Source organism: Microtus oregoni, unplaced genomic scaffold (genome assembly GCF_018167655.1).
Source record: "Microtus oregoni isolate MIOR12 unplaced genomic scaffold, Mior012 000015F_ref0000493, whole genome shotgun sequence".
NCBI lineage: Eukaryota > Metazoa > Chordata > Mammalia > Rodentia > Cricetidae > Microtus > Microtus oregoni.
Window position 1 is genome coordinate 31,135,745 of NW_024543074.1, and position 71,642 is coordinate 31,207,386.

The 71,642-nt window shown below is 45.4% G+C and overlaps 1 protein-coding gene across 1 annotated transcript; it reads right to left on the reverse strand.

Moving 5' to 3' along the window:
- Nucleotides 1-5,292: 5,292 nt before the first annotated feature.
- Myh13 (myosin heavy chain 13) lies at nt 5,293-54,099 on the reverse strand. Its single transcript, XM_041664427.1, has 38 exons — nt 53,896-54,099; nt 52,114-52,257; nt 51,876-52,032; nt 50,513-50,540; nt 50,313-50,424; nt 49,157-49,249; nt 46,578-46,641; nt 46,380-46,478; nt 46,175-46,278; nt 43,377-43,515; nt 39,709-39,827; nt 38,646-38,795; nt 38,374-38,544; nt 37,221-37,530; nt 34,933-35,006; nt 34,743-34,830; nt 32,307-32,424; nt 31,305-31,428; nt 29,555-29,691; nt 28,766-29,021; nt 26,423-26,665; nt 23,837-24,013; nt 22,717-22,862; nt 22,508-22,598; nt 21,373-21,762; nt 18,984-19,110; nt 18,779-18,897; nt 16,597-16,793; nt 15,594-15,777; nt 14,344-14,509; nt 13,227-13,351; nt 12,087-12,395; nt 11,802-12,005; nt 9,884-10,009; nt 9,429-9,599; nt 7,334-7,438; nt 7,141-7,236; nt 5,293-5,445 (listed from the first exon to the last, which is right to left on the reverse strand). Exons 1-38 carry the CDS (start codon nt 54,097-54,099, stop codon nt 5,293-5,295), a joined length of 5,820 nt encoding a protein of 1,939 aa, XP_041520361.1.
- Between the last annotated feature and the right edge of the window lie 17,543 nt (nt 54,100-71,642).

Below are 71,642 nucleotides of genomic sequence, written 5' to 3' on the forward strand. Positions count from 1 at the left end.
GAGCTAAAGAGAACCTGCTTTGGGAACTGCTGTTTGCTTCCTTCTCACCCTTGCTAGAGCTCAGAGGGTTCCCCAGCAGGACCAAGGCATCTTTCTGGTCTGACAGAGGCTCCTTGGATGAGAAAGGGGTCAGTGTAGCAGACTGTTGATGGTCTTGTGCTCTCCTACCCCTGAAACCAAAAGCATAAACAGAAATCATTTTCTCTACTCAGCCATTCCAGTCTTGTTGGACCCAGACTTTGCAGGGTCCTTTTCTGTGGATAGTCATTTTTGGGGGGTCCTGGTCTGGGATCCAAGAGGCCTGGAGTGGGTGTCTGGCTCAGATCCCGTTATTAATCTGAATTTTCTTGTTTGCAAAACTGGGGACCAGGAAAAGACTATGATGACTTTAGCACTCGAAGTCTCTTTGAAGAAACCATGAGTTTAATCTCCAGATCATTTGCATAGCTCAAAGCACATCTTTCCATAGCCAGAAGGTGGCAGCAAAGTTCTGTTCTGGAGGGGGCCATAGACCAGGGCAAGAGGCCTCAGGGCCCTTGGTAGGGCTCAAAGTTCACCTTCTATATCTAGGTTTCAATGCCAAATAATACTTAATAATAAACAGCAGAACTGTCATTATCATTGGTAGTCAGATAACAGTGATGCTCTCACCTTTATGTGGGGCAAGGTCGCATAGTTGGGGAGACATTTGCATGTTGTTGCTTAGGAACCGTTTGCCAAGCCCTCTTACAGGCAGTGGTGGATAATCAGATTCTGTTCTGTTCCGTATTGAGAGCCAGGAGTGTTTCTTGCCCACAGTCTTTGGGGAGTAGAGATGTGCTGGGACAACTTCCGGGTTTTCTTGCTTCCTTCCTGTGCATTCCCTATCTTGGCTCTCTTCCTCCCCATCTGCGTTACGAAGGACAGCTATGGAATCGGAAGGAGCTCAGAGCTCAAGACTGGTCCCAGCTGCAGGTTGGGCCTTAACATGTAGATGGTGATGAGGGAAACTCAGGGCATGGATCTCATCTCCACTCTTTCTCTTTCAGTCCCAGAAAAGGAAATTATATTGAGTTACTAGATTCTTACAGGGTATATATACCTGGTGGCTTGGCACGAGAGGTGCCAACCATCCATCAGCCTATCCATCCTTCCATCTGTCAATCTGTCCTTGTTTCTTTTCATTTTGTAATCAGAATATTGATTAAGTATAAAAAGACCGCTCTGTGAAGAATATAGGCTTTGTTTTTCCTTTAACTCAGAGACCTAGCAGGGGCCAGCAGCTCAGAAACAGAGGCTGGGTAAGGGCAGGGACATAAGGGTGACGTTTTCCTGGGGAGCTCCAAATAAACTGGAGTATATCTAGGAAGAGGAAACTCAGGTATTTTCTTTTGGGCTACCAAAGAGGTATTGTTCCATAGCAATTTCACAGACTCCAAGTGTGTTAACTCCTCAAACCATATAAGACCCATAGAGAAAGCCAAAGACTTTGGCTGCTGTCTATCTGGGCCCATATCTTGTGCACCCCCCACACTTCCTAGGGTGAAGTCTCAATGCCTCCTATCACAATTTAAAAATATCAAAGTGTTTATTGTATGTCAGGGTCCAGACCAAGTGTACTTACATGTTCTTAGTTGCCCATCAAAACAAACTATGAAAGCAATTGTTTTTTTGGTATGTGATTAAGTAATGAAGCCACTTTAGTAAGGTTGAGAAGGATGAGACCCAGCTGGAAAGTGTGAGCTGCTCAGTCATGAGGACTGGAGTTGGGATCCCTGTAGCCACATTGGCCGGCTCACAACCACCTACAATTCCACCTCCATAGGATTCAACAGCCTTTCCTGCCTCCATGGGCACCTGCACATGCATGTACATGTATACACTGCACAGATATACACACATAAATCAAATAAAACGAATCATAGCTGTGATTGGTGATTTTTTTTCCACCCTAAAGAATTAGGAAACTGAGGTTAAGAGAGAACACTTGCCCAAGGCCACTTTTAGCTTAATGTGACAATATCAGAATTCAATCTAGGTTTGCTGGACTCCAGAGCCTGCGCGCCTGACTGCACAGGTCCGGTAGCCAATATGGAAATTCAAGTTTAGAGAATGTACCCCAAGGCCACACAGAAAGAGTCTGTGAGTGGTCAGGCCTAGGCTAGTATTTAATATTGTCTCTTAAGCTTTCTATAATGGTCCTCATCCCACCCCACCTGCAGGACCGGCCAATCAGTACAATCAAAATCGGCAGGACCTTTAGGACCCAAGAGAGATTTCAGACTAGCTTCTGGTGTGTTGGAGAGGGAATGGTGGGTGGGCCCTGTCATAGCCTGGGCTTTGAAAGTCAGAAGTTCTCCAGGACTAGCTCGTCCCTTTGACTTTGGGCATCCTGAAGTGGATGCAGGTAGGTGGGGAAGAGTTGCCCAAGTCAGGGGAGATCAAGGTTGTGCCTGGGCCCAGTCCTTCTTTCCCCCAGTGCCTCTGACTTCCTGTGAGTGAATGGATTTGACAATATCCACTGCTTGCTCATAAGTGGGCACAGAGAGCTGGGCAGCTCAGATCCCAAAGGGTGTGGGAGGGAAGAACAGAGTAGCTCCGTGAGAGAGCACTGGCCTAGGGGTCTGATCTCCAGGGTCGAACTTCCTCTCCTCTCTGCCCTGGATATAGAATGTTTAGTCATCTGAGCCCACTAAACACTCAGTAGATTCGGGGAGAAGATAAAAAACCCAATTTGTGAGAATTCCATATTCCTAAGAAGAAAAGGGTCCTCTCTCTCTCTCTCTCTCTCTCTCTCTCTCTCTCTCTCTCTCTCTCCTTCTCTATCTCCCTCCTTTGCCTTCTTCCTTCTCCCCACCTTTTTTTTTTTTTTGAGACATGGTTTGTCTATGTAGCTCTGGCTGTCCTGGAACTCACTAGACTCGCTTCAAACTCACAGAGATCCATCTGCCTCTGCCTCCCCAGTGCTGGAATTAAAAACTTGTGTGTCACCATGTCTGGTCTTCTTCCCCTCTTTGAAGTATTGATTTTTCATCTTTACTGCGGTAAAATTAACAACTAAGAGTTTCATATGCTAATGTGTATGACTTTTTCTTTCACTTGTGATGGAGGAAGGTCATTGGCTAATAAAGGAACTGCCTTGGCCCATTTTATTGGTTAGAGGATAGGTGGGAGGAGTAAACAGAACAAAATGCTGGGAGGAAGAGGAAGTGAGCTCAGAGACTTGACAGCTCTCCTCTAGGGAGCAGACGCCTGAGAGAGACGCCATGCCCCACTCCCGGGATGAAGCTCCGACCCAGGACCCAGGATGGACTACGCTAGAATCTCCCCGGTAAGCGCACCTTGGGGTGCTACACACAGATGATTAGAAATGGGCTAAATTAATATGTGAGAATTAGCCTAGAAGAGAATGGGCCAAGCAGTGATTAAATGAATACAGTTTGTGTGTTGTTATTTCGGGACATAAGCCGAGCAGGCGGCCGGGGTGCTGGGAACGCAGCCCCGCTGCCCCTATTACTACACACTTGTGAGGGGCTTGAACACAACACCTCACACATATGCCAGCTTGAGTTGCTGTGCACATTGCCACGCCTCCAGAAATTATCCACCATGTACACCGAAGCTTACTTTCTTTTGGTCAATATTTTCTCACTTTCCCCTATTTCTAACCCTTTCCAGTCTCCACTATGCCTCTCTGAGTAATTAATTCCACACACATATGACATCCCTCCAGTGTAGTCTTTCTGTATCTGACTTATTTAGCACAGTGTCCTGGGAATTCACCCACATTGCCACAACACGGCAGGAATTCCTTTCGCCTAAAGGCTGAAGAATCGTCTGTTGCATATTGAGACATCATTTTTCTATGAGTTTGTGTGGTGTGTGTGTTCATGTGGAGAGCAGATCTTGACATCCTCTTCTACGGTTCTCCTTATTTTTGAGACAGGGCCTTTCATTGAACATGGAGGACAGCGGTTGGCTAGAGAAGAGACTAGCTGGCTAACAAGCCCCAGGGATCCTCCTATTTCTGCCTTCTCAGCACTGGGGGTGCAGGTGTACACTACCTCTCCTGGGCTTCTGTATGAGTGCTGAATTTGAACTCAGTCCACATGCTTTATAGCAAGCACTTCACCTACTAAGCCATTTCCCCAGCCCTAGCCACCACTGTTTTGGATAGTATGCATCCGAAATGTATTCACCCAGTACAGACATTTAGGGTGTTTTCCATGTCTTGGCTTTTGTGACTAATTCTGTAGCAGACAGCTAAGCAACAGCATTGTCAAGATCCCAATCCTGTTTCCTTTGAAAGTACACGCAGAAGATTACAGGTCACACCACTGCATTGCCTTTTTGGCGGAGGCACCTTCACACTGTTTTCCATGATGGCAAGCCCACTCACTTTCTCAGCAACAGTGCACAAGGGTTCCAGTCTCTCTCTGTCATCTTGCTGGCCTTCATCTTTCTGGAGAGAGCTATTTTTAACAAGTGTCAGGTGTGGGCGGATACAGGGTCTGTGCTTTCAGTTTACCTGGGTTGTGTGCGGTGCTGAAGATAGAAACTAGAGCCCTGCCTATGTCAGGCAAATGCTACCCCTGAGCTACACACCCCAGTCAGGTCTTTACTTGAAAATGTTTATGGAAGCTGGAAGTTTACCTGGAAACTGCCTGGGTTTCCACCTTTTCCACGTGAGGCACGGAACAAACATTTTCCCATTTCTGATTTTCTTGCCATTTACAGCAAAGTAGGTAAGAATCTAAAACTCAACCCCACAATAACAAACACAGCAGAGTCTGGGTTCTGAGGATTCCGGACAGTTTATTTTTCCCACATTCTCTCTTTCCACTTTCCCGGAGGTGGCCCATGGCAACGAGCCTCAGAAGAGCCTCATTCTTCCATCTTCTGTGGGAGAAAAGAAATTGTACACAGGAAATGAGTCATGCTCCATGGGAGGCACAACATCCCCTTCAAGGGGAAGAGATGCAAAGTTGGGAATTTCAGAAAATGGCAGGAAGGATTGACCTTGTCTCACTTTGTGTTGAGAAAGAAACCAGTTAAACTACTAGGGATCAGGACACGTCACCTCAGAAGCAGGGGTTCACTAGACTGCATCTCTCCCATTAGGGAGAGAAGAAGATGACATGTTTTTACCCTGCGCTTCTTGCAAGAGCCTGGTACATAGGAGTCTATGCTAAAAGAGCATTTGTGGGTGTATGGCCAGTGGCAAGGATGAGGACACCAAAAGACATCTCCAGGCTTTTTTTGTTTTTTCTTTTGGTCCTTCGGTATGAATAACCTTTTGGAAAAACACCATCCTCAGGTGTCTGCTCTTACCTGGCCTCCCACATCACGGCTCTTGGCCCTTAGCTTGTTGACTTGCGACTCTGCAATGTCTGCCCTCTCCTCAGCCTCCTCCAGCTCATGCTGGACCCTCCGGCACCTGGACAGCTGTGTGTTGGCTTGCTCCTCCTGCATGGGAAGAAGACAGAGGTTATACAGTTGTGGAACCTCTCTGGGGCTTTGTGGAGTTTGGGGGAACCAGGAAAATGTGAGCCTTGCATTCACAGAGAGCAGCGAGGGGAGATGAGTTGAGCTCTCCAGAGAATGGTGTCCTGCTCATGATGTGGTGTGCTAACTGGGGGCTCCTTGTGAGCTCAGATGTGGTGTGCTAACTGGGGACTCCTTGTGAGCTCATGATGTGGTGTGCTAACTGGGGACTCCTTGTGAACTCATGATGTGGTGTGCTAACTAGGGGCTCCTTGTGAGCTGAATTCATGATGTGGTGTGCTAGCTAGGGGCTCCTTGTGAGCTGAACTCATGATGTGGTGTGCTAACTAGGGGCTCCTTGTGAGCTGAACTCATGATGTGGTGTGCTAGTTAGGGGTTCCTTGTGAGCTGGGCTCATGATGTGATGTGTTAACTAGGGGCTCCTTGCAAGCTCTTCCTCTTCTCCAAAGGGCCATCACGTACCCTGAACTCCCTCTCTACAACAGCTCTCCCAAACAACTCTTACACAACCCGGAGATGACCCAGGTCATGACATCTGAAGGTATCAGATCAATGGTCCAAATCCCTTTTGTTTGATGCTTTTGATAATTACCGTGTAGCTAGGACAGACTATTATATCCCCCAACTCTTAACTCGTTCCAGTATATTTCTTCAAGACTTCTTTCCTCCTGAGCAGGGAAGAAAGAGGGCAAAGGGAGATGCCATATAGCAATCATTTCTTCCTTCAGACATTGGCCTTGGGAGATGCTCTGCAGGCATCCCAAGCCAAGCAAGTGCAGTGAAGGAACTGTTCTAGAGGGCCCTTTACTTCTGAGAGTGAATCACATATTAGCTATAAAATCTGCGAAATCCTTGAAGGCAACACATTTAACCTTATTAGACTGAAATTTTTCTTTTCATTTCGTTTTTAAAGACAGGGTTTCTCTGTGTAGTGCAGGTTAGTCTCAGACTTACAATCTACCTGCTCCATTTCTGGGGTACTGGAGATCACAGGCCAGTGTCAATATCCGGCATAATTTATTTTCTACAAAACAAAGGCTACCTCCCATCTTGGTCCCAACATTTTGCTATTTGTAGCCCTTGGACCCAAAGCCACTGGAAGATATCCTTCAAAGCACTGGTTTTGGCTCATCTACTGTCTTTCCTGTTGATCTGACCTATTTGATCTGGAGGCAATGAAACAGGGATGGAAAGGAGTATGGGCATGTTGCTATAGAAGTCTGGAGGTGGGGGACCAGGAGAGTAGAGTGTGGTGGGATGACAAGCATCAGGATGAGGTGTTTCAGGGCAGGAGGGCAGAAGGCGGTGCTGGTAGTGGTCTGGTCTGGTTAGGGAGAGCTGGGATGACACAAGGTCATCAGAGTGAACTAAGATGCTCTGGGGTAGATGAAATGAACCAGGGAGAGATGTAGGTTAGGGATGGAGGTGGCTGGGAGGAGCTGGGAAGCTATGAGGGTACAGGAAGTTAGGAGGGGGAGAAGATCCAACGAACACAGACCAAATGAGCATTAAGGGAGATGTTTCTGTGTGTGACCTGTAGATGCAAAGTCAGGCCTGGGGCTCTCTGAATGATTCCAATCAGGCATTGGTTCCCACTCGGGCTTCATGAGGACACCACGGTGGGTGACACGATGCACAGGAGCCTCCAGTACTCACAGCCTCCTCTGCCTGCCTCTTGTAGGACTTCACTTTGGCCTGCAGCTTGTCCACCAAGTCCTGAAGCCGGAGGATGTTCTTGCGGTCCTCCTCAGCCTGCAAAAAAGAACATCCGTAACAGACCTCCAGTCCCCGACTCCTTTTGTTGGGGTCTGCCCCACATAGCGGCACTCGAGGGCTTGCAGCTTGCTACCTGGTAAGTCATCTCTTTGACTTTGCGTTCATATTTGTGGGCCCCCTTCAGAGCTTCAGCCCCTCTCTTCTGCTCGGCATCCAGCTCATTTTCCAACTCCCGCACCTGTGTGAGGCGAAGAGCATCAGAAGCGAGGTCAAGGCTACTAGCTTTCTCTAGCAGACTCACATGCTAGTCATCCTAAAGTGACCTTAAGACCTTGCTGTGTTATACAGAGACATCTCCTCCCAGGCCCAGTCCCTGTAGTGGCTTTGTACAGATTATAGCAATATGCATTCCCCGGGTAGAGGCAGGCACTGGTGCATAGTGCTTGGCTCCTGGCTCAGGCTTGGCAAAGAGGTCCGTTCCTCTGGCGCTGTGTACTTTGGCAAGGACACCACAGATTGGGAGTCTGCCCTGCTTATCATCACTGATAAAACCTGCTGGACTCTTAATGGATGTCTTGATTCCAACTAGGCAAGGCATTAATCATGGGCAGACCAAGCTACATCCAAGCCCAAGGCCGTTTGATAGATCTAAAGCAAGTGAGTTGCTACCACTGGGCATGGCTGCCAATGGAGACGCCCAACCCACCTCAAAGGTGGGTGGGATGAGACAAAGTATGGAAAAGAGAGTAAAGAATCACCTCAATGCCATACTTTTCTTTTGCCTTTTCTGAAGTCTTGAGGGAAGAAGAAAGCCCCTGAGGTGGCAGATTGTCAACTGTGGTGCCAGTATCCCAATGCCACAACTCTGAGAGATGCAGCTGGGTGTTGGGGTGTCAACCAACCACATGCCCCTCTCCCTGGGGACTCCAACAGCATCAGAAAGAGAGGTCAGCTCATGCTAGGAGACTCATTACATCAACTTTGAAAGCTCCTGGGGGAGAGAGTGCAAATGGAGTTCCACCGTCTTTCATCGGGTCTCACAACAAATCTCCCCACCCCACGCTCGCTCTCCAGGCCTCTGGAAGCTTTCTCGGATGTGTGAAGCTGGACAGCTGGGATCAGAGGACAGTCAAAGTGGCCGACTGACTGTGCAAGGGGGAGGTGACCGTAGGTTCCTGACTGAGCTAAGAAAAACCACAAGGTATCATGGGACTTGATCCTTTCCTTCTGGAAGGGGTCTATGAGAAGCATGGGGCCATGCTCCTTTTCATTGGAATGGAAGGGAAGAATTTTTTTTATGGGAAGTAAAAAAATAACAAAAAGAAACCAACAACAAAAATTTGCATATTTAAAAGGAACCGTGTGCCTAGCGACCACATGGTTCTGGGGATGCTCAAATAAAGAACAATTGTACTGGAGACTTCCTATTGGGAAAATTCTCTCCTCTTCCTTCCTCCTCCTCATTCCTGCCCACTCTTCCATTTTCTCTCTTTCTGGGACAAAAGAGATATTCTAATAGCCTCCTCCATGCAGCCCTTCTCTGAAATGTCCATTGTGCACGCAGCCCATTTCAAAAATGACTGAAATAATCCAACATAGATTTGAAGGGGAAAATAAGGAGGCTGAGAAAGCAGCATAGATCAGCAAAGGAAATGAACGACTGTGAAATAGGCTCCAAAAGCAAGTCCAGGACTTCTGGCGCCGGAGAGATAGTGTCTCTGGTGCATGAACTTGGAGGAAGAAGTGTCAATCAAGCTCCTTTGGGGATGGGGCGGGATATACCCTAAAACTGCTACTGCATATAGATATTAGGAAAGCTGGAAAGAGAATAACCTGAGAGTAGGAGCAGAAGGACGGAAGGAGTGTATCAAAACCATAGAAACCATGTCCAAGCGTGGAATTTCTTGACCATAGAGCACTTCTCCCTATATGTGTGTATAATTGTGAATCTACAGGGGTAGCAGGAAGTGAACATTAAAAGATGTCATCTTTGCCAAATGTGTTGGTGCACACTGTTAAACCCAGCACTTGGGAGACAGAGGCAGACAGATCTCTGTGAGTTAGAGGCCAGCCTGGTCTGCATAGTGAATTCTACACAGCGAGAACCTGCCAGGGAGTAGCGGCAGCACTTTTCCACCACCTAAATCTAAATTTCTGGTTCATGGGTTCTGCCCAAGATGGCTGAAACAAGGCTACTTGGAATGCCAGTGCCTTCTCAAATTACCCACCCTGGCCTCCAGTTTCTGGATCTGCTTCTTGCCGCCCTTCAGTGCCAGCTGCTCAGCCTCGTCTAGACGGTGCTGCAGGTCCTTCACTGTCTGCTCCAGGTTCTTCTTCATCCGCTCCAGGTGGGCGCTGGTGTCCTGCTCCTTCTTCAGCTCCTCCGCCATCATGGCAGCCTGGGTCAGTGCACAGAACATATCTGTAGGCCACCCATTCAGTACTACTCAGAGTACACAGACAATGCTGTCATCTTGTGCCTCATGCTGAGCCTCCCCTCCCAGTCATCATGTCCCATTTTGCCTCTCCAATGACCCTCTTTCCTCTCTTTCCTGGCATCTCTCCAGGAAGCAGCCACAGACTGGCTGTGCTCAGAAGAGATGATACCTCCTTGCCATGCCCTCAGATATGAAATCCCCCTTTCTCAGCTCTCACTACCAGCTTGGCAGAGGATGATGCTCACATCAGTGATGGCCTTCTTGGCTTTCTCTTCTGCATTTCTGGACTCCTGGATGGAGTTCTCCACCTCTGCCTGGCACTGAGCCAAGTCAGCCTCTAGTTTTTTCTTGGTATTTATCAGGCTCGTGTTCTGCAAGAAAAATTAGATTTTGAGGGTGACGGTTTCCTATGGGTACTTAAAACAATGGGAAGGGAGGGCAGTGGGTGGGGAGGGAAGTGAAACACAGTCATCTTCCACTTCTTATTTTCCACATGAGTGGTCCGCTGGGTACAATATCATTCCTGACTGAACAGAAAGTTCTGGGACAGAGCCAACAGCTGTACATCAGAAAATGGAGTAAATGATAAAGGGGGAATTTCAAACCTTTGAGGATGGATAGATTTTTCAGCAAAAGGCATTGAAACAAGAACATGATTGATAGACGCATTTATGTAAAATGAAAAATATTTCTACTAATTAAAATATGCCATGCATGGAATTGAAACTGGAATGGTAATGACAAACCAGAAAACATCATCTATATATGAAAACACTCCTGTCCATATATAAATAAGATATATTAACAAGAAAAAGGGGCAAGGAGAATAAGTACTTAAAACACACAAGAAATATGATGGATACCCAACTGGTGATATGTTCTAGTTCATCCTTACTAAAACTAATAGTAATTATTATTATTATAACAATAATAAACCAATGACATATGCTTCAACAATAAAGTTTGTGAAGATTGAACAGCTAGCGTCTTTTGGAATTTGTAGAGGAGTCCTCGCATGGTAATAAATGGGAATAAAAATCAGGAGAGCCTTGTTAAGTAGAAATTACATGTGTTGTATACAAATGTCTTTACTGTTTTGACCCTGAGTTTATTTTCTTCCAGATATAGTGACAATAGTAATCACAGATGAATGAAAAATTTTAGTTATGGCAATATTAATTAGTCTTTGTAATAGTAAAGAATTTTATTGGTAACAGTGTAAAATAGCCAACCATAGAGGACTGATTGCAGTCATAATATTCAACTTTTGTTGCTGCCTTTTTTTTTTCTTTTTCTTTTCTTTTTTTTTGCTATTGAAATCCATAGCATTGAAACCTATTTAAAGAGTTAGAAATACATTTTGGACATATTGTTAAATGGAAGTTAGAAGCTGCAAAATATTGGTCAAATACAAAAGTGTGGTATTTATGTAATTCACAAAGACCCAAGAATGAAAGAACATAACACGTTAACTATTTAATTGATTTATTTTCTATGTGTTTGCTTAGGATTTATATGTTTTAGAGCAAGTATCTTTAAAAATGTTGTAAAATTATATCCAAAGATTTTAGCCTAAATTATGGACTGAACATTTATTTTCATTTGAAATTCTGAAATTCAGATAAGATTCAAAATCCAAAATATTGAGTAGCAACAGGATAGCATAAATGCAAAATTCTACATCCAACTTCACGCCATGGGCCACAGTCAAATCATCTTCAGGGCGTGATTATAAAGAAACGAGTTTCAGGTTTAGGCTTGTATTCAACCCCAGTATCTTTCATTATGTATATGCAAATATTCACACATGCAAATCTTCCCAAACCAGAAACACTCTGGCTCCAAGTAAATTCCTGTCATGTGTATATTGGATAAAGGTTTTTAAACCTGTATTTCCTCTGTGAATTCTCCCTACTCCCTTGCTCCAATACTACTGCACACAGCCTGCAAGATCTTTCATCTTTATTTCTGATCAAACAGATCTCAGAGCTCAAGAAATCAAGGTTTTTCTGACTTGGTCTTGACCGCTAGTCTGGGAGAAATGGGAAAACTCCTTGCTGAGGCACCTGGGGTGCTATATGCCCCAGGTGGGTGGAGGAGGAAGCACCTGGCAGAGCCACTGCCCTACTGCCCAGGGTAGACCCGATTGAGGAGACAACATACCTGGGAGTGCAACAGTTGGACACGGTCGCTGGAGTCCAGGAGCTCCTGCTCTGACAGCCGGCGGGTCCGCTCTGTCTGCTCCAGGGCCACCTTCATCTCCTCTAGCTCCTCCTGCAGAAGGCCATTCCTGCGCTCCACGGTGGCCAGCTGTTCCTTGAGGTCCTCATTGCTTCTCAGAGCGTCGTCCAGGTGCAGCTGGGAATCCTTCAAGGGAAACCAGGAGTGAGAGCAGAGCTTCAGGGTGGGCTCCGGGCTCACAGGTCTACCAAACCAGCCGGAGCTCACCTTAAGCTGGCCCTGGACCGTGCGCAAGTGTTTTTGGGTTTCTGCCACCTGACGGTTGGCATGGCTCAGCTGAATCTCCATCTCATTGAGATCGCCCTCCATCTTCTTCTTCAACCTCAGGGAGTCATTGCGGCTGCGGATTTCCGCATCTAACACACTCTGCATGGCCTCCACAGCACGCTGGCTGTTTCTTTTTATTTGTTCAATTTCCTCATCCTTTTCCGTGACCTTGCGGTCAAGCTCAGATTTTACCTGGCTTAATTCTAGCTGGACACGCAAGATCTTGCTCTCCTCGTGTTCGAGGGAACCCTAAGGAGCAATGAGAACTTCATGAGAAGCACTGCATCCTCTCTCTCTCTCTCTCTCTTTCTTTTCCTTTTTGTAATAGTATCCCAGGCTAGCCTGCTAGCCTGCTAGCCTGGAATTTACTATGTAACTTTGGCTGTTCTTAAACTCATGGTCTTCCTGGATGCTGGGATTACAGGTGTGGGCCATTACACCTAGTGGCACCCCCTAAATGAGCATTTTCCTTCAAATTATGATAAATATGGCACAGTGATGCTCCCTTTATACACATGGGGGCAATGCTCTGAGGCTTGAACATTTGATGGGCTCCTGAACAGCCCTAAGAGTAATGGAAGTCAGATTCAAACTTCGTATCTGCGATTAACCATCTCATACCTTGAAATGGGAGTGCATCTCTTGAGCTGGTAAATATTCTCTAAACGGTGTGCTTAATAGTGACTAATATCAGGTACATAATTGTGACTATAATAAAACTGATTATGACACCGGGAGACTCTGGGTCTCTTTGCAGGATTCCTGATAGCCAAAGATGCTGTAAGCCTCTGTATGAAACAGGCACCAAGGGATCTTGAGGGGGCTCAGGGGATGCTTGGTGATGGGCAGTTTCCTTCTTGAGAGGAAGCTTATTGAGGACATAAAGAACACATTTATTTATTCTCAAAAGGGGACATAGGATAAATAACACCAGGGGATAAAGTGGCTCAGCCCGGGCTTTTCAGATCTAGGGCTGGCTGATTGTTCTTCCCGGTGGGGAATTCCATGTTCCAGGCCCCATGTGGGTGAGCGAGCACTGTTTCTTTCCGTTTCCTATCTGATTCCAGACAAGACACTTGCCTCCACCTCTTCTAAGGCAGCCTGGAGCTCGGACTTCTCCTGTTCCACTTGCTTCTTCGTCTTTTCCACTTCCTGGAGGTTCTTGCCCATTTCTGCAATCTGCTCAGTTAAGTCAGAAATCTCTTCTGCAAGAGACAGTCTTGGTTTAGGCTTCCAGTGGGCTCCAGCTCCCAGCCTAGGTGTTTGCCAGGCAAGTGAGGGGACGGCAGTTCATTCGGGGCTTTTACATAGAGACTATGGGACGCTGTTCTGGTGGGTGATAGGCTAGACACAGGAGTGTTGCCTCACCTCAATCCTGTAGAGAATAAATGCTGTGGAACAATCTTTGTACACTGTAAATATGTCTGACTCTCATTGGTTAATAGAGAGTTGACTGGCCTGTACCTGGGAAGGAAGAGATTGGGCAGGAAAGCCAGACTAGCAGGGCGCTAGGAAAGAGAAGGGGATAGTCTGAGGAGTTGGGAGAGATGTAAAGAGAAGCATGAACGATCTGTGATGAAACAGAGATAATTCCTTGTGACAGAATGTAGATGACTATAAATGGGTTAATTTGAGCTATAAGAGTTAACTAGTAACAAGCCTGAGCTATTGACCAAACATCTATAATTAATATTAAGTCTCCATGTTGGTTATTTGGGAGTTGGGCTGACAGGACAGAAAAGTCTACCTACAAATGAGGGACAACAAGAAGATTCTCTTTGACCCTACATATACAGAACCACCATGGAGGACCAGAAACCTTAGACTCTCAGTCTTCCAGAATACAGTCAAACTTAGGGAAACATGGATGATGTCTAGTTATAGCAAGTTTGAAGTCATCAAGAGTTTTAGCCACAGGCACAAGGACGTGAGGCCACATGAAGGCTAGAATCCTAAGTCTCTTGTTTTCTAATAGCGATGTACTTAGCAACTCACTGGGTAGCTGCAGTCCTCAAGCTGATTATCAGCTGCGCTTACTCCTTTCACAAAGAGGGTTTGAGCCTTGGGGAACACTAGTAACTAGGAGGTTTGATGGATGGGGTGTTGTAGGATCATAGGGAGGAGGAAGCTGTGGCTGAACGGGACTGGAGTTGGCAGAAGGGCAGCCTGACCCTGCTGTGCTCTGGAGGGAGCTCACCTTGCAGATTTTTATTTTCTCGCTTCAGCGTCTCTAACTGGTCCACCACCTCCTCGTAGGCGTTCCTCATCTTGAAGATTTCAGTACTGAGAGACCTGGACTCTTTCTGGGCAGCTTCCAACTCAGCTTGACTTTCATCCAGTTTTTGCTTCCACTCCGCAAGGACCTATGATGAGGGAGTGGGAAACATGAGAAACAGGGGGATGAGAGAGAGAGAGAGAGAGAGAGAGAGAGAGAGAGAGAGCATTCAAACAAAGACTGTGAACAATGCCAAGGCTTCATTCATTTTTCCATCCTTGGAGACCAAAGGAAGAAGGTGGGCTCTACTCTAGACCAGAGACTCCAAAGTCTGATGTCTCTACACCATGCCCTGCTGAGTTCTTAAAATACAGGATAAGTATCACTGAATTGACAGGTAATTTTACAGATCTCAGAATATTTCCCCCAGAATTTGGAGTATTTGTATAGACATGAGATACCTTGAAGATGAGACCCAAGCTTCATGCAAGTATGTTTCATATGCTACGTTGTGGAGGTAAGGAATTTTGTACAGCACTTTCAGCATACTTGTGTGTTTGGGGTGTATATGAGTATATGAATGCCTGTGTGTGTACATGACATTTGTGAATGTACGATATGTGTGTGAGTATTTGTGTGTGAACGTAGGTGTACGCATGTCACGATGTGCTTGTGAAGGTCGGAAGACAACCTCAGATATTGGTCTTTTCCTTCCACTTTGAGGGAGACACTGAGTATGCCAGACTAGCTGGCCTGTGGGCTCCTGGGGATTGTCCTGTCTCTGTCTCTCATCTTCCAGTAGGAGTGCTGGGATCACAGATGTGCATGGTTTGTATTCAGCTTGCATGTGGGTTCCGGGGACTTGAACTCAGATTCTCATGCTTGGGTGGCAAGTATATTTACCCACTGAGCCATTTCCCCAGCACATCATATTCATGTTTTAACTTCCACCTGTCACATGAAGTCAGACATGGAATTTTCTTCCCTTCGTAGCATCATGGTGCTCAAAACTTTCAGACTCGGATGTGGAGGATTAAAGATATTCAGTCTACATGACATGCTCATCAGAATTTGAATTAGCTTTGACTAAAAGTAAATTTCCCTTGAAGGAGCTATTAGAGAAGTAAAGAAAGTTCCCAAAGAATTTTCAAGTAGAAATCAAGGCTCATGAAATGCATGTGTGAAAGACTACCACTGAGACCACCATGCCCTTGAAGCAGCTGGGGAAAGACCTTGTCGAAGTTCCTCTGCTTCTTGTCCAGGGTGGCACAGGCTGTGTTGGCTCGCTCCAGGTCCAGCATCAGGTCATCCACTTCTCCCTGAAGCCTCTGCTTGGTTTTCTCCAAGGAAGCGCACTTGGAGTTGGCAGCCTCGGTGTTCTCCTCTGCCTCCTGGAGCCTCTGGGCCAGCTTTTTCCTAGGAGAATCAGATGTTACTTTGTTTCTGCAGAATGGGATATTTTAGCAAGTAACTATCACGTTGAAGGAGAATGGACAGTCTGAAGGAGGCTGACTGAGACCTGACATGTGAGTGGGGAGCCATGGACCACAGAACTAACCATGGTGCCATCCGACTAGGACAGAAGTGCAAAACTCCCATCACCTAGCAACACAGCAGCCCTTCTAACCTTGCAGTACCACATATTCTTTTTGTGGGATGCTGGAATAGGCAAAGCTACTGTGCTGTTGGTCATCGGAAAGCATGGTACAGGCAGCATTGTGTAGGTGCTTACTCCATAGTGACAGTGAGCGGCTGTGTCACAGGGGTACGTGTTTGCTATGCTACACTTCTTGTTTCACTTTTGAAAGAGAAGTTTACATTGAAGTGCCACCCTTTGTCAGGCCGGCAGCAGTTCACACATGTCAGGAATAGTGAGTCTCTTGACTTGAGCAAGAGGCTTTATGGAGTATTTGGCTTTCACACCAATTTGGTTTGCGGGCTCAATCTAGAAGATTCTCATGATGATAAAGTCCCGAATGACACATTTCACAGAACACATCCTCATTGTTGAGCTGTGTGTCTATGTCACCAGAATAATCCCGAAATGCTTGGTGGCACAACTAGCCTATAAGGAGTTGCCAATTGAGCAGGAAGGAAAGACAGTCCCTAGAAGAGGGGGACACTCTGAAAGCTTAAGAAACTGCAAAGGAGAGAAAGAGCCTCTCCAGCTGGGGGACTGTTCTCCTTCTGAGACTTTTCTAGGACCTTCTCTCCCATGGGGAACTTGGGCTATACTTGGCCTCCTCCAGTTCCTCCGTGCGCTGAATGGCGTCCGTCTCATATTTGGTCCTCCACTGGGCCACCTCGCTGTTGGCCTTGGACAGCGCCCTCTGCAGCTCAGCTTTGCCTTCCTGCTCTTCCTCATACTGTTCCCGCAGCAGGTCACAGTCATGGCGGGAGGACTGCAGAGCGTGGGCCAGCGCGTTCTTGGCCTGGGGATTACAGCGGTAATCAATTACAAAACCACATGGCCTTCTTCCCAGTGAAAGTGTGTTCGTTTAAATAGCTGTTCCAAATTTGAAGCATTTCTATGTTGGCTCACAACTTTTGTATTATTAGCATACCTAATGTTTGATTGTTAAAAATCTCTCCATAATTATATTTACTTCTTAAAGAAAGCATTACACCATAAAAGAGAAAGTCAATAATGTTTAGCCAGCCGTGCATGGTAGCACATATCTATAATCCTGGTACTTAGGAAGCTGAGGCAGGAAGATAGGGAATTCAAGGGCTGTCTGAGGTACATGGTGAGTTCTAGGACATCCTGAGCTAAATAGTAAAATCCTCTCTCAACCCTCTCCCAATCGCCAAAACAACCATTAGAAATATATACAATGGACATAAAGCAACAGCATCAACATGTATCTAGACAGTTGCATGCTGCGGGTCTGTGCTTAGGGCTTGCCCTCCCTCTGTTTTTTAATAAATTAATAGCAGCCGCTAAAGGGTTATTTCTCACATTGAGACCGTTCCATGGCTGTAATGGCGAGAATTAAAACAACTGAAAAGAAAACCACCTCCTTACTACGTCCCACAGTATGATGGGATGCTGTGACCACGAAACAGCGACAGCCATCATCTGGTGTCTCCAGAGACCAGTGTCCCCACACTGGGAACCACCGGTGTGAATTGATGTCCAGAGCCTCCTCCCCTCCCTCATGACCTTCCGAACATGACAAATGTTTACCACTTAGCTTTAACAGTTGCAACAAATCTTTGGGTGCCACCAACAAAGGAAAAAAGTTCTATTGGCAATGATTTCTGCATTTTCATCATTTATAGAAAAGACAAGAGAAGGCAGAACTTTGCTTGAGGAAGGAGTCTCACAGCAGCAGTGAGGGACAAGATGAGGTGGCCTCTGGCCTCCAGTGACCTGCACTGCTTGTTTAGTCTCTGGTTCTCGCCCCTCCTCCCTCGCTCCCTAGTCCACCAAAAGCCTTCCCTCAGAAAAGAAAGATGAGAGATAAATACAGTACTGTTCTTTGCCAAAAATGAAAGACAGAGAATTTCTAAAGATTGCCTTGTAAATCTCTCCCAGATCACGGCACTCGCAACCAGATCAAAGTAAATTCCTTTCATGTGGGTTTTTCAAATGGCCAGACTCCTGTTTTCATGCCCAAAATGCTGGCATCAGTAGCACTTACTGTGTGCACTGTTCTGTTGAGGGTTTATTTACTGTCCACAACCACAGTGGGGGAAAAATCACTGAGAGCAGTTTATCCATCAGAGCGTAGACTGGATTATATGTATTATAGACCATATCTAGATACTGAAGTTGGCATTAGGATGATGCTTCTGTTAAAGCACCCAAAGGTTCTCCCTAGGCCATGTAGTCCTTTGGGAGAAAAAGTACTTAAGAACAGATGTTTTAAGCATTTTGGGTGAATTTCTGCACGAGATGGTCTAACTAGTGTGGTAGTGGGAAGGGGCTCTCCTCACTGGAGGGGAAGTTCATCAGGCCACCCTATGGGAGACGGTGGTGTAAAAGAGACAGGGTTTTCTGGTCCTGAGGGAAGAGAGCTAATGCCAAGGTCCTCTATCATTCAGGGACATGTTATTATGACACTCCATGGCAGAGGGAAGACTCATCCTTGATACTGTACTGCCTCCAGCTCGTCTTCCCTCCAGGCCACCCACCTCCCATCCCCCTCACCTGAGGGTCACAGCTCACCTCCCATCCCCCTCACCTGAGGGTCACAGCCCACCTCCCATCAGCCATACCCAAGGGTCACAGCTCACCTCCCATTAGCCACACCAAAGAGTCACAGCCCACCTCTCATCAGCCACCCCCGGGGGTCACAACCCACCTCCCATCAGCCACACCCAAGGGTTGCCACCCACATCCCGTCAGCCTTATGCGAGGGTTGCAACGCTTGGCTTCTCAGGTTCTACCCTGCAACCATTCCATCCACCTTACCTTGGTCTCTTCCTCCAGCTGTCTCTTGAGCTCCTCCAGTTGCTGGGTGAGAGCCTGCTTGCTTTTGGTTAGTTGTGAAACCAGAGACTCCTTCTCTTCTACTTGGTGGCTCAGCTCCCCTGCCGAACAGATGTGGCTCCGCGTAAGCATTGCCGGGTGCCAAGCACCATGTCCCCGCTGGGCCCTGGAGGCAAGCCATCCTCACCGTTCTGGGTCTGCAGCCTTGCCTTCTGCATGTTTAGATCATGGATTAACTGGGTCTGTTGGTCATCCTTGGCTTTGATCTCATTAAACTGGTCTTCCACAGACCGGCACATTCTTTCCATGTTACTCTGGGGAACGAAAAGGCCAGTGGGAATGTGGAAGTGGGTTTCTGGTGTCCAGCATCGGAACCAGATGCTTTGATAGTCTGGCTTCTTGTTGGGCCAAATGAAAACACAGAGCATATAAAAGTTTTAAGAATTATCCTCATTATAGACTTGCTTTATTTTTGTGTGTGATGGCTCTTTAATAAACAATAATGTGGAATGTCAGCTTGGTAGGCATGTATCTGGTGATTAGTAAACCAGTTTCTGTTACGATGCCACTCACGGGAATCCTGGGATCATGCTGGAAGAGAAACAAGTCTATTGCCAGATGCATACTGTTCCCAAGCCCCAGGTTCATGTTTCCATGCTTCTTTTAACACTACAGTGGTTTCTGGGTTATCGAGATGAGGGTGTCACTATCTCAGCATCTGGTCCACTTCTGATTACAAGTTTTGTTCAAAACCCCTGTATATGTTTCAGACTTCACTTCTCTTCCCTCCTCATAAAATATAGAATAAAGTGAGCATATGTTTTCCTTAGACTGGAAGGTGTGAGACGGAAGTGGCAGAAGCAGAACAGAGTAATACAAAGTCATTCCAGAAGCAGGATGCTATGAGGTGAAACTTGGCCCCTGGTGTGGTGGTGTCAAGGGGTGGTGAAGCTTTATAGAAGGCGTGGCCTCGTGAGAGGTAACGAGGACATTGGGGGACATCTCTGAAGGGATTAATGCTTGTTGCCTAAAGACTGGATTCCTTAGTGTGAAAACGTGTGGCTGTAAAACTGACTGGCGTCTATGATCCTCTAACAAATGCTCCTACCTCTGTGCGGTCATCTGCTGGGAGGTCCTTACTTGAGCTAAATAGATTCGGTCACATCTTCAGAACTATGGGCTAAACAGAACTCTGTTCTTTATCATGTATTGAACCTCGGGCATTTTACTACAGCAATAGGACATGAACTAAGTTAGGGACCAGAGTTTGAATCCCGCCCCCCCCCCCCCCAATCAGGCAGCTCACAACCACTTGTAAGCACAGCTCCAGGGAATCCAATGCTTCTTCTTGTCTCTGTGGGCACCTGCACACACATGCCCTCCCCCAATAAAATACATGTTAAAGAACAGAATGAAAAAAGAAATCAATACTAGGTGAAACAGACCCTGAAAATAGACAGCAAAGGGGACTGTGGTGGTAGCTCAGGGGTAGGGTTCTTGCCTAGCACGTGTAAGGTCCTGTGTTCAACTCATGCAACATACATACTTGCCCATGCACGCATGCACACACACACACACACACACACACACACACACACACACACAGAGATGGTAAGATGTTCTTTCCACAGAGTTCATTTTTCTTCCCTGACCTCACCACCAGCTCCTCTTCAGGTACACTCCCTGATCCTCTAGGGATCCTCTTGAGAGGCTCACATCCTCCCTGGGGTCAGTAGTGGTCCTTCTCCCAGCTCAGCCAGTCAAACAGTTCCAAGTACATCTTGGAGCATCCTGATATAAGGGCAGCTCTTAAATTAAGGAGGCCATGATTGCTCTAGGAGGGGAATTTTGTATGAAGTCACAAGGAGGCAGCTTAGCTGTGAAGATGGTTGGGTTTAAGTGTCAGAACCCTCATTAGCATGAGTCCCAGAGAGTATGAAGAGCCCTAGAAAGTTCCATGTAGAGAGGGGAGAAGAGTATGTTGAAACTAAATCTCCATCAGTAGAGAAGTAGGACCTCTGGGGGTGGATGGTAATTAGGTCTTCACCATCACAGAGGGGAGAAGATGGATGTGCTCACACACACCTTTAATCCCAGCATTCTGAAGTCACAGGCAGGCAGATCTCTGAGTCTGAGGCTAGCCTCATCTATATAGTGTTCCAGGCTATCCAGGGCTGCATGGTTAGACCTTATCTTAAAATTAAGTAGACAAATAAAGAGGTGAGAGCTAACTCCCTTGCTCCTTCTGACATGGGAGGGCATGGAGAGAAGGCACTGTCTTAGAAGCAGGGATGAGCCCCAGCCAGACACTGAGTCTACTGTTCGCTTGATCTCAGAGTTTGCAACTCCCAAACTGTAAGCGACACTTCTGTTTATAAAATCACCCAGCCTAAGGTATTTTGCTGTAGTGTCTTCAGGCATTTTGGACATGTGGCTTGAATGAATTTGAGGAGTTGGTAAACTCAGCAGGCAAGAAGGCGAACAGTCCAGAGCACACAGTGAGTTTGGCGCATCAAACTCCACTTGCTCACAGGGTGGGAAGACATGACTGCCGAGACCACGAGGGTTAGTCATACCTTGGACTTGGAGACTGTCTCAATGTTACTAGCGAGGTCGTCGATCTCCATCTTCAGCTCGCTCTTCTCCTTCTCCAGCTTCTGCTTGACCCGCTGCAGGTTGTCGATCTGCTCCCCAAGCTCAGCCACGGTATCCGCGTGCTTCTTCCGCAGGGTGGCTGCTGTGGCTTCATGCTGCAGGGTGGCTTCCTCCAGGTCCCTGCGGAGTTTCTGGAACTCAGTTTCTCTCTTCTTGTTCATCTCAATCTGGGCGGAAGTGGCTCCACTGGCTTCTTCCAGCCTCTCGCTGATCTCCTCCAGTTCCCTGGCTAGGTCTGAGCGCTGCTTCTCAATTTTGGCTCTGACTGTGTGCTCGGCTTCGATTTCTTCTTCCAGCTCTTCTGTGCGGGCCTGAAAGGGTCAGTGGAGTTAAAGGTGGCCAGGTAGAGACCAATCTGTTTCAGGAGCGACTAGGTGCTAAAGGAATGGGGATAGGCAGCACCAAGTAAAGGACATGTTATCATTGAGTGGTGGTGGGGGGGGGCAAAGGATCAACGGCAGCTATTGGGAGACAGCCTAAGTGTCCATCAGTAGGGGAACAATCAGTCAGTTGTGATGAGGGCTTGTCCTGGTGCCAAGCAGCAATGCAATGCTTCAGCAAGTCCGCCATGGAAAGCCCTGCAGAACCTCCTGATGTTTGAAAGAAATAAATTGCATGCTTAGGATGAAAAGATTTATGCTGAAAACATGAAGAAGTGTGAACAAAATCTCACACACACACCATATCTTTTCTCTGGGTCTTCAACATATCCATAAACACGTACCGAAAGGATCCCGAATGATCCCTATCCACCTGAAACTGGCAGTTTCTTCTCAGGAGACTGAGGGGGGCATGGACTGAGGGACAGTGGTCAGTGCACCTTGACCAGCAACAACTGGCCCTTAGATCACAGTCTGATTCTTTCCAAGGAAGTATATACTTAAACGCCACTTAGAAAAGTCTGAATATTTATTTCAGAAACTACAGAAGAAGGCCCACTGTGGTGGCCTGCTGCTGAGGCAGGGAGGAGAAAGAAAAGAACAGCTCTGCTACAACCAGAAAAGCAAAATGGGGGAGGGCAAGCCGGGCGCTTGCAGGCAAGCTCTGCACCTTCACCTGCAGCTCTTTAATCTTCTTCTGCTGCTGCAGACTGAGAACTTGTTCGTCATCGATCCGGGTCTGTAGCTGGCTCATTTCAAACTCCTTTCTGCAAGCAGATAGAACAAATGAACGAAACAGCATGAGACAAAGGCCGCTGAGGGGAGGCGCGCTTGGCTTTCTGTCTCAAATGGGGCGGGGGAGGGGACAGAACATGAAATGTCTACTTCTTCAGTTTGTCTTCTGTTTGCTGCTTGTCGTTCTCCAGATCCATGATGGACTCCTGGGACATTTTCAAGTCTCCTTCCAGCTTCCTCTTCACTCGCTCCAGGTCAGTCCGCAGTTTCTTCTCCTGCTCTAAACTGCCCTCGAGCTGGGAAGACACAGGTGGAAAGAGAGCCTGGCACATGGCTGAGGAAGCAGGCTGAACCGCGGCGGCCAACATTGTTCCACCCATGCCCTGTGACCTCCAGCCCCAGAAGGAAGCCAGCCTTCCGTCCTCCATTTCTCTGTCTCTGCTCTGTATCTTAGGGAGTGGACATCTTGAGGCCCTCCTGGTACCTCTTTTCAGATCATTCCCACTTGGCCTGTCCCAGGCCGCATCTCCCAAAGGACCAAGTGGGCACCTGTGACAGAGGCTATAGAGACCTGTCACTCCTCACCACCACCTACGACACCCATCCCTGAGGGCAGTCAGCCAGGAACTGTGTGTGTGTGTGTGTGTGTGTGTGTGTGTGTAGGATTGGGCTCAGGAAAAGAAGGGTGTAGCAGGGAACATACCTACCCTGGCCTCGTTAAAGTAAAGACCTATGGAAAGTCTAACTACAACAGGGACCAAAACCAGCTAGCATGAAACCTGGCTCTTACATCATGACCAAAAATTTTTGTTCATTTTCCTGGCCATGAATGGAAGCTTTGTTTTGTTTTGTTTTGTTTTGAGGTGTTACAGGTGGAAGTCAGGGCCCCGTGCATGCTGTACCACCAAGAGATACCCTTGCCTAGAACAAGGCTTTAAACACTGTAGAGTAGAATTGGAAGTTTGTAAACCCAAACTGTCTACAAGTGGGTGCTAATGACAGCAGCGGTTTTTGTTTCACTGAAAACGTTATGTTGAGCACTTTCCTGAGACGTCCCCTGAAGTCCAGCTCTTTGTATGTATCCCTAATTTATAAGTGGGACCTGAGGCCTCACAAGGTCATGCGACCTGCTGGTCACCTCAGCTATGTGTGTCTGGGGTCAGGGCACAGCTGGAATCTGGCCCAGGGCTCTGATTCCAGCATGCGAGCTCTCTAGACTGGTTCCTACTCAGCCCCTTCTTTACAAAGCACAGAGGTCACGCGTTCTCACGTCATCTGTCTGCTGTTCCAGCTTGACATTGATCTTGATGAGACTGTTAACTTTATCTTCTTCAGCCTGTAGGTCATCCAGCGTCTGCTGATGGGCCTCCTGGAGAGACTTCTTTTCTTTCGTCAGTTTGGAAATGGTTTCTTCAAGCGCCGTCATTTCTTCAGAGAGATTTTTCACCTAGGAGCAAATCAAGAGTCACTCATTTAATACTGACACAGTTAATCCAGCGATTCCCAGCAGCAAGAACTGTGGGGGCCTCCTGTCTCTCTAGCTTCATAGCATTCAGGGACAGTTAGCTTTTCGGTTCTTTTTTTTTAATTTATTTTTTTATCATTTTAATTTTATTTCATCCTATTTTGGGGAAAGGTCTTTGAACAGTTTTCAGGCTGGTTCCAAACTCCCAGGTTTAAGAGATCTTTTTGCTTTGGCCTCCTACGAAGTCAGGACAAGGCAAGCATCACTGTACGAGCTAGCCTGCCCGGCAGGGTTTTATGAGACAAGCCCTCATGTGGCCTAAAGTGACATCAAACTTAATATCAGTCAGGCTGATCTCAGACTTCCAAGCTCCCTGACTCTCCCTTCCAAATACAAAAATGCAGACATAAGCTACCATGTTTAGTTGTACGTGGATCTGGGATCAAATGCAGGGCTTTGTCCATGCTAAGTAAATGTTCCACCAAGTGATCTACAGCCCAGCCTTCCTACTTCTAGTCCTTCCCCCGACCCCTGGCCTATCATGGTGTCTCAGATTCTTCCAGAACATGCTATATTTCACTAGGAAGGACACTATTAAAATGCAGATCCACTGGGTGTGAAGGGCAACACATCAATCTGTGTTTACTCATCGTACACAAGTAAGCAGTTAGCATTCAGGCTGATGGGGAGGGAGGCTGATGTTCAGGATGAAGCAAGAAGGGGAGGGAGAGGCCCAAGGTGTGAGGCAAGGAAATCCAGATGTGCTGACAGGATGGAACCTGGGCACCATGCCTGGAGCTTCTGGCTTTAAAAAGAATCTTCATTGAACAACAGTCTTCCAGAGGAGAGGTTGCTAACTCCTACCTGTGGCCTAAATCCAACCACAGATATATTTATTTTATAAATTTTTGAAATGTTATCAGTATTGAAAAGTAAGAGTCTACAGAAAATTTGGATTTTTGGCTTCTCATGAATTTCCAAACCTCCAGCTGTACTGGCCTCACACTCCTACCTGACAACCGTTTGCTGGGGCTGAATCATGGCTGCCACCCGTGAGAAGGGCAGGCCTAGGCCTGTGGGTGAGAAGGGCAGGTATTTGCCAGTCTCCACCCTCCCTTTTGTCTATTCCCATCACTCTTGTTTATCCATCACTGACTCTGAGTGTCAGCTGTCATTGTCATTGTCATCTCATACCCAGCAGGCCACCCTTTTGTCCCACCTCACGGGTAGCCTTTATTAGGTGAATCATGCCAGGCTTTTAAGGTCCTTGCCAAGCATATGCTTTTGTGCTGTGCGCACAGACTTTTCCTATGTGTAAATGTCATCACGCTGCTCGTGTCCCTCACTTACACTTCTCCCCTGTGAGAACTGGGTGCTTCATATTCATCTTGGTTACCAGATTCACCCAGCTCTGGTGCCCCAATGGTGCACTGTGCTCTCTGTGTGACTCCACCACAGTCCGCCTCTCTATCCTGCGACATGGTCCCCAGCTCTGTCCCAAGCAGAGCTGCTGCAAACATCCCTATATATGCAAGCACCTTTATGTGTGTTCCCCAAGCCACAATGGGAGACTTCCTTGGATTACATCCAGAACAGAATCATGGGTTCATAGTACGGTATGTAAATTCCTCCCTCCCTCTGTCCCCCCTCTCTTCTTCTCTTCATTCCTTCCTTGTTTTTTTGGTTTTTATGTAGCTCTGGCTCTCCTGGAACTTGTTATGTAGACCAGGCTGGACCCAGACTCACAGAAATCTGCTTGTCTCTGCCTTCTGAGTCCTGGGATTAAAGGTGTGCACCACTAGTCCTAGAAAGCTTTGTTTTGTATGTGTGGGTGGTTTTCCTTGCATGTATGTATCTGTGTATACCATGATACCATGCCCACAGAGTCCAGAGTCAAATCTTCTGGGACTGAAGTTACAGACTTGTAAACCACCTTTGGAAGAGCAGCCAGTACTCTTAACCACAGTACTCTTAACCACTCTTCAGCTCTAGATTCTTAATTGGACTAAGTGATGCCAACTGGCTTCCTCTACATCATTCCAACAACACATGAGGGTCCTTGTGTCCCACTTTTACCCGACCCTCACCATTATCCAGCTTTCTGCCTCCTTCATCCCCTGACTCTGTTGGCATTTTTGCTGCCTTTCCCCCCACTTGGTACATGAGAGATAAAGACGAGCATGACACATTCCTTGCTGTTAAGGAAATACATAAGTTAGTGACACTCCCAGGAAGAGCTGAGGAGAGGCTATGGAGTAGAGGCCAAGGAGGAGAGAACAAACCTACCAGTTGCTTGTTATATAGACCAGGCTGACCCCAGTTCCTTCATCCCACTCCTAGGCCATGAGTGAGGGTTGGCTGAGAGCCTGTGAGGCACCTTCAGTGACTCACCTTGTTCTCCGTGGCGTGCTTCTCCTTCTCGACCTTGGTCAGGGTCAACTCCAGGTCATCGATGTCCCTCTTGAGAGAAGAGCATTTGTCTTCCAGATTCCTCTTCTTGGCAACCAGCTCCGAGTTTATCTCCTCTTCCTCCTCCAGCCTCTCATTCAGCTCCTTGACTTTCGCCTCCAGTTGGATTTTGCTTTTGATGAGCCCCTCGCACCGCTCCTCCGCATCCATCAGATTTTCTGTTTCCTGGAAGAGCCGGATCACCACAAGTTCTGATCTGTCACTTTGTAAACTCTGGGAAGAAAGGGCCTGACCCTCTAAAAGCCCACACCTAAACTGAACTAAAGAGTGGGTCAGGTGCACACCAGCACCATGTGTTACACACATGTCAGTTATGAGCTCTCTTAACCACTGACGGCATCACTTGACAGCCAACACGAAGGCGTTCATGGAGTTGCACGTTAATTGTAAACAAGAAAGTCTCTAACGTTTGATGGATGTGTTGTTTGAGTATTTCATTCTTCCACTGGTCCAAACCCACATGACCCATGTATTCCATGCTATACACATATTAATGTTTTCAAAACTCTGTTACGTGTTAACTTTCAACAGATGGAGCTGGTCCATGTGCCCTTAGCTGTGCTTCCTCCAGCAACAAAATAGAAATGAGAAACACACATGGGTAGGTGACAGAGTAAGTCCATGTCCCAGAAGACTGTAGCAAGTTTTGTGGAGGTAGATGAGATTGGCTAATTATGTTCTCAAGGTAAATAATGTTCCCATTGTAGAAAATTTAAGCCCTAAATGCACACTGCAGGGACACGGATAAGAAGGGCCTGGGAAGAACCCTCACTGAGCTTTCTGAACTTCTCTACGCCCAAGCACACGCTGGGCACCGGACATGGCATCAATCCCTCAGATTCCTTGACAACCATCCGCTGTGAGTATTGATATGATGTTCATTTTCAGATAGGAAAATGAAGGCAGAAGGAGAACGAGCTGGACTAAGGTCACACCACTAACAAATGGGGAATCTGGAAGATCAGCCCAGCAGGTTTGAGTCCCCCCCCTCCCCCGTCTTCTGAGCCTGAGAGGTGATGTGCCCATGAAGTAAGTTCACTCCCACCAGGCAAGTGTAGGCAAGGGCACGTGGCTCTCTCGGTCCAGAAGTCTCTGAGGGTTTATTAAGAGAAAAAATATAAATCTCATGGAGACAATTAATCTACCAGAGTGTTGTGGCCTGCAGATGTGACTCTGTTTCTCCCCATTTCTTTGATAAAAATGAATTCTCTCAAGCACTGTTTGGAGCATAATCACATTATTGAAAATCATATGTGGAAAATTGCTTTCTGCTTTCAGTTGGGTTATTTAATTTTAATGATTTATTTTTATTGATGCTTTTTTTTTAAAAAAAGTGTGCATTTAAAATATGTTTTGTGTGTATGCGTGAGTGTTTTGCCTGCATACGTGTATGTGCACGGCATGCACACCTAGTGTACAGGGTCAGAAGGAGTTGGATCCTCTAGAACTGGAGTTATAGGGGGCTGTGATCCACCATGTGGGTGCTGGGAACTGAACCCAGCTCCTCTGCAAGAACAACACGTGTTCTTATCCACTGAGCTGACTCTCCAGACCCAAGTTGTGTACCCCTCCTCCTAAGACAGGGTTTCTCTCTGTAGCCCTGGCTGTCCTGGAGCTCACTCTGCAGACCAGCCTAGCCTCAAACTTAGAGATTTGCCTGTCTCTACCTCCTCAGTGATGGGATTAAAAGCTATGCCACCCCCCACTGGGCTAAAGCCTTACTTTATTTATTTTTGTTTTGGTTTTTGTTTTTCAAGACAGGGTTTCTCTGTCTTGGAGCCTGTCCTGGAACTCGCTCTGTAGACCAGTCTGGCCTTGAACTCACAGAAACCCACATGCCTCTGCCTACCAAGGGCTGGGATTAAAGGCATGTGCCACCACTGCTCGGAAAGACCTGCACTTTTGACAGGATCTGACATTGTTGCCTAGGCATCTTAGAACTCATGGCAATCCTCCTTTCTTAGACTTCTGAGTAGGCATGAGTTATACCCAGACCTGACAAATTTTCGTCATAATGCCACACTCTTATCCTTCATGTTCATAGCAAAATATGTCAAAATCTGACGTGGAAGACAAAGAGGAGAACAGAGAAAGCACAAGTTCCCTCTGTCCGGACCAGTCCTACTTATGACAGGGTAGTGGTGCAATACTGGTATGACCACTGGGTGGCACCACTGCCTCTGAAATAGATAGTTCGTGGGGCCCTCCCGGCTCCTCCACTGTCCTGGGAATCTGTGTTTTCACACCCAGGTAAAAGAAACTTACAGACTGGACTTGCAACTGGAGGTCATTCTTTTCTTGCAGCAGGGAGACCATTTTCTCCTCCAGCTCCTTCCGGCGAGCCTCAGATCTAGCCAGTTCCTCCTTGGCCCGTTCGAAGTCCTCCTTCATGGTGGCCATCTCCTTCTCAGCCTCCGCGCTCTTCAGGAGAGGCTTGATCTTGAAGAACAGGTTCATCCAGGGCCAGTGCTTCACATTCATGAAGGAGCGGACGTTGTACTGGATGCAGAAGATGGACTCCCTGGGCACCCACAGAGCTCGGATTAATTACCCACAGTTCTCTCTAGCACTCGTTTTCCACTTGAACTCCTCCCTCGCAGGTCCCACAGTTTGCATCCTTCTCAGCTGGGTAGAAGGAGGGTACACCTACGCTTTGGGGATCTAGAACCAGAGTAGGTCTGTAGGTGGGGGGGGGGGGGACACTGGACACAGCATGAAAAGGTGGGGAGGAAGGAAGGTTGAGCCCTTCATGCCAACTCCAATATCTCAACCAGGCTAGAGGTTTATTGATACCAGGTCCTTCTTTGCCTATAGCTCTAACGACAACCTTGTGTGAGGATTGGAGCTTTCCATGCATGGGTCTGTTTTCCATGCTTCTGTGAACTGCTAACAGGCGGGGTTCATTTTCATATCCCCAGTGCACAGGGCGGCTGCGCAGTCAATGCTGAACAAGGGATTGGTCGAATGAATGAATGGACGAGTGACCCAAAGCCGGAAGTGATGCCCTGCTGCTGCAGAGGCAGGGTGGGTAAGAAGGGTGAGACCCCGCCTTACCTCCTCTCCATCATCTTCTTGAACTCCACCCTCATCAGGTAGCCCCTGCATACGGCCTGCGTGCGGGTCATCAGGGTCACCAGCTTCTCATCTCTCATCTCCTCCAGAAGCCCCAGGAGCCCCGCTTTGAAAAACACCTGCGTTAAAAGAGGGACGAGCCCACTTCATCCTCTGCAGGTGTCCAATCAGCCTCAGGGTAGAACCTGTTTCTTCCTAATTCCAGCCTTGACACCCTGAGTGCTTCCAGGGCTCACTTTTCAGTGGCTTTGGTCTCTGTATTTGCACCTTCTGGGCTACTGGCAAGAAGGGGGGGGGGGCGCTCTCACATAGGCCCCAGGCCCATCAGCCCCATTGTCTAGCTCTGCAGAACCCACATAAAGACAGTCAAGACAACCACGGGGCTCAGTTATGCCGAGACTTGGAGAGAGTCACAGATGCAGCTGTCTCCCACCTTCTGGGCTCTCTGTCCCTCCCTCAGATCCATTGCCTTCAGTGTCTCTGAAGGAGCACCCTCTGGACCAGCTGGGAGCCCAGATTTCTTTCGCAGGGTCAGGCTACAATGGAAACAGCCCTTTGGCACCCAGCGCTTCTTATCTGAGTTATCTCTCCAAGTGGCCTTGAGTATTTAGTGGCCCTAGGCCTCCCCCTGGGGCCTCTGCTTCTCTGGCCTCCCAAGAACTCAATGAATTGAGCACACACCTCCTTATCAACTCCCATGTTAGTTATTGTGAGGAGGCAGGGAAATGTGTCTGGATGGCTGTGCACAGGGCACACACAATGCACACAGTGCCTTGAAGTACTTCTAATGGTTGTAATTACCCTTCTCAATGGCTGTGCACAGGGAACACACACATGCACACCTACACACACACACACAGTGCCTTGAAGTACTTCCAATGGCTGTAATTACCCTTCTCAATGGCTGTGCACAGGGAACACACACACGCACACACACAATGACTTTGGTCCTTCCAATGGTTGTAATTATTCTTTTTGATGGTTGTGCACAAGGTACACACATGCACACAGTGACTTTGGTCCTTTCAATGGTTGTGATTGCCCTTCTTGATGGCTGTGCACAGGGCACACACACATACACACACACACACACACACACACACACACACACACTGACTTTGGTCCTTCCAATGGTTGTAATTACCCTTCTTGATGGCTGTGTACAGGGCACACACACAGTAACTTTGGTCCTTCCAATGGTTGTAATTACTCTTCTCAGTGGCTGTGCACAAGGCACACACACACACACACACACATGCACACCTACACACACACACACACACAGTGACTTTGGTCCTTCCAATGGTTATAATTACCCTTCTCGGTGACTGTGCACAAGGCACACACACACAGACACATGCACACCTACACACACACACACACACACACACACACAGTGACTTTGGTCCTTCCAATGGTTGTAATTACCCTTCTCAAGTCATCACTCATCCTGGAGTCTGTCCTATGTTCTATGCACTCTGTGGCTCTTTATTCTGCTTTGAGAATCTCTTTGTAGAACACCAGGTATCCCCTGCTTGCTGCTCCCTTTTCTAACTTACCATCTTTGCCTCTTAAAAATCAACACAGAGCCAGAGTCCCCAGCCATAGTCACAGGGCTCCTCTGTCTGGGCTATGAGACAAGGTTGGTCAAGTTGACCAGAAGCAAGACTTTTCCCTCTGACGAGCTGACTAGCGACCAGGGTTGGGGAGTCTCCAGGCCACCTGTTCTCACCTTGGTATGGCCAAACCGGAACTGCTCCCGGTCTACATCAATGGAGTTCAGGAGTTTCTCAGAAGCGTTCTTGCTGTCAATGAACTGCCCTTCTGGGATGGCACTGGCATTAAGGATCCGGTACCTGAGGAGAGGAGACAATGGTTTTGACATTTCAGGATGGCCTTGTACCTGAGACCAGACCTTCTAGAACCTTCTGCTCTGGTCTTAAGATGGTGAAAGCTGTACTGCTAGTCTGGGAGATGGGGGAGTCCAAGAGAAGTGCTCTAGGGTGTGGTAGAGGGAGAGAAACATGAAGGAAGGAAGATGCACATGTTTTAGAAAAATTGCCTTCAGAGGAAATGGTTCTTATCTGACCGGGAAGAGCTTTGACTTTAACTGTGACTTGGAGACTTTGTTCTTCCTACCTCTCAAGGGGTCTGGATTTCTGGATTTCCAGAAGGAAAGAGGTGTTCTAGAGCAGTGGGCTTCAACTGGCAGATTAGGGTTTCTCTGTAGCTTTGGAGCCTGTCCTGGAACTAGCTCTTGTAGACCAGGTTGGCCTCGAACTCACAGAAATCCTCCTGCCTCCCAAGTGCTAGGATTAAACATTTGTGCCACCACTGCCCGGCCTGATGTTTGGTACTTTTGATGGTCACAAGGCAGGAATGTGTTGTGTGTGGCTTGCTATCAGCATCTTTGGGTAGTGACTAGAGATGTGGCTAGGATCCGCTAATGTACAAGAGCACCTCTATACAAAGTCTCATATGGTTCCAGAAGTCCATCACGGTGAGATACCCTTTAAAGTGACAGTCAGGCTAGGTCTGACTATGACTGATAGATCATCATAGGCCATCTCCAGACTCTCTGGGGACATGGGTCTATCCTTCCAGCACAATGAAGTCCAGAAACCCTGAGAGGCTTGTTTCTTTACCAGCTGCTGAGGCCAACAGTGCTTTGGATTGGGGTGTGTGTGCAAAAGTTGTCCTCAAAGGAGATAGATACCCCGAAGAGGCAACCTACCGTTGTTTGAAGTCAGCATAGAGGATTCGGCTGGGGAATCCTTTCCTGCAGATCCGGATGCCCTCCAGGACCCCATTACAGCGCAGCTGATGCATAACCAAGTAGTGGTCCATCACACCTGGGGGGAAAGTGTGGGGGTGGGAAGTGGGAGGCTTTTCATTATTTGTCTTTGATGATCTGAGACGCCATGAACTTGGATTTGAGTGTATTGATATTAGCACTGAGTGGGGTGACTACAACTTGTCTACGAAGTATCACAAAGAAGATGCCCCAGTCTTAGGGAGATTCCAGCACCCCAAGGCCATAGGGAGAAATCTTTATCCTGCCAGAGGCTCCATTTTTAACTGACTCCAAGGAAAGGCAGAGGTGTGTGGAAAGGCCCTGGGACTCTTTGTTAGACAGCCTGGGAGAGCCTTCCTTCCCATCTCTGCTGGGGTGAAAATGTCAAAATATGCAGAGCCTGTCACATAAGAAACAAAATTCGGGAAGAGAAAGCCACAGTAGGGAGTGGAGGCTCAGTGTGGGGCTGGTGGGCATTTGCTCAGCACCTGCCTCAGGAAACGGGTTGAGCAGAAAGGTTGGGGCCAGTGGGACCAGAGGGGCCTAGACAGAGACGTCATGGCCACTCTTGATAACCAGCTTGGCCAGGGGGTTAAAGGAGAGATACCACTGTTATGGTGATTTCTTACTGTAAGTTAGGGAGAGATGCTGCTCAGGCTATCTTGGACTTCATCTTAGAGAAACTTCTAGAATGCCTACAGGCTGTCCTGCTTGCTCCAAAGACAGATCCTTATACCAGTTTCAGAACGTGATGGGAGCTGTAGCCCCTCCCACTAAAATTATCTATGCCTGACCTTTCACACTTAAATTCATTAGCAAGAAGGGTTCATCTCAGCTGCCCTAAGCCGAGCTCTGTGCGGCTGACAGCTATGACGTAGAGCAATGCTGTGGCTGCCCAAAGGCCACCGGCTGGGGATTTCCTGCAGAAAGATTGGTGAAGCTGGAGGAGGAAATACATCTATCAGAATTCCAGGAGGATTTGTGAAGGAAACCTTAGGCATCTGGTCTACTTCCCCTCTGTCTCCTCCCACTTCTGTTCCTTTCCCTTTTGATGGTAACGACTTCATTTTACTGATATTTTGAATAGAAAAGTAGATTTAAATGGTTCTTGAGACTCTCATAATCCAAGGGTGCTCTTCCAGCTTTGTCACAAGATGAAATACTCTTTTTGGAAAATTTTCAACATTTCTACTTCTTGGTTATATTAGAGAAAAATTTTAAATATACAAATAAACTTTCTTGTTTCTTTAAAAGCCATATTGGTATTCATTTCTGTTGATTTTATAACATGCATTACTTTGGGTTTATATTTCTCATTTTTCACATTTCTTCATAGTATCTGCTGATTTTTAATTTTAGCAGATGCACAAAACATTATGACTATGCAGATTAATGAAGCCCAGGATATTTCAATACATGAATGATATTGCTGCCAGTTCAAACATAACTGTGTTATTTACCAACTGCATGAAAGGGGGAACTTGTGTGCCTTGGAAAATGAAAAAAATGAGGACACGGTGCTCCCAGGTGTGAGCTGAGGAGATTTACTGTAGACCTAAGGGCATCTGGAATATACTGTAGACTGAGGAAGAGCCTAGCCTCGGGCATCTGGAATTTACTGTAGACTGAGGAATAGCATAGCCTCAGGCATCTGGAATGGTCCAGACTGAACAGGACTGGCAAACTGAACCAGGCCATAAGAGGACGGGGGAAGAGCCAGAGAGGAAGAAAAGAGAGTACCTGGGAACCCAGAGACCAAGAGGACAGGTAGCTGAATTCTATAGAAGCCCTGAGGCTGGAGGAAGGGAAGAGAGGCTCAGCCAGGTGTTGGAGAGGCTGAGGGATGCAGGTGGGGTGAGACGTGCTGAAGGGGGGCAGGACTCTGAGTGGGCCAAGGCTGAGAGGGACAGGTAGCCAGCGGTCCACTTTGATATGGTAAATAGGCACCTGGGGCGTAGGTTAATGGAAAAATCCGTAGGTCCCTTTTGCAAGAATGATTTCTTTTAGCAAGTAGGAACTGCCTTCTTTTTTAAAAAAATTGTTTTTATTGAGCTATACTTTTTTCTCTGCTCCCCTCCCTTCCCAGGAATTATCTTCTTTAAAAGGCCAGGGTACGCTGGCTTTTGTCTAAATGCTAGACTTTGGAAAAAAAATTTTTTTTGAGACCTAACATGCCTCGATTTCTGATTTCTTTACTTGTAAAATATGGAAAACAGTCGCTTATACTTCATAAGCTGTAGGATTGCGTTGAAGCCGGTAACTGGATTAAAGCCCTAGCATGTGGTAAGGAGTCCCCTGAACCCCTGTTAGGACAAGGCTACAAATCCACGAGAGTCCTGTTCTCTTCGAATAATGCTAGCCTGAGTTGTTACTCACCAGGAGTCTTGGTCTCGTTGGGAATCAGGCATCGGACAAAATGAGGATGGGTGCTCCTTAAGTTGGTCATCAGTTTGTTTAAATTTTCCTAGGATGCAGACCAAAGCAAGCACATTTCTCTTAGCACATGCCATTTCATTGAGGAGAGAAACAAGCCAATGAGGAAGGTACCAAGACAGAAACTGCATACCCTGAACACAGCCGACACTGTCTGGAAAGAGGAACCCTTCTTCTTCCCTCCCTTCTTGCTTCCTGCCGAGTCACCTGCAGAGTGACACAGAGCTGGGGTCAGGAGCAGCACAGGGGGCCCAGAGAAGGGTTCAGGAGTGCCTCATCCTTGCCCGGCCACAGGAGTGTTGGCTGCATTGGCCCAAGGAGTCAAATTTTCATTGGACTGTTCTCAGCATGCACCTAAGTTGCCCAGATTTGAGGATACTCAACTTTAACACTGTGCGAATAGGCTGGGGTGGGATGTGGTGACGTTTAGCTGGGAGCATAGTACGTATTCTTGGGGTAGAGGGACAATCCTTTCCTAGGAGAGTCTGACATTTAATCAAATGGGTTGAGACCTCCTTCTCCATGATTGGAGTCTCATATGTTCATTCCTTTTATTATTAATTAATTACTTTTGATTTTTGAGACCAGGTCTTGCTCTGTAGCGCAGGCTGGCTTTGAACTTGCACCAATCCTTCTGCCTTAACTACCCCAGGGCTGGGATCATAAGAATAGGCCTTAGCATCCTGGAATCTGCCTTCATGAGGAAGAAACTGAAAATAACAAAACTATATATTTTTTTCAAGAAAATCATATAGCATATTTTATTTTCTAAGAGAAACAACCTAATTTATTATCTCAGCTTGAAACCAGTGGTGTCTGGTCTGGTTTTACAGAATGGCTCTCTTTTCCATTCAGCCTCTGAAATTTAATCACAGTTCAGCTTGGGGGAAAATATTCCCTCTCTCTTCCTTGTGCTCCTGTCATTTGTCTCTCTCTGTCCACAGGGACAGGCAGGGATGTATACTTGGGTCAGGGAGGAAAGGCCAGAAGGCCTTTGGTCAGACCCACAGGTTCTTTTACTAATGTCTTGACACTGTCCCTAAGTGAGGCTGCCCGATGAGACAGTTAGAGGTACCAAAGAAAATCATTTCATCATTCGAGTTTAAATTGTGCTCATTTATTATAATTCTCTGCCCAAAGAATAACTAGACATTAACTTTTTAAAATTATTATCTTGCATGCATTTTAAATCAAAGAGATTAACTAATAAATGCACACATTTAAATGGTCAATACTTTATAACTAGATCTTGGGCGGTTGTTTAGTGTGTCACACCTATTAGCACACTAAGTGCGAGTGGACTGGGAACTTTGGCAGTCGGTGCCAGCTGCTCTGTCGCTATGCTGGGAACAACTTCTGCGGGTTGCCCAAATAATTGCTCATAGGGCCTGGCTGTGACAACACACTCTGGCATCCTAGTACTTTGGAGTTTGAGACAGGAGGATTGCATGTTTGGGGCGTTCTGGGATACATACTGAATTACGGGCTAGCTTGAACTACAAAGTGAGGCCCTGTCTCAAACAAGCACAGTTACTTCATGTTAATGGCACCAACTGGAAAAAACGTGAAGACACCATGTAACCCTGCATTTTTATTCCTAGGTGTACCCTCATGGAGCTGACAACAGAGAAGCACGCAGAGATCTGCATTTACAGAAGGGCAGTCAGAAAGTGGAGACAGCCCAGACACCCACTGACTAGTAAAGGCAGAGACAGAGCGAAGACAGCTGTGCAGGGAGATAGCGTAGCCTGTAGAAAGGAATCCAGACATAATACCCGCCCTGGCATGCACCAACCTTGAAAACACTAAGTCTAACTAAAAGACTTCATCACTTCTGACTACACTTCTATGAGATTTCCAAGCTACCCACACGTTCAACTAGCCTCAGCTAGAGAGGGAGTTCCAACGCCCATAACTGCACAGGTCCTTATATCGATGTCTTGGTATTATCACTAAGTGAGAAGACAGATACCCTGACCAACTTTGAGAAAATAATCCATAGAGACGGAGGGTAGAACAGAGGTTCCCAGGACCCGGGAACAGGAATGATGAGAGTTACATATAGATTATAGGGGTAATTAAGATAATCTTAAATTAGATAGTAGTGATGATTGCCTAACATTATAAATGTATAAAAAAAACCCGACTGAACTCTTTAAGCACTAATTTTATTGTATTTCTATTACACCTTAGTTTTTTTTTAAATTATTAAACAATGAAGTACTGACTACCCCATCCAATCTACTCAGTTAGAGCCCACTTTACCTCCATGGAGCTCACTGTTTTAAGAAGAACATGGGAAATATGAGGGATAAAAATGGAGGTGAGAACTTGAAGCTCATGTTGGGCTGATTCATCTATGAGTGGCTTTAGGGTGTGAATAATTACACAGGACTTTCCATGAGGGAGAAAGAATCTCACCTGCATCTGCACCAGCGTAGTTGGAAAAGAGGAAGGATAACAGCTTCAGGGAAGACTTCTGGTAGAGCCCCACCACGGTCTCATTCAGGGGGTCCTTGTTCTTGTCCAACCAGCCTGCGATGTTGTAGTCTACAGTGCCCGCATAGTGCACCAGCGAGAAGTGGGCTTCTGCCTTGCCTTTGGCTGGCTTGGGCTTCTGGAAGTTGTTGGACTTTCCAAGATGCTGGTCATACAGTTTGTTCTTGAAGGAGGTGTCTGTTGCTTTGGGGAACATGCACTCCTCTTCCAGGATGGAGAAGATGCCCATTGGCTAGAAGGAGTATGACAGAGATGGTGTCTTTATGGTTAAGAGGCCATCCTGGTGACTCATGGTTGGAGAAAGCAAAGAGAAATCCTTTGGTGCCACTATTGTGGTGCTAAGAGTACTGGAATGTGAGCCGCCATAGCAAGGCTCCTGGTGTGTTTGATGCAGCCACAGAATAGTGGTAGGTACTAAGAATGAAGTCATGCTGGATAGATTGGTCTGCAACTAATAATCCCCCTGTTTCAGATTCTTAGGTGATGGGATAACAGGAATGTACCAGCAGGTCTAGCATGGAAGGCCCTCGTTAAAAGTTAACATCATCCTTTGTTTTCACAGTAGCTTCCCACTAAGAATGGCACTGTCCCTGGCCTGTCCTCTTTGAATTTAGGGCCGTGGCAGTAGATAAAAGATGCCACAACGCATGCTGGGATTCCACTGACATGCTTGTAGTCTTGTATTTTAACCACTCAGGTGCCTCCTTAGGTGTGACAACAGCTCTGAGTGCTTTCTGAGTCTCTCTCTTTCTAAGCTTACCCTCTCTGTAAGGAGGATACTATCCAAAGGGGAAGAGGAGCAAAGTGGGGTGCCCACCATAGAGAAAGGGAGAGAGAGAGAGAAGGAGGGATGGATGGAGGGAGGGAGGGAGGGAGGGAGGAAAGAAAGGAGGGAGGAAGGGAGGAAGGAAAGGAGGAAAGGAAGAAAGGAGGGAAGGAAGAAAGAAAGAAAGAAAAAGAGAGAAAGAAAGAAAGAGAAAAAGAAAGAAAGAAAGAAAGAAAGAAAAAAAGAAAGAAAGAAAGAAAAGAAAGAAAGAAAGAAAGAAAGAAAGAAAGAAAGAAAGTCTATCCCTACCTTCTCGATGAGCTCGATGCAGGCGGCCAGGTCCATCCCGAAGTCGATGAACTCCCACTCGATGCCTTCCTTCTTGTACTCCTCCTGCTCCAGCACGAACATGTGGTGGTTGAAGAACTGCTGCAGCTTCTCGTTGGTGAAGTTGATGCACAGCTGCTCCAGGCTGTTGAACTGGGTGCAAAATGGAAGAATTTAAGTCTGAAAAATCCCTGTGAGTGAATTTGGAAGCAGAGCTAAGCAGAGTAAGCCAGTCATTTGTCTAAATAGCCCACATCAAAGATCTCAAAGCCAGCGATGTCCAAGACCCCGATGAAGTACTGCCTGGGCTGCTTGGTGTCCAGCTGCTGGTTGATGCGGGTGACCATCCACAGGAACATCTTCTCATAGACGGCTTTGGCCAGGGCGCCCACTGAGTTGGTCACCTTGAGAAAAAACCATCCATTTAACATCCATGTTAAGTCATTCATTATTCCACACTCATTGGTTACATTAAGTTGAAGCATGAAACTGACATCATGATAGTCAAAAGTAGTTGAACGTTGACAATTTCACATCATTTAGTATCTTATTAAAGATTTCTTAATACATCTGTCTAGCTCATGATAGTCTCCTTTCTTTAAGAACAATTCCACCACGAACATAGTTTTTATTGGTTTTTTTTTTGGTTTGTTTTATTTTTTATTTTTTTATTCTTTAAGACAGGGTTTCTCTGTAGCTTTGGAGCCTGTCCAGGAACTAGCTCTTGTAGACCAGGCTGGCCTTGAACTCACAGAGATCTGCCTGCCTTTGCTGGGATTAAAGGCAAATGCTACCACTACCAGGCTAAGAGCATAGTTTCTTAACAGCCATGGTTATACCATATAACAGCCCTGGCCCTGCTTCACCTAGAGGAGAAGTCTTGATGTAGGTTGGATGAATTAGTGTTTCTTGATAAAATTTGGAATTGGGATCACAAGATACTGGTCTGAATTTCAGGTTTAAAGTGGAAGCATGGAGGTGTAAGTTTGAAAGGTCTAAGGGAGGTCTCAGGTGGGAAGAATGGAGAGAGCTTATGTAGCAAAGACACACTAGAGGAGAGAGCTAATAGTATGTGGAACCCCCAAAGGAGTCAGAGAGAGGCAGCCAGCCTTCATTTCCTGGGTACCAGCCTTCATAGTACCTAGTGAGCATGCCTGCTTCGGCATCCCTTGGGTCACCTCTGAGATCTAAGGATAACTCCCACCTTGATGTTGAAGTCAGTTTATACTACTTTCCTGATGTCACTGGAAGAATGCCAGGGACACAATTCAGATAGCAGGCCAGCTAAGTCAGCCGGATTCTGGGAATCTCTGTTACCTGCTGGACATTCTGTCCTTTGGTGACATACTCATTTCCAACCTTCACTCTCGGACAGCACAGGCCTTTCAGCATTTCTGCAGAATTCAGTCCCATCAGGTACCCAGCTTTGTCAGCCACTGAGGAAAGAGAAGACATGGTGCTGTACAGAAGCAGAAGTCACTGGGCTGTCCAGTTAGCCCAGCGGCCTCCCAGAAACACGTCTCTTAGTTCTTTGTGAAGTCTCTGTATTCTCTTGTGTTACCAGGCCTGGACTTGCCTGTGAAGCTTCAACCCATAGTCCAGGGATCTTTGTTCTCAATAACTCCCAATCCATCTCCTAGGCGCAAACTTTACGCACTGTAAGCTTGTGTTTCCCTTTTTTTCTCTAGGTATTGAGGGTATCATCCAGGGCTTTTGGCTTGCAAGCACTCTACCACCTACCAAGTACATGCCCAGACAATATGCTTTTTGACTTATTTTTGACCTACTAATATTTCAGCTTCATTAACATGTTAGTCAGCTGGGCATGGTGTCATGCCCCGTTTGTCACAGAACTTGGGAGTCAGAGACAGGCAGAACTCTATGAGGTTAGGCCAGGCTGGTCTATATGCAAGTTCCAGGACTGTCAGGACTACATAAAGAGATCTTATCTCAAAACAACAACAACAATTGAAACAACAACAACAACAAAAAATCCCAAAACTGAAAGTCCCCAAACCAAAAACATATTAGTTACATGGGAACACCTGTGGTCCCACCAACCATGAATTGAAAATGCTAAGAATTACATCTGGGCTGTCTAGATGGCTTGGCAGGTAAGGGTGCTTTCTATCCCGCCTAATGACCTGGGTTTAATCTCCAGGACTCATGCAATGAAAGATGAGAGCTAAATCCTTTAAGTTGTCCTCAGACGTCAACACAGGGACCCTGACAAGTATAACTTCCCCACATCCTGAAAAATAGAAGTAGGGTTTAAAAAATAATTGTATTGCCAGTCATGGTGGCTCACATCCTTAATTCTAGTACCAAAGAGGCAGAGTTAAGTGGAGCTCTGTGAATTTTAGGCTAGCCTGATTTATATAGTGTGTTTTCGACTAGCCAGGGCTACTTAGTGAGATCCTGTCTCAAAAAAAAAAAATCACAAACACAAAAACAAACAAAAAATTGCCTCTGGACTGAGCACTATAGCTTGGCTATTTACAGTGTATCAGATGTCAAAGTCATCTAGAGATGATTTACAGTAGAGTTCTACGCAATACTATCACAGTTTGTACAGGGGAGTTCAGCTGCAGAGGGCTTTAATATATGCTGGCTAATTTCCATCTGCTTGACACAAATTAGGAAGTAATAACAAACGAGGCATTGCCTTCATCAGACTGGTCTGCGGCCGTGTCTTGTGGGCAATCGTTTTCTTGATTGCAAATTGATGGAGGGCCGAGCTTGCTGCAGGTGGTGCCACTGCTATGCCCTGGGTTGTCTAAGATAGGTAGTTGACCACGAGTTATCCCCGGGTTCCTCTTGAGTTCCTGCTTTGGCTTCCCTCGTTGGCAACTAACCTGTAAGCCAAATAAACCCCTTCCTCCCCTGGATTGCTTTTGATCATGGCTTTCATCAGAGCAACAGAAGGAAAACTATGACATGGTGGTTGTAGGAGTTCCTCAATATCTAAGCCTGGAAAATGCCAATGACGACTGCAGATAGGTTTGTGTACTTTGTGGACATTTACTGACATCAGCTGAGCCCATCACGAAGGCAGAGAAGTGCCTCTTCCCAGGCAGACCCTTCCCTGACTGGGACTCTCAACTTGTTTCTGCTAATGGAGGCAGGTTCACTAAATCCCTGGGTAGCGTTTGTTAAGTACGTTATCAACAGTCAGAAGCACACTTTATTCTGCTAAAACTATCATTTCTTCTTGCTTTGCTCACGCAAGTGGATGGGACCAGTTATTCATCGTTCATCACTCTTATAGTTGATCAACCCATGTTCATGTCCTCCAGTCACTGGCCTTTCCCTTGCTTTCAGCAGCTGTGGAACAGTACAGCGGCAAAGAGGATCAGACTGCTGGCTCCAGTATGGACTGACTGACTGCGGATTTTGCTTTTGTTTCTCCAGGTTTTAGTTTTGTTGTTTGCAAGATTGAAGGCGGTGACAGTGTTGGGGTTTTAGGGTTACTGGGGGGCATGCCTAGTGTTTGGTGGATGCCTGCTTTTCATACGCAGGTTGGCATGATCATCATAGGTGCTCGTGCCTGACTAAGTTCCCCACTGTCTCTTTTGTTGGGGTTCTTTCTGCTGTAAACACGAGGTACCTGATCGCTAGGGAAGGACGAGGGCAAGGGACTGTATCAAAATGTGTTTCTATGCAATCCATGCTTGTTGAGGATCCTGATGCATATTCTCCAAGATTCCATGTTTGAAGTAGGCTGACTGCTGACTGATTTACGCCCCTGCTACTTGGATTGGCCATGGTTTATATAGCTTCTCAAATGCAAATCTGCCACACATCCTTTTCTCTGTAGCCAGAGTGGATCTCCTCTCTTCCTCAGTCCCCAATGCACCATCTCTCTTGTCTCCTTGCTTACCACAGTGTATCTGCCTCTCCCTGTATCTTTCAGAATACTAAGCATCCTTTGCAGTCCAATTTACTGTCCTCTACTCCAAAAAGGCCCCCATAATTGTCCTGGGTCAAATGTTTCCTGTTATGAATTTTGTTTCTCCTTTCACCATGTACCACTGAGGTAGACAGGCATCTAAGACGGGTCCCAAGACACATGCCTCTGGTGCACATCTTGTATAATCTTCCCATGAGCATGGGTGGGTTCTATGAGTATGGTAGGCTATCATACCCATGGTAATACTACTGATCAAATGACTTTAAGTCGGCAAAAGGGAGATTAATTCAGGCAGAAAGAAACAAATCATGAGAGCCTTAACAGCACACTGATAAGGTCATTAGATCTTCCTAAGCTTTAAGCCTTGCCTATAGAACCTTCTTGATGCCTCCAGGTTTAACCAACCAGATTCATACACTGCAGGGATGGAATCAACAGGTAGGATTATTAGGGGTAACCCACCATCATTCACCCCTTTATTCAAAGAATTTTTAGGATGCACATGAAAGAAGTAAGGGCCAAAGAATAGGCCACATGGGGTGGTGTGGGTTCTGTTGCCTTTCCTCTCTTCCTACTTCCCTCAGCTTTACTTCCAGGATTTCTCCAGGTATGGTGGAGAGTGGCCAGGTGAGAATTACAAAGGGAAAAGTGTTGTTTACCAGTCTTTGGTTCAGAGTCAGGTTCAATAGATGTCAGGGTGGGAATGACAGTGACAGGAAGAAGAAAATTTGACTCTCTTTTTATCAGAGATTTTCATTTTTGGTTCAAATTATCAGGACAGTATCACACAGAGAGAAAGTGAAGTTCACTTAGTAATAGTCTAATCGTCCACTCATTCAAGTCCTCCTTAAAAATCGGGCACACTTCGATGGTGAGAGTAGGTGTCAATTTGACACTCTAAGTCTCAGTGAAATGAGTGGACTTGTTTAAGACATGAGCAATGAGCCTTGAACAACTCAAATTCAAGGTATATAATTTTGGAAGAGCAGAAAAAGCTTATTTCATATAAGTGCGAACCATACATGAGCATCATGGTGGGAAATCAACCCCCACTCTCCTGCTCAGGTCCAGTTACCTTCAGTGCCATCTGGCTCTGCTTGTTCCTCTCTCTGCTTCTGTTTGAACTTCATGTTTCCATAATGCATCACGGCCCCCGTCAGCTTGTAGATCCCAACTTTCTCCTCTGGGCTAAAACCCAGGATGTCAATGGCATTCTAGAAGGAAGAAAAGGGACTCAGGGATCCTTTTTGTGTATCATATGAAACACCATTTGCATATAAATTACAGAAGCATATGAATACGTGATATGTTGCATTAAAGGCTAAAACCCAGTTTTAAATATGTCTGTTTAGGTGAATGGAGATTATAGGAAGAGGAGGAAGTATTTCTTTTCTTTTATCAGATAAGAACTGGCTATGATCTTTCCCACTACATGTAAATGGGTTATTTTCTGAATGAAGGTTTTGAAAACCACTATATAATACCGAAGGAAGAAAACTGCATAGGCAGTGATGGAGAAATCGTGCCCAAAAGTTTCAGTTTTTCATTGTAACATGGAATTCACAGAGTTGTACATTATTTAGAAAATGCACTATGGAATATTAGCCATGGGAAGGAAGGTCAGCAGAGATATTACCAATTTTCAGATGAGCAAAGGACACATTTTTATAGAGCTCACCTTTTATATAAGGTATTGAATGAGGCACTATCCATATATTATCTTATTAAGTCCACATAATACCTTGTAGGTTTATAGATATTCTTATGTAAGTTATAAGTGCACACATATATATACACACACACACACATCCTCATGTTCACAGATCTTATAGATATACAAACTTGTGGGTGCAGAAGTAGGATCCTCTGAGGGTAAGAACCTATCCAGAGTCCTATAAAGAGGATGTCATGGGATGGGGGCAAGAGCTAGTCTGGATCTAGTGTTTGCTGATTTGATTTCAAAACCATTTTGCTCATAAAGTCTTCAAATGACAAAACCAAAAAATCAAGAAGGCCTTCTCTGGGGTACACAAGTTGATTATGTAACAGGTTTGCAGTCCACAAATTGTTCTTTGATAGGGTTGAAACACGCCTGGACATATCTGAATTGGTAGGATAGACCCAGTGGGTCAGCAGGATAATAGTAAAGAGTGAGGCACTCTAGGGTGGCATGCCTGTGTAGGCAAGAAGAGCCTTTCCAAGGATCTAGCGAAGGATGGAGGGCTCAGCGATCAGAAAAGAGACAGCCATGACAGTTATCCCTGAGTCCATTTCCTATCTCAGTGGTGCATATCTATGTCCCAGGGAGAGGTTGCATCACATTGAAAGACTCTCACTAAATTCTAGAAGGGACAAAGAGAAAGCATAACTGTTTGGGGAACCTCTTGGGGAACATAATCTCCAAAGGGCATTCTTTTCTCAGACCATTAACTGTCACCCAGAAGAAATGCCACCAGTAGGGGAGCAGTAGGAGAACTCAGGTGTAGACACCGACACTTTCGGTGTGAGGAGCCCTCGTCTGTGGATTCAAGCGCCAAGGACTGAAAATATTTAGGGAGGAGTCATTGTGCCAAGCATATTATAAACGCTTTCCCACATTTCAGGTGTGATGATATTGGGCATGCCATTGTAATCTAGAAAGTTCCTGTTCAAGAACCGCGTAATTTTTAAAAATGCAAAATAGAGTTTTAAGAGTAAGTTTATGATTTTGTTGGGCCTCAGTCATAGCTGCCTTCAGCCACATGCATGACCCGCATACCTGCCTATACAACACAGCTGTCTATATCATTTAGGCTGACTTAGGTAGCATAGTCTAGGGAGCGCTTAAAGTACATGGGCATATGAGTGCTAAGAGCATGGCACTCTGTAGAAAGGATGTGAGTGTCAGAGGATTAGAGATGAAAGGATTGTCGGGAAACTAATTTGCCACAGACACTGAGGGACGGCCTAGAGAGCCTTCCTCTGGGGTAGGAGCATCAGTTATGAACCTGACTCTTGAAGACTGGGGAAACCATCACCTTTGGTTTATTTGATTATGAAAAACTTTCTACTTGTCTCAGGCAATCAGTGTTACCTGGAAACATCACAAAATAAAGGTAAAGGTGGCAGGTGCTAGATGTGCCCTGATGAAGGACAAGACTCATTTCCATAGCTTTTGAAGTTTCTGTGAGGGTGGGGTCAGCAAAAATGGACACAGACCCCACTCCTGGTTGGGTACACTTGGGTTTAAACATGTTTGCATTTCCTTGTATCTTCAGGAAAGTTGTGTCTTTTCTTTAAAGATTCTTCTAAGAGTCAGTTTTCTATACCCATGAAATGGGGGAATTGTGACACCCATGTCAAATACACTTTTAATACTTACGTCAATAATGACAGTAAAGTTCATTGTCTCTGTGATGTGACAGTTCTCAACACATTTAGTTATTACTGTTATGATAGTTAGATCTGCAGGGAATCCCCAGAGATAGAAGGCTACCTGTCTGCCCTGTGGGCTGAAGAGGTAGTGAGTCTGGGGTGAAGGCAGAAGGGAAAACGGAACAGTCACTGCAGGGTAGAGGGGTTTGTTTTCTTTTGTTTTGCTGTTTTATACTTTTCTGCAGGCTGAAAATTTCCGAATAAGGTTCACAAGCATTATAAATGCAAAAAGGAGATTTGTATCAAAGTGGCAGTGAGTAGAACTGGGAGCCTGCTTTGTAGAACTTTATAGATTCCCATTTTGAAGTATTGTGGTGTGGGCTTGGGACAATCTGTAAGTCTAATCAGCTAGTATCTCTGGATCCTCATTTGATCTCCATTTTCTAGTGAGCACATTACGATGCCTCTCAGTCCATGAGCACTGTAATGCTCTATGCAAACAAATAAGCACATGCTTACATCAGTTGCCAACAGTTCCTCGCTGTCATCAATGCTGGCTACTGTGACCTCTCCTTGGCTCACGAAGGGGAAGTCGAAGGGGTTGGTTGAAATCAGAAGCAAGTCTGTGAAAGACAAAGATGCTGTAACTCCTCAGGCAGCACTCAGTCTGGGTACTGTTCCCACTGCTGATAGAGAAGCTATGAACAGCATCTCCAGAGCTTACCAATTAGTTCTGGCTTCTTGTTTGACATGATTTGGTAAAAAATGTGGTAACTTCTTTCACTGGATAACTGGAATGTCACTCTGGATTTTTCCAGGAGATCTAAAGTATCAACAACAACAACAGCAAAAGCAATGAGATTGAAGGTTCCTAAGTTATGCCTTTAGCTAAGCATTATTTTTGTACATTGTGTGGACTCACAGGTTTCAATGTCCGCTGATGCTAGCTTCCCTGTGGCTCCAAAGTGTATCCGAATGAACTTCCCCTGTGCAACAGCAGGTTGATAAACAAGTTATTTTATTTATGCTGCCTCTGATCCTCTGAGAGAGGTGGGTAGGAAGTGGGTAGGGGTGTGGGGTTGGGACTGATGCCAGAAGCAAAGCCACTGCCTTGCCCTCTGCGTCCTTGACACCTATGTCCCAGGTTGTGTCTTCCAAGGCTGTGAGCATCTTTCCCAAAGTGCTGATCCTGTTCCTGTATCTCTGGGGAAACCCACAGGCTCACTTTCTGACTTCCCTGCCTAGGATCACACCAGTCTTGATTGCCTCCTTGCTCTCATACCTGGCTTCTCACACTCTTCCTAACATGTTAGAATTTATAGATGTCTGTCTGATTTCTGTTTTACCTCTGGAGGCTACTTCCAAGATTTCTCACAGTTTTACATGCTGTCCCCTAACAGAAAATCCATCTTCCAGGCCCAGTCGCAGGGTAGCCTTCCTGGCTCCCAAATGAACAACTCAGAGTCTGTGCTATTCCCTTTTTTGATCTCCCTCTCTCTGTGTCTCTCTGTCTCTTTCTCTCTCTCTCTCTCTTTTCCTCTCTCTCTCTCTCTCTCTCTCTCTCTCTCTCTCTCTCTCACACACACACACACACACACACACACTATATATATACCAAATGTGACATAAACAAAATATTTATGTATTATTTATATGACAATTTATGAAATTATATATATGTACAATTTGCAATGATAGCATGTACACACAATCCATATACTTCTTTCTTGCATCATCTACTTAATTGATCCTGTACTGCACTCCGAGTGAATTTGAGGGCAAAAGTCTTGGCATATTTGTTTCCTTATACAGCGTGGAATGTGTTCAATCCTCAAAAGTTTCCCAGTCTATGAAAAGTTAGAGAACTCTTCAGTATTCAGTAACTTAATGGGGGACAATATCAGTCACCCCTTAGCTTATAAATGTCTGGATGGTAGAAAGTAGACAGATATGATTGTGAGTCTGAATCAGGACCAAGTGAGAAACCTCATGGCTAAGTGGGTGTACCCAAGCAGAGTTCCCAACGGCAGTGTCTTTACTTAAGGTCAACAAAACAACTGACTTGATCCAGTTGTGTATGACACATATAATAGACACATCCCCCACCAGAGGGGAAGGGGCTTAGCTGTCTACCCAGGAAGACAGGTGTGCATGGGGCAGTGAGCTGAGTTCAAAGGGTATAGCCAAAAAAGGAAGAGTCGGGGATCAATGCCACAGTCTCTGACAGATGCACCCACTTCTGTGGGATAGCCCTTCTGTATGCTGTGAATATATGTTGCTTTCATTGGTTGACAATAAAAGCCTATAACAAGGCAGAATATAGCTAGGTGGGAAAGGCAAACTGAATACTGAGAGAGAGAGAGGGTGGAGTTGAGGGAGACCCCAGCAGTCACCCAAAAAGCAAGATGCCAGAAGACTGGTAAAAGCCACAACCATGTGACAATACTTAGTTGAATAGAAATGGGTTAATTTAGAAGTAAGAGCTAGTTAGTAATAAGCCTGAGTACAGGTCAAACATTCTGTAATTAATATTAAGCCTCTGAGTGATTGTTTAGAAGCAGCTGTAGGACGGGGTGGGACAGTGAAACCTCCATTTACAACCCACTTTCTGGTCAGTACCCATTTGGTCTCTGTGGGAAGATTATGGGATGTGATCTTGAGGCTTCCCAGCTAGGGAACTGTGTGGGATGCCTGTGTTTTTCCCAGCTTCACCTCTGAGCCCTTGTTCCCCTGGCCAAGGAAGTTACATGGAAGAACCAATGTTTACGTATTTGTCAGCATGGAAGTAAATACCACTTTGGTTGAGCTAATCGCAAGTAAAATTCTGGAGGATGGAATCTATCCTTCAGTAGTGACAATACCAAGTCATGCTCTGTTTCTAGTCTCCTCGCCTACCTTCACTAGCTGCCCCTCCTCCCAGGGTCTCCTGGCTTGCAGGAGGTCAAGTTTGCTAATTTGGGTTATTTTAAGGGTCCTGTGGCTAAGTCAATCAACTTTTGCTTTTAAAAGTGTTTCTGAATCCTAGGCGTGACTCTGCTTGTCTATCACCCCAGCACTGAGGGTCAGAGACAGGCTGATCCTGAGAGACTACTGGCCAGGAGCCTAGCTAAAAAGGAAAGCTTCTGGTTCAGTAAGAGGCTCTGTTTTGAGGCAATAAGAAAGAAAGGCAACAGAGAAGACAATACCCTGCTATTGTCGGACACACACACACACAGAGATTAAAAAGTAAGTTCCTCCACCCATAGAGATCACTTTGGCCTAAATGATTTCTCCAAGCCTGTCGCTGTGACTCAGTGTGTTGTGAAGGGGTCTTTGAAGGTGAAGGACAGACAGTGAAATCTTCCCTTTGCCTGGAAAATAAACCAGCACCTTCATAATTCCACTTACACGGATTGATCTGAATTGCAGACTGAGGCTCAGTAGATCTAGCAAATTTTCGAGTCTAGCATTTAAGGGATGGGTACAATTGGACAGGGAGTTGAAAACTGATCTGGGTCTTACAAATCTGGATGAGTTGTCGTTCCTCACAGTCTTGGCATTTCCAAAGGCCTCCAGCAGGGGGTTGGCTTGGATGATCTGATCCTCCAGAGTTCCCTAGTAACAAGCGAAGAGAGAAAGTTGAGGACTTCAGGCTTTCTTCTTGGGTGGGTGTTTGGTCACTGGAAACTGTTGGGTGACCTGGGCAGAGTCTGGGGAGGGATGTCACCTGACTAGTGGTCAGAACTGGGGTGTGGACAGCCCACTTGGGTAGTCTCAGTGGGCTGAGACTTTTATTAGGGTAGCATTGTGGTGACCTGGCTGTGGCAGATTCTAGAGCCCTCCCCCCCAACCAGGTCCACATAGTGCCAATCCTTGCCATGTTCCCCTGCGACTGTGATTTAGGCAGAGATATGTAACTTGAGCTTCATCTAGTTTCTTGGCACAAACCTTCTGAAACTCTTGGGGTCTCTGAAGTGGAGTAATGTGATGTGATCTGCTGTGGTCTGATCTGGTGTGTGTGGTGACTGGGAGCTGAAGCCTCAGCTCCATTCAAGGGTTTTGTATGTTTAGAGGGTTGGGGATTTAGGGAGCAAGTATGAAGACTGAACTGGCCACTGATAGCTAACTAATGGAACCTGTGTAAGAATCCCCTAACCAAAGGAGTTCGGAAAGCTTCTAGACTGGTGAACCCGGTGTTGGGGAGGACTTGCCAGGAGAAGGCATGCTGAGAAAGGGCGTGGAAACTCCAGACTCCTCTTTCAGTACAGTACTCTGTGCACCTCTTCTTTCTCAACCAATAAATGTAGGGGACATAGTCCCTGAGTTCTGTGAGCCACTCCAGCAGCAGAAGAGATTGCAGGGACTCTTTACTTATAAGAAGTTGGTTAGATGTGCATACAGGTAATGTGAACTGGGGCTTGTGAGCCTGAGACCTTAACTTGTCAGGTTTGATGCTATGTCTCTGAAGCTAGTGTCAGAATTAAACTGAGTTGTCAGATCCTGGTGGGCCTTTTCACTGAATTGCACAATACTCCAGTTACAGAAAAATATCTGGGGACAAACAAGACCATCCCAGTGGGCTATCTCTGCTGTGTGTACCTTCTTCATATCCTTGGCATTCACCTAATATTTGAGACATATTGATTCCAACAAACCTTTGGTGTGCAGTACCCCTCACCTGCATTTTGCCCGGCTGCTGCTCTTTCTTCTTGTCTCCAGTGACTGCAATGGTGGCAAAGTACTGGATGACACGCTTAGTGTTCACAGTCTTGCCGGCCCCGGATTCTCCACTGTCAATTAAAAAGTAGTGGGATAAAGGAAAGTGAAAGAGAAGGTACCCGGTTCAAAGCCATCGTGACGAGAACACAGGCTACTTACGTGATCAAGATGGACTGATTGTCTCGATCTAGAAACACAGAAACAAGCAAAACCAAACTCATAAGTAATAGTTGGGTTTAAGAACAAGCAACCCAGTAAGGACTCTGAGAACACACCTTTGCCGTTTGCTAGGGGCTGTGGAGTAGGCTTGTCTAATCATTATGGGAGAGTCTTGCAGATTCCCTGAAAGTGGGATGCTTGAGCAATGAACCCCACGGTGTAAAGGCTATCTATCTATGTCTGTAGATCTGAAACCCTTGATGGGATGTTTTCTTATTTCTTTTAACGAGGGAAGCAAGCTTTGGGTCCTGAACTGTTGGGAGGCCATAACTTTTAGCTGATTGAATGTCATCTCAATTTTTTGGTCTTGATTTTCTACTTGCACAAAGTAAGACTGATTTTTCCATTTATGAAAGCGTGTGAACAGAATTATGGCACACTAAAATCCATATATTGAAGTCCTAACCTCAGACTGTGACCTCATTTGTAAATAAAATGTAAATGAGATTCGGGATAGTCTTAAAGATGAGGTCAGACTGGAACAGGCTGAGGCTTGACCCACAACAGGAGCCTCTGTAGTGTAGGAACAAGTGAAGGCATGCTCATAGGGAGAACACCAGGGAAAGATGACGGCAGAGAGGAAGAAGATGTCCTACGAGCCACTCAACACCGAAGACGGCCTACGAACCACAGTCCTCGAATACATTGCCTCTCGTATCCTTATAAATAAGTTTTTCACTAAGATGCCCAGCCTGTGACATTCTGTCACAGTGGCCTCAACAAGCTAATACAAACGATGACATGTATCTTTCCTTTAAAAAGTGTAAATTCAATTAATACAAAGGAAAGAAATTGAAGGAGAAATGGTGAGGACTGTAAAGGTGCCGTTTGATCCCTAGGGGTTTTCTGATCGTGACTGCCCACTTCCTGTATCTGTGGTAAATCAAGTCAGGTGAAGGTGGAGCAGACGTATGCCCAGAGGCCTAGTGGTGTGGCAGTGTTACCACGTGTCTACGTCTTGGGAAGGATCAGAGGAGCGAGCTGTACCTCTTGAACTTGGCATTCCTTAAGTGGTTGGTGGTTAGTATGTACCCATAAAAGGGCAAATCGGGAGGTATGAGGTAGCGGTGTCCTTGTGTCCCACAATCCCCCTGAATAAGTACATTTGGAATGCCTCATCTAGGACCCCTGGCTTTGCCCTGCACAGTGACTACTGTGAGAAAAGGTGCCATGTCCTTGGTCAGTCACCCCAAGTCCCTTGACACTCCCAAATTCACACCGACCACTGTGTTGTTCAAATGAACGAGGTCCGCAAAGGGCCCAATAAAGGTTTACAGTCATTTGAATCCAAGGGCTCACTCACCCGTCAACATGAACTGGTAGGCATTGTCAGAGATGGAGAAGATGTGGGGCGGGGCCTCCTGGCGCTTTTTGCCTCGGTAGGCCGCCACCACCTCGGGGTTGTACACCGGCAGCCACTTGTAGGGGTTGACCGTAACACAGAAGAGGCCTGAATAGGTCTGTGGGAAATTCAAAAGATGTTGGATCTTGTTTTTCCTCAGAGAAAGAAGTGAAACAGTAGGAGATCAAAAGGCTCTCACGTAGATCATCCAGGCTGCATATCGCTCTTTGAGGTTGTACAGCACGGCGGGCTCGTGCAGGTGGGTCATCATGGCCATGTCCTCGATCTTGTCAAACTTAGGGGGGTTCATGGGGAATACCTGGTCACTGTTCAGAGTGAGTTCCTGGGTGGAACAAGGAAAAGCAAGTGATGGATGCAGAGCCAATGACCTGTGCTCTCCTGGGGCAGGTGGCGTAGTGGGATACTGCACTGTCATCATGGAATTGCTATAGCAACTTAATGGATCATTTCCATGCCCAGAGATGACCTGGCAGTAACATTCCTTGGTTAATCTGTTTCTGATCTGGGTCCCCAGGCGTCCTGGCATTGTGTGTGCCAGAAAAGGGCATCAGATGTATAAAACTAAAGAGCAGTTTGGCCCTCAGAATTGCCAGATCGGGCTTAAGATAGTTGAAAAGCAAGACAAGTTGTCTTGATTTAACCTGTTGCTCTGAATGCTGTAACAAGACAAAGATTAGAAAGAACTTTTCTCCCGAGTTCTGTGCTTTCCCTTCTCAGTACCCTGCATATGTAGGCTTCTTTGGAATATCTTCATTAAAGTTGTCTCGAGAAAAAAAAACCCCGGAGCCTTGCTCAGTGCCCCATCTCATGCCCCATTTCTTTTCTCCCGTTTCTTCAGAGCTCTGATAATTGCTTCTCTCTCTGCTGCCATGGTGAAGCATTTAGACAGGTATGATGGTTCGTGGCTGAGAAGTATTTGGAGGTAATTATTGAATTTCACCTCTCCATGTTACTCCCACCTTTGCTTCCTGCTAAAGCATATAATTGGTTCTCCGCTTCGTTCTCGGGGGACACAGAAAGTAGGGCAGAAGAAAGACCCACGAATGTTTGCTACCTTTGATTCTCCTAAAACTGAAGCTCTCAGTAGAGCTTTGAGATTAAGGGAAGGAGGCTTGCTGGTGGGGGCTAAAGTTCACGAGGAAGGAAGGCTTTCTTTCTCAACACCTGAGCCTATAGAGAGACACCCACAATAGCCCACGGGGACAGAGAAGGTCTCTGCATTCTGACGCTTTAGGGACTGCCACTGGGGTCTTGCTAGGTTCACAAGAATGGCAGTGGGTCTAGGGTGACTCTCTGTAAGGTTGTGAAAATGGGGCACAGTTCTGAAGGTGGGGGGACTCCAAGAATGACTGAAGATGGGTTTTTATTTCCCATAGTTCAGTGAAAAGGAGCTAGAATCAGAGGTTAAGGTTGATGATAAAAAATGTAAACAGAATCTGTTTGCTGTGCCTTCATTTGAAACAGTGTTCCTCCCTGACATGCACCCCTCACACTAGATGGTAAACCAGGCAAGTGGATACCACGGCTGGCATCAATTGGCAAGAGACTGCCATGACGGCAGAGATCTGACAAGTCCAACAAGGTTTGAACTCAAGAGTGGATTGTGATGACCCACTCCAAACCAATGAGGGTCCCTGAGCCTGTGCTGTCAGAGTCCTACAGCCTAGAGCTTGTATGGACTTGGCCCAGCAGGCGACAGTCAGTATCACTTTCTTCTTTAAATAGACCAATCTCTTTTCCACTAAGGCAAACACCACAAAACCCTTCCAGCCCAAATCCTTAAAGGGAAGAAGCAGAAGCCAAGGAGTGGTGATGGCAGGCAGCCTATCTCACTCTTCCACCACAGAACGGCCAAACTTAAGTTTTGTTCTCTCTCCAGATGGTTCTGGACCAGCATGCAATCTCTAGTAGTCTGCTCCCAAGGAAAGTGAGGATGCTACTACTCAAGAGCAACACTTACCCTGTCGTCTAGGGTCTTGACAATGACTTTGTCGTTTTCCCTGCTCTGGATCATGCCCTTCACATACATTTCTTTCTCGTCCACAGCAAAGCAGGCTTTCTTAGAGTCGAATGGGCGGTTCTGATCCTCAATCCTCTCCTTCTCTGGTTTTCGGAGGTAGGGAGCAGCTTCTCCAAAAATGGCCATCTCAGCGTCTGTACTCATGACTGCTGGGGCCTGAGGAGACAGGGGGACTGGTGAGGCTTGGGTTTGCATAAGTACTCTGCCCACCCTCCACCCCGTTATTGCTATTCAATGGAGTGAAGGGAGATTCAAAGCCTCTTGGAACAAAGCTATGTTTTGAGAGATCTACAGGCAGGCCTTGGGAGGGCATCAAGCGGGCAAACTCGAGGCAGTCACGTAGTCGGTAAAGAAGGCTCCAGCAAGCACCCCGTCATGGCTCATCTTGCTTGAGCCCTGTGACCTGAGTGCCCTTATGTAAATGTGGGAATAGAGCTTGGAATGCCAGTAATTCCTAATAGAGAACTCGAACAGCTCAGGGTTGACACTGATTAGAACGTAAAGTGGCGTTTCACTTGTTTAGGTAACAGGATAATTAACAGAAGGCACGCTGGCCCAGTACAAGCAGTTAAGACTTCAACAAGTATCAGTTGAAATAGATAACCGGACCCCAACTATCTACTGTGGGATTTAGTGAGCTGAAAACTGATATTCCCAGCAGATTTTTTGGGAGATGTGTCTGTTGTTAGTCCAGAATGTTCTCTCTGAGAGGAGTTGTCACTTTGTCTTCTTGGTTTAAGCATTGCCCTCAAGCTATCAGGGCTTTATCAGAAAAACGTGCACTGTCAGGCCCAGCTGAAATGACTCAGGCAGAGCCTGCATTATACAGGATTCTCAGGGGAGTTCTAGACTTACAGAGAGAAGAATAGTGGGCCGGAAACAGCTGTTTAAAGCTCACAGTGTAAAGCACTTTCAGGTTGGAACAATGTTTAATAACACTCGTCTTACAACCCACTGCATAATGTGTGTGTGGGGGCACTCATAAGGTCCCCCCACCCCATGTGCCATACTTTCCTATAGTCATCTCATTTCTTTGGCCTTTTCTCGCTAGGTGTGTATTTTCTCTGCTTTCAAGCTAGGAAACTCATCTTCACGTCCCAGCTGTGACCTTGTTCAAGCCAAGTTGCCTGGGCTCCTGCCTCATTTTATTTAAAATGAAGAAACAACTCCTGTCTACCCCGTTCAGGCGTAGCCTGGACCCATGACCCTTGTCCTCCAGTCTGCTTCCTTCCCTCTCTTCGCATCTCTTGTGTTTCCCACACACATCAACCTCCCTTTCCTCTCTTTCCCCTCTTTTCCTTTTCCTCTCATTCTCCTGTGACTGAAATAAAATATAATTAAAATAAAATGGAATTCAACTACACACACGCAAGCACCCGTACACATTTTCCTGGATTTCTCTTCAGCTAATGTTTTCATATCCTATCAATTCTGTTGAGAGTGAGGATAAGCCCATTCAGCTCTCTCGTCCCATCTGGCCTTTGGGGAATTGCCCTTCATTAGCCACCGTTGAGATATCCTTTCTGTGATCTTGCAGATGCTGCCTTCCTCGGAGTGAAGAATTTGCTCAGCTCTGGGCCTCATTCTGATGAAGCTTGACTTCAGTTTTATTTTGGCCAGCGGCTCCTTTAAGCTAGCTGTGGCTCGTGGTTAAGATTTAATGGAAAAAAACTGGGATTTAATATAGTCCCACAAAGAGGGCTCCCAGGCTCCTAGATACCATGCTGCTTTAAAATAAATGACTTGGTAATTTCCTGGAGGATAAAAAGATTCATAATTTTCCCTCCCTTTTCCCCGAAGGAAGCCTCCGCTGTTGTGACTTAAGTGGGTTGCATTACGGCAACAGGTTCTCCAACTTCGTGGTCTTCGGACCCCTACATACGCTTAAAATGAAAACTGCAGGGAGGTGGTACTTCCAATGTGCGTCAGATGAGAAGTGAGAATTGAGGAAAAGTGTGAATTCTTTAAAAGGTGCCATCAAATCTCTTCTAAATAGCATATTTTTGAAAATGGTATTTTTCAAAACCAAGAAACTGTAGAGAAGAACAGTGTTCTCTTTCACTTTTGGATTCTCTTCAATGTCTGCTTGATTGCCAGTCAGACTGGTTAAAGTAAATATAAATATAATTTTCTAAGACCAGCTCCTTAGACCATAGTATGATTTAAAGAGGGAAGGGACTGGTAAGCATTTGGACCCACCAACCTTTTTTAATTATCTTTTCTAGTAACCTAGTTATTATTCTTAGATACTTACTGTTTTAAACTTGACAAGCGGTAGAGTCTCAAAGGCTTCTTGCAATGTGGGACCTGAAAACATCAATATTTTTATTTGATTGCATTATAATACATTAGTCTAGCTTGGACTTTAATTGAACTTTACTTTGTTTTGAGGCAGAGTAGCCCAGGCTAGCCTCATGCCTGTGTGGCAAGTGCTTCGCCCCCGAGCAATCTCTCCTGCCCTTAATTTCTATTGAATAGATTTTGCGGGCTCTCTCTTTCTGCCTCCTGAGGGGCGATGCATGAACAGAGTCTGCAGGTGGGAAAAGCAAACAATGCCCGACGGCTGAATGATAGTCTTTCTAGGAAAGCTAGACTTTCCCTTCTCAGCCTCAAATCATTGCTAGTTTTTGGATAAAGATTCTGTCCCCAACCCTTCTCCCGGCTGTCATCGAGGCCTGTGTCTCCTCACAGTATCACCCGGGGTCAAATAAACTATTTCAGCAATATTCTTTTACAGATGTGGCTGCACACCTTCACATACAACCTAAAGTCCGCCTAGGATGGCCAGTTGCCAATCCAGGTTCTTCTGTACGATTCCTCTGCCCCTGTCCCTGGCTGCTCTGTGTTCTCTGTAGCTTTACTGTCTCTGTGCTACGTGACCCCGGTTACGTCTTCATCTGCTTCTTCCATCGTGTATTTCTCTCTCTCCTTTACTGTCCCTGCCACTGTACCCAAGTGGATTCCTGTTAATCTCATCAAGGGTGATATCCAAACCACGTGTCCTCCCCCTTTCCTCCTCCAGAGCGCCCTCGCCTCTCTTGCCCTAGGTGAGAGGCCCTGTTTATTGGCAGCCACGCCACTCTGCTGAGTCACCATTCACTGTCCAGCAAAGTCCCTCAATCCTCTCTGGGCATGCGGTTGCTAAGTCAAATCTTCTCCCCGTACTCACACAACTGAGGGCCGAGACCCAAGTGGAAAACCATTCATTCTCGCCCGATGAACATCCCCTCCTTAAATACAACCAAATTCTCTTAGTGCATGACTCACAGTGGCCCCTGAGCTCTCCCCTCACAGGATCCCTTAATCAGTCTTTTTCTGTTCTTCCAGCGTGGCCAGCTCCCACACTGCCTAGCTGTGCCCTTTCAGCTGCCCGATCTGTTCCTGTCTCCCAGGGCCTTCTAATTGAAATGTCTGCCCTCCCAGCCAATCTCCGTCACCACCCCTGAGGGCTCCTCTGCTTGCCTTGGGTGTGCCCTGTCATTGTCCTTGACTTAGCCCTCTCTTAGAAATTTCTCAGCCATTTTCTTGTCATCCATAGAGTGGTCACAACTCAGTGACCCTTAGCTGTTTTGCCCCTAAAGCAGCTAGAATTGTCTCCAGTAAACACAAAGTTTGGAATAAGGAGAGTTTTATTACTACCTTTGAGTAGGTTTGAATGATCTCTCCTTGTTCTTTCTTTATTGTTTGTGACACAGGCATGGTTGTATGGATTCAAGGCTTAAGACTGTGCCCAAGGGTCAGTCACTATTAGCGAGGTGTGTAAAGAGTGAGTCTCAGCTGGTTTCTGGCCTAGAACTTGCACGCTGAAACTCTGTGTTGTTTGCGTTCAAGGCATTTCTGAGCACAAGAAACACAGTTCAAGCATGGGAAACTCTCCTTTCTTCAGTCAAAGTTGTAATTTTGCAACGTCACCTTTCAGCATATGCTGGTGGTCAGTCTCAGATCACTGATTTCAGCTTTTCGCATATGTGGCAAGAGAGAAAATGTATAAGGTGGTATTTACTAAACTCAATGACTGCCATTATGATCAAACTGAAAGTAAACCTTACCTTCTTGGTTCCCAGAGTGACTCTCTTGGTGTCCTTCGGGAATGGGACGTCTTCTTAGGACTGGTTTGATAGAGGAAAAACAAACAAAGCAAAATATGACTACAAGGAATTTTTAAAGAAAATATACACAACATGTTTATTCTGATTTGTGTTCATGAAGAAGGATGAAAAGAACTTTTCTAGTTTGTATATTTTTCTTCTGGGTTAAATCATCATTCTCTGTAGTTGCTTAATCACATCACCTTTTCTTTTTCCAGAAAGGAACTTGTGGATGCAGAAAGTGGCATGTATGTTCTTTCAGAGGCTTCTCAAAGATAGAATGTCTCCGGCGTACAGGAGTTCAAAATTTAGTGAGGGTCAAGAAAAATGCTCAAATAAGTCTTGAACAAGGAAGACTGAGGCAATCCCATGAGTCTGAAAAACTGTTGTGGAGACTGGCAGCTGGCTAGGGGCTATGGCATCTGGGGAATGATCTGATTGTTAACTGGATGGTGGAGCCATCTCAGCAGGGAGCTTGAGGACACTCTCGAGTCTCCTGGGAAAAGTGGGACATCCAGAAAATCCCGAGTTTATGAAGCACATTACCATCCCAAGGAGTTCTCTGCAACACTGTTAATATCAAATTTGATTTCAACACACTTCCCAGTTATCGAACACTGCCTTAATGCATCCGTTCATGGAATGTCTTGTGACAGGAGCAGGCAGTCAGGGTTTGGTATGCTGGTTGCTCCTTCACTTTCAAGTCTTTGCTAAGCCTCAGTTATATCCTGAAGCTCACAAATTTTCTGAAACACTGACTCGTATCTGAGTCCTTGGCTCAAGAGATGTAAGACTCAGAGGCAAAGCCAGTTCTGTCAAGTAGCTTCTGAAAATTCTTTGGATTTTCACTCCTTTCTAAAAAATGATACCGATGTACCAGAGAAGCCTCAGGATTCCTTTCAGCCCTATGAGTTTCAAGACAGGAAGTTCTCAAGCAGAGATGATGTCTGAAAACAAAGGCTTCGAAAAGCTAGAGTTGCCACGACAGCTGTTACTGTACTGTCAGACTAGACCCAGTGCAAAATCCACACGGTTCCCCATGCAAGACCAACGTACGAACTAGTCAGTAATAACCAGGTTAAAATGCAGTTCAATATGGATTAAAAGTCAAACAGCACTATGGGAATTCTTGTCCTGCTATCTGAGATTTACATCATCACCTTAAAACCTCCAAACTGTTTAAGGTAATTACAAAAGTTACACAAAGTTACCCCACACTGACATGTTGTTAATCTATTAATTGCATGAGTTAATTCATTAATTTGTTGAATTAATTAACGAATCAAAAAATCAGTTTTTATTCTGCAGATGAGTTTTCCTTTTTTGTCTCCCAATCGTATAAATTTTTGTTTATTTTCCCTTTGTAAAATCTTCTTGAAGTGCAAGGAGTTTGGCCATGTCGCCCATCTCAGTAGTAAGGGCGACTGTATTGCTCTTGACTGGTAACTCAACTAGGTTAATCACCACTATGTGGGAAAAAAAGTAGGCACTTCTGAGCGCTTACCTTAGATGCTGCGGTCGGAGCAATTTCAGGCCTGCGGCCGCTAGCTTTCTTTATACTCCCAAATCTGCCAGCCCAGCATTGTAACTTGGCTCTGTTTGGGGGATCGCCATTTACTCATTTAGATGTAAATGTGTCGTTGTCCTGATCTCTCACTCTTGTTGAATTACTTGGATAAAGGACCAGCGGAGGCTTTATTATGCCAAGTCAGCTGCATAGGGATTTTGACGCTGGACACAGATCTTTGAGACTTAGAGAGTCCTAGGGGCTGAGTGGAACTGGGGCAGAGTGTGCTAAGAAGGTCAGGGAAGGGCAGCAAACTTCTCCTGGTCATTTGTTATGCAATTGATGATCAATGGCACGGGCAACAACCACACCTCATTTTGCCAACACGATGTGGGGGTGACCTTCATGACCAGACTCTCGTGTATAATTTTAAGTTTGCTTCTTTTGTCTTTGTTTTGCTCTTTAAAATCTACTATAGACTGAGAAATGAATTGCAAAACTAGCCTCAAATTAAAACAGGGATAAAAGAGTTTTGAGTGAGGTTGTAGATTCTGATGAAAACATATGACAAGCCCTGTGGTCACACGGGAGTTTTTGGAGGGTTGCTGGTGGTGAAACAAAAGTGATTTTAAATATGTGTAGAAGTTAGAATCATTCACAGTAATGCAGTCTGGTTGCAACCAGTGTTTACAGAATGCATGGAAGATTCAGTATCAACGCCTCCAGATGCTTTGGTAAACCACTTCCAGAGGACAGAGGACAGGGTGAATTACATTCTAAAACACATTAGTGAGCAGAGGAGGGGTAGGAGAGAATAGTAAAACCACACGACATTTTCCAAAGTAGATCTGACAGAAATAAACCATTCCACCGGCAAACAACCTAGGAGGTGTGGCAAACTCTACTTGCTCCCGCCAGAGAGTCGCACGTTTCAGTCTGTTAAGGACCCTAGAAGGCCTTTAGTAAAGAAATACGAACACCTTTGAGTTTTATTTTGGTTTCCTGTGCCCAGAACCCAGGGCCTTGTGCACACCAGGTCAACACTCTACTACTAAGGCACAAAAATCAGCCCTGACTAACTTCCTGAGGGACGTGGCATTTGCTACAGTGACTGAATGTTGGGACAGCATTTTATTCCTTTCCTGTTTCATGAAACAAGAGAGGAATGCTGAGGGATGCAACACAAATAAAAATACTGGCCCAGCACGAAACGCTAGAGAACTAGCTGGCCCTTGCAGCTGTTCTTATTCAAGCTACCATGTTGTGAGTAGCCGGGTGCTCAGTGAGCGTTCTGTGAATGAGCAGACCAAGGTGGTTGAGGAGAGAATGTAGACTGAAAGAGACCTGAAATGATATGGCTGAAAAAGAAAGGATTAGACCTCCAGCCTCCTTTAGTTAATAGTTATTGAAGACTTAGCACATTCCAGGCTTTCTCCGCTCTGGCTCTTTGGAACTTCATATGTGTTCTATTAGGTATGTGCTTGTAGCATCCCTGTTTTAGAATGTAGGAAACCCAATCTCTGAACTAGTAAGCAACAGGAATGGTATTCAAATCCTCTCTGGATCTAGAGTCCATGTTTCTAAACTCTCGACATGGCAGCAAGGCACTGCTAAGTGCACATGTGTCGCAGGGTTCTGTGTTGGGATGGGAAAGAGGGATATAAGGTAGGGTCACTGTCCTAAAGTACTTGACAGTGGAAATGGGAGCAGGGTACATAGACATAGACAGGTTAAGTCAGTCCCCACAGATTAAATACCCAACAAATAGGATGCAGAGTGGATCAGATTTATTTGTAAGCATTTGAAAACCACGAAGTGTCTCATGTGCATATGAGGCATGCACATATATTATAAATACATACACACACACACACACACACATATATAGATACAATCAGACTATCAGAATTCTTATTAATGGGGCTGGAAAAGTAGCTCAGTTAGTAAAGTGCTTGGCATGCAAGCATAGGACCTAAGTTTAATCTCCAGCATCCTTGTAAAAATAAAGAAGAGCAAGGCTGGGCACAGTGTTGCACACCTGTTATCCTGGTGCCAGGGAGGCAGAGACAAAAGGATCCCAGAAGATTGCTGGCCTGACAGCCTGGCTGAATCAGCAGGCACCAGGTTCAGTGAGAGACCCTGTCTACAACAACAAAACAATACACTGTAGAAAGCAATTGATAAAGATACCTGATTATGACCCTGTGGTTCTCTTCTCTTCTCTCTCTCTCTCTCTCTCTCTCTCTCTCTCTCTCTCTCTCATACACACACACACACACACACACACACACACACACACCACTAATTATAATTAGAGTGGAGTAGTGATAACTGTGGATGGATAATTACCTTTGTGCCATTCATATAAAATGTCTGTTTTGTTATGTTCTGCTATCATGAGAGAGTTACACTGTTTATATTCTTATCTATATTTTTATTAACATCCTTATTCAAACGGGGAAAACGAGACTTGGTGAGGGGGAGAAGGTAATTGTTCCTAGATAGTGAAGATCCAGAGTTTCTGATCCCAGAGTGACACTTTTATTCTGTCCTCAACCTTACCCTTCAAAGGAGGTGAATTTCTTTATCCTCTCAGTGTCATGGATGAAACTCAGGTCCTCATGCATTCAGGGCAAGTGCTCTATCACTAAATCACATTCCAGTGCAAAGGAGGCAGATTTTATACAGGCTGGAAGAATGAGGATGAGGCTAGGCGTGAGAGAACTGAAGAATCACAGCTTGGAATCAGACTTCCCAAGACGTATTTTAGCAGATCAACCAAGTGAGGCTGAATGAAGAGCAGTATGGAACGGCCAGGGTTAGCATGCAGGCGAAGACCAGAGAGAAAGGCTGGACTGGCTCACGATGGACTTCTAATGCCCAGCAATGGAGCCAGGGCATTGTTAGGAGATCACAGGGGCACATTTTGAGCAGATTACATATATTACATACATAACAGGTGTTACCTATCTTTTTTGAAGATGAATCTAGAACTGGCGATAGAATATAATGTAAAAGAAGAACTGGAGAGCCTTAGATTCCCCAAAGAGTTCAGATCTGTGTTCAACGTTTCCAGAGCAGTTGGGTGGCCTTTATAGTCTTTGTGCCCTTAGTGGCCCCAAGTCCAGCTGCAGATTCAAAAAGAAGAGCAATGTGTGTCATCATAGGTTGTGGTTGCCATGGTATTTCACTTAGATATAACAAGAAAAGAGAACTAATTCCCCACGAGCAGTCACGCGATGAATGAAGTATGTTTGGGAATAATTAAGATTCTTAAGAGCTTTAGGCTTATGTTTTGAAGTTTTACCTTCATTATGTCAATATATTAAAATCTGTGTCATACATGTTACTTGCACTGAATCAAAAAATAATGGTGTAAAATGAAGAGGGCCTTAATTAAAAGGACTCATGGAACTTTGATAACTGCAGGGTTGGAGGCGGGAGGAAGAATCAAAGAGTCTGGCTTTTCATACAGCCTCCATTTCAACCTAGCAATCTAGGGCCCTGACACCAGCCGAGGGGAGAAATTTAGGCAGGAAAATGAGTTTAGATTAAAAACATAGCTGGCAGGTAGAGACTGCGGCCATACATTACACAAGCGCAGGCTGGAGGTGCAGGGTCTGTGTTAGGCAGTGTCATTAGCATGGAGGGGATAGCTGAAGCTATTATGTGCACCCATGGGGAGACTGTGTGGAGGATGCAGGAAGAGGAAATAAAACCGGGGAGAAGAGACATACAAATAAAGATCATTCTATAAAGTAGCAAACACCAAACTAAAGAGCAGTATGTATCCCTTTGCTGGAATCAGAAGACCCAAATGAGTCTTCATCTGCTATGGTTTGTGCCTCAAGGTTTCACATATTGGAGGCATGGTCCCCAGTGTAACAAGACTAAAATGTGGTGGGTCTTGGAGAGGTGAACCCACTGGGTGGTAACTAGGTCATGGCCACCTTTGTGAAGAGATTAATATTGGTCTATCAGAGTGAGTTTGGTCTCACAGGAAAGGATTAGATCTCAAGGGTGTCTTCCTACTTCCTTGTCTTTCTTTCTCTATCCCTCCCTCTTTTCTTTCCTTCCACAGTTGTATGAGAATTTGATCAATATATAAAAACCTACATATGCTTAATGTCTACACTCATATGAGTTGGACCTATGGATACAGCTACTATCTGATTGCCACAATCGAGGTAATAAAAATCCATCACCTCCAAGTGTCTCATTGGGTTGGAAGTCTTATCTTTATCCCACCACTATGTGCTATAGTTTATAGCTTCCACATCATGCGACTCTGCTTCTCTATCATATCTGAAAGGACCTCTGGGACTGAAGTTTTTTTTTTTTTTGTCTAGTCTCCTTACAAAATCTTTTCTCACTCTATAGTATAAGTAACTTTATTATTGGAGTCAACAAGGAAGTCCAGGGCAGTGACATATTCAAGAGGGAGTATATGAATAAGACTATTTAAAGAAGCTGAGAAAGAGAGGATCAGGGATAGGGCATTGTATCAGTGAGGAGGGTGACCTGACAGTGACATTAGCAGGATGCTGAGGGTGGCATCTTAGGCTGGGGATTAAGGAGCGAACAGGTGTTGAGGAGGAAGAAAGCATTTCCCTGATTTTCCTAGGAGACACTGGGTACCAAGTACAATGGAAGACACAGTCTGGAGGAAATGTAGGTTCAGAGAGTGCACTGGGAAGGACAGGAGGACAGGAGCAAGGCTGGAGGGAGAGGACTTGAGAAGAAGCATGGTCAAGGTCAGCCTTACAAGGATACTTGAGAAGAAAGGGCAATTAACTGTGCTGATAGTGGGATCATGCTTCACTCCCACGACGTGGGCTATCTAAGAGCTTGTTGCCAGATGCAGTTTCAAAGAGCGGCAGGGAGTTTCTCAAACAGGAACAGAAGCCTCTGGATGAATGTCTTAGGACAGGTAAGTTAGTGAACAACACTAATTCATATTTGAGTTGCCCAATTCAAGAATTGAATGACACTTTTGGATAGTAAAGGGAGCCTGGAATCTTTTCTAGTTCATCTCTCATCTTACAGAAGCAGAAATTGAGGTTCTGTGTAAGTCACCCAATTCGTGCTAAAGATAAAATCTCACCCCTCTTCACCCTACGGAAATCCGAGAATACAAAGATCAGAACTTTCAAATGTAACACATAGCCTTCCTCGAGGCAATCATGTAGCTGTTTACTTCCTGAATTTTGCAAGACAGAAAATATATTTTCCTTTTTTCTTTTCTTCTCTTCCCTCCCTTCACCCTCCTTTTTCTGAGTCAGGACCTCAAATTGCAGTTCATAAAAGCTTTAAACCCATGGCGCTAATGCGGCTCAGCCACCCAAATGCTGAGAGTTATGAGCCACCAATCCAGCTGGACACATAGACATCATAGTTTCTCAAGTGGGAAACAAGCTGGGTGAGGTTAGCAGTCATTTATAGGCAGTGCATGGCGGAGTGAGAACTCAAACAACTACCCTTTTACTCCAGCTTTGTTTGCCTTTTTTGCTACGAGGTAACTGCTTCTGGCTTTGCAAGATTGTCTTAGACAGCAATGCTTCAGAATTATACACACTTTTCAGAACCACAAGCAAACCAGGAAACTCGCTGAAGACAATGAGAGAGATAGAGTGGCTTGAAACATTCTGTTCAGAGACAAAATCTAGCTAGTTAGGTCTGTTTTGTAAACTGGAGGCTTTCGGCATGGCTTCAAGCCTGAGGTTAGAGTCTTTTTCCCTTTGCCTTTCTTTTGTCTATCAGCTATGATTTGGTACTTTAGCTCGTTAAAGCCTTATTAGAACTAAGGTGAGCAAAATACATTGATATTAGTTACCGCTGCCGAAGTTGTAATGTATCCTTTTTAAAAAGTTGTCTTTGGTGAACACAGCCAAAATATGGGGCTAGAGAATTAAAGTCTGCATGATTATGTAGTAAGCCAGAGTAAATCTTAAGAGGTAGAATTCAAGTCCATCAAATTCTTACCATTTAAGGCATAGGGATTAGGTAATAACAAACCTTTCTTAGTCTTAGTCGGGTCCTCGTTGAAATGGGGCTGTACAGCAATGATCTGAAGTTCTTGTGGCAATTAAGTGAGTTGATGAATGCATGGGAGGGTACTCCCTGGAAGTGATGCGACAGTTTAGGAAATGGAGAGGGACTGCTGCCATGGCAACAGAATAACCTGGGGTTTGGAAACGATGAGCTTCAGGAGAATGTGCCAGCCACTGCCTGTGGTAGAGGCCTCTGGAAGCCATGTTGGCATCATCTGTCTTTATGTCTTTCATGCTGTTCTCTAGCGGGTCAACCAGATGACCCAGCCTTTCTGTGATCTATCAATCCTCCAGTCCTACTCACTGCATATAACTATTTATTCTGTTCCCACAGCCCTGGGCATTTTAATCTGCCACACAACTATATAAAACAACAAGGGAGGGGTAAGATTGCAAACTGATGCTGGGGTAGGGTGATCTCCCATCTTGGTTTGCTTGAGATTGAGGGAGTTCTTAAGATTTTCAGTTTATGCTAAAGAAATAGAAACACTCATCCAAAGTCTCGCAAAAACAAAAAACAAAAAACAAACAAACAAAAAAACCCCAGGGCCAGAAGGTTTCAGTGCAGAATTCTACAAGATTTTCAAAGAAGAACTAGTACCAATACTCCTCAAATTCTCAAATTGTTCCACGTAATAGAAACAGAAGGAACATTGCCAAACTCTTTTTATGAAGCTACAATTACCCTGATACCCAAACCATACAAAGATATTATTAAGAAAGAGAATTACAGACCAGTCTCACTCATGAACATTGATGCAAAAATATTAAATAACATACTGGCAAACTGAATCCAAGAACACATTAAAAAAAAATCATCCACCATGATCAAGTTGATTTCATCCCAGAGATGCAGGGATGGTTCAACATATGAAAAGCTGTCAATGTAATCCACCATATAAACAAACTGAAAAAACCAAACCAAGCACATGATCATCTCATTAGATGCTGAAAAAGCCTTGGACAAAATACAACAACCCTTCATGATAAAGGTCTTCAAAAGAGCAGGGATACAAGGAACATACCTAAACATAATAAAGGCAATAAATTGCAAGCTAACAGCCAACATCAAACTAAACTCTCTCCATATCTATTTAATATAGTACTTGAGGTTCTAGGTAGAACAATAAGACAACAAAAGAAGATCAAGGGTATACAAATCGGAAAAGAAGTCAAATTCTCACTGTTCGCTGATGTTATGATAATTCACATAAAGAAAACCAAAAATTCTATCAAGGAACTTCTACAACTCATAAACACCTTCACTAATGTAGCAGGATACAAGATTATCTCGAAAAAAACCAGTATAGCTTTCCTTTACACAGATGATAAATGGGCTGAGAAATAAATCAGGGAAACATTACCCTTCACAATAGTCACAAATAACATAAAATATATTGGAGTAACTCTAACCAAACAAGTGGAAGACTTGTACGACAAGAACTTTAAATATTTGAAGAAAGAAATTGAAGAAGACACCAGAAAATGGAAAGATCTCCCATGCTCTTGGGTAGGTAGAATTAACATAGTAAAAATGACAGTCTTACCAAAAGCAATCTACTCATTCAATGCAATGCCTATCAAAATCCCAGTAAAATTTTTCACAGACCTCGAAAGAACAATACTCAACTTCATATGGAAAAACAAAATATCCAGGACAGCCAAAACAATTCTGTACAATAAAAGAACTTCTGGAGGCATCACAATCCCTGATTTCAAACTCTACTACAGAGCTACAGTACCTAGAAAAGCCTGGTATTGGCAAAAAAACAAATAGGAGGACTAATGGAACCGAATCGAAGACCCAGATATCAATCCATACATGTACGGACCCCTGATTTTTGACAAAAAAGGCAAAAAATATAAAATGGAAAAAAGAAAACATATTCAACAAATGGTGATGGCATAACTGGATATCAACGTGTAGAAGAATGAAAATAGATCCATATCTATCACCATACACAAAACTCAAGTCCAAATGGATCAAAGACTTCAACATAAATCCAACCACACTGAACATCATAGAAGAGAAAGTAGGAAGTACACACACTGGCACAGAGACCACTTCCTAAATATAACCCCAGTAGCACAAACACTGAGAGCAAAATTTAATAAAAGGGACCTCCTGAAACTGAGAAGCCTCTGTAAAGCAAAGGACAAGGTCAACAAGACCCTTTTATTTATCTCATTTTATTTATCTATGCTATTGAACCGTTGGAGTGTAGCTTGGTGATTTGGTACACGTGTATATGGATATTGGAGAAATTAGCAGATCCATCACCACAGGCCTTTACTATTTCTTTATGAAGAGACCATTTGAAATCTCCTACCTATTTTAAAATATGCACTTTCTTATAAGTAACTACAGTCTGTTGTAAAATAAAACATCAGAATTTACTTCTTCTTCTTCTTCTAACTTCACACCTGTCATGCCTTCCTCCTCTCCTCTCCTGTCTGCCCTTCCTCTCATCCCTTCCTCTTCTCTCTCATTCCCTTCCTTCTCAACCCCTCCCCTCATGTTCTGGTAACTGTTAATCTCTCTGCTTTACCTCTCTTCTTCTTTGAACTTTTCGGGGATGTGCATATATTGAGCTCCAACCAGGCTTTGCGCCAGCTTGGCAAGGGCTGAACCACAAACCCAGACCTTAAGTCTCCTATAGTTCCAGGATCTTTTGGTTATGTTTGCTTTGTGTTTACCATGCTTCATTTTGTCATGCAAAAAGACTCTATTGGGTGTCCCCATTTTATTCAACAAAGGATTAAAAAGTCTTCTGGGTATTGGGTATCAAAGTTGTCCTTTGAAGCCTCTCATGATTTAATTGGCTCGTGCCAGGTCTCAAAATGCTTGTAAATGTGGGAATGTGGCTTGAGGGAGAACCACCCAATGCCTCCAGAAAGAAATCATATCCCAATGGCCCAGAGGTGGTGGGAGCCACTTCCTGTGCGTCCCAGAACATCTGGGAAGGGATCAGACAGAGGGAAGAAAGAATGGGAAGTGATGTCTGCAGAGTTGGGATGGACCTGGCCTACATGTGAGATCAGTGAGCCTGTCAGGGTGGGCCTCATCCATCCATTGAGAGCTTTCAGACTGAGTGAGGGTGTGGTGGGGAGTGTGTGAAATTTGGTGTGGAGAGAGAAGTTGAGAACAGGGTAGGTAGGTGGCCTGACTTGTTGGGCAGAATATTTTGGAAATTCTAGTTTTGTGTTTTGCTTTCAGATGAGATTTTACTGGGTTGCGCAGGAGGCATTCAAGCCATCCTCCTGCCTCAGTCTTCTAAGTTCTGGGATTACAGCCATACCATTCAGCAGGGCTTGGAAACCATTGCCAGGATGCCCCCCGCCCCGCCAGTCTGAAGATTTCAGGGACCTTTCTTTGCTCACTTTCACAAGGACCTGTATTTAAAGTCATAGTGAGCTAGACCTGGGCACTGAAATCTGTGAATCATTTGAATTGTTAGAATAGTGGGGTAGGGAGCCCCCCCAGCACTCCTTGCCTAGAGTACTACTGTCCTTATCCAGAATTCTTTCATAATCTGAACCCCACAGTACTCTGAGTTCCACTCTCTTCAAGAGTGCCCCAAGGCATGAGCCTTAGCTTCTCTGACAACCTTGAGAACACAGTCTGCCCTCAGCTTGTGAAGGTCAGCCTGGAGGAATCTAAGAAAAGCCCTGTTTTGGGTGTGATCCCTAAGGCGGACTGTTTTTCTCCTTCATCACGCAGTGGTGGTGTTCATTTTTCCTTGTGGCTTCAGGAAGCTGCATCTTGGGGACTCTGGCAGCCAGGAGGGTGGAATCAAGCTGGTGAATTCCACTCTTAAGCCGGGCTTAAGGATCTGCCCACGACTGATTCCTCAGCTTCCCGCGTAGGAAAAAGTGACTGAGAAGTCTGTAGTGAGGGTGGCTGGGGACACTGATACTGGTACCATGTGTCTGAAGTCAGGAGTCAGAATGTAAGCTCTACCCCTGACAGCTGCTGGGTCTTAGCTCTGGAATCTTAATCCCCACTGAAAAGCTTGCATGAAAGCAGCAGCCTTTAGCAGCTGTGCTAATGGTCTCCTCCATCAACCGGTTGTCCCTCCGTCTTTCTCTTGTCAGCTATGTCCCTCTTTTGATGAGAAGTGGATAGAAAACTCTTAAGAGGCAGGTTTTTTAAAATTTATTTTAATAGTATGAGCCTTGAAAAAGAAATTCCAAAGTAGTGGACACATGGAAAAAGTAGGGTCAAACTTGCTGAAGGAAAATTTTATTAAATAAAATGTATCGGGTTGGGGAGAAGGTTCGGGAAAGTGCTAGGGTAGAAGCATGAACGCCTGAGTTTTGCTGTCCCCAGAACCTGTGGGAAGAAGCTGGGTCTGGGTGCAGCAGCACCTGCTTTCATTCTGGTGAGCTAGAGAAAAGAGGAGCCCCTGGGCATCCCATCTAGCCACCCAGTGCTCTCTGAGTCCGTGAGAGATCCTCTCTCCAAAAACAAGATGGACGGCTCCCGAAACTCGCTTACACCACACAAAAATTTACTAATTCAAAATCAAAAATTTGAATTTAAAAATTTACAAAAATTTGTGTGTATTAAGAACAATGTTATTTGAAGTTTACATATATATTTATGCATGCTTCTTCTCAGGGTTATTATTGCTGTGAAGAAACACCACAACCAAAAGCAACTTGGGAGGAAAGGGTTCATCTGGCTTAGACATCCTGAGTCACAGCCTAATGAGGAAAGTCAAGGCAGGAACTCAAACCAGAAAGAACCTGAAGGCAGGAGCTGCTGCAGAGGCTTATGGAGGGGTGCTGCTTACTAGTTTGCTCCTCATGACTTGCTCAACCTGCTTATAAATAGAACCGCCCTGGCTTGGCACTGCCACAATGGACTGGGCCCTCTCTTATCAACCACTAATTAAGAACACGGCCAACAGGTTTGCCTATAGCCATCTCGTGGAGGCGTTTACTCAGTTGAGGCTCCCTGTTCTCTAATGACTAGCCTGTGCCAAGCTGACATAAAAACCAACCAGCACACATACATATATGTACGTGTGTAAGTATGTATATGCATATATGTGTATGTCTATATGTAAGTACACATATGCATCTATGAACATGTATGTATGTGTATCTACATACATGAGTATTTAAACCTAGCTAATTAACAAATGCATTAGCTTCCGTAGTTATGCTGTGTTAAGAACACTTGCTATCCACTTAGCATTTTTCAAGATTACTAGGTATTGTCACTAGCCAGACTTGCCATGTGTTCTAGTTTGCTCCCTGTTGCTGTGATAAACATTGTGGCCTAAAGCACGTTGGGTAGGAAGGGGCTCATTTGTTTCACATGTCTTTATTGCAGCCCATCACTGAGAGAAGCCAAGGCAGGAATTCAGGCAGGGCAGGAACAGAAGCAGGGAGCACAGGGAATACTGCTTACTGGTGGCTTGCAGTCTGTGGTTAGCTAGGCTCACAACGGGCTGGGCCCTCCCACAACAACCATTCATCAAGAGAACACCCACACAGACTCGCCTTCAGGTCAGTTCATAGAGGCTTTCCTCAGTTGAGATTGCTCTTCCCTCATGAACAACTTCAAATTTTGATCTTTTCCTGGACCACTGTATACTACATTGTGCACTAGGACCCCAGTCAACACAGAAATCTCGACGGAAAATAACCGGTCCTCTGAAGTTCTCTGTTAGGTTAGGTATGTCAATGTATTTTCATTTTAACAGTATTTTCAGCTAATGATAAGATTTCCTGAAACATAGTCTAATTGCAAACTGAGGGAAATCTGCACATTATTATTTACAGTTGCTAAGGGGTGTATGTGCACATGAAGGAGATGCGTGTGCTAAGAGCTACAGGATGCTGATGCAGAAATCTAAGCTCTAAATAAACGGAGACTGCGGCAGTAGCCGTAAATTGGAAGATGGAACCAAGTTGATGGGTTTACTGTAGTTCCCTTGAAAAATTCCCTTGCCTTTACATTCCGTGTACATTAGCCTGTTATGAATTCCCCCAAAGCTCTGTCATTGCTGCATTTCCCTGGTGAAAAATTTA

Excerpts from the sequence above, each read along its gene's own strand:
- Myh13 (XM_041664427.1), bottom strand. The coding sequence starts at position 54,099 with ATGAGTACAGACGCTGAGATGGCCATTTTTGGAGAAGCTGCTCCCTAC. Across the intron at positions 46,642-49,156 it reads ACGACAACTCATCCAGATTT|GGGAAGTTCATTCGGATACA; the intron begins GTAAGACCCAGA and ends GCTGTTGCACAG. Across the intron at positions 22,599-22,716 it reads ACAGAAGACAAACTGAAGAA|AAAGGAGTTTGAAATGAGCC; the intron begins GTAGACATTTCA and ends ATCTGCTTGCAG.